This window comes from Mustela nivalis, assembly GCF_964662115.1.
Source record: "Mustela nivalis genome assembly, chromosome: 18".
NCBI classification, from domain to species: domain Eukaryota; kingdom Metazoa; phylum Chordata; class Mammalia; order Carnivora; family Mustelidae; genus Mustela; species Mustela nivalis.
In genome coordinates, this window is record NC_139037.1 from 33,528,173 (window position 1) to 33,600,261 (window position 72,089).

Sequence of the window (72,089 nt, forward strand, 5' to 3'; positions counted from 1 at the left end):
CCCTGGGGAAGAGAATACACCAGCTGAACAAGGAGAGTATACGTGATTCACCACCTGAGAACGGCCCTTCACTCCACAATAGTCAGTGGGCCCACCATGCAGGAACCATGCGACTGGCCAGTGGCGTCAGGCTTCCAAGGCCTGAGGACACCACCTCTTCCTTTACTGTTTTCCCACCAAAAATCAAAACGGGGCACTTTTTTTCCCCCCAAAAGAGAAGACCCAGTGTGCTTCAGGGAAAACCCACTTGATTACAGGAATAGGAGGATTAGGAGCCAATCATAATTTCCCCTCAACAAAGCCTCAATGAATTCAGTAAACTGGCAATTTGATGAGTGGAAGTACACCATTTTGTCTTATCTGCAGTGTGATATCTTCTGCTCTGACTGAGATGTCTACACCAAGGGTCAGCTCTGCCAATTGTGGCCCATGGACCAAATCTGGCCCACTGCCTGTTTTTGTACTCCCTGCAAACTAAAAATAGTGTGACATTTTTAAGTGGTTGAACAGTATTGAGAGAAAAATAAAACACATCATGACACATAAAAATCATCTGAAATTTACATCTTAGTGCCTATAAAGTTTAACAAAACATCAGTATCACTCATCACTTACACACTGCTTGTATCTGCTTTTGCTACAACAGAACGGCTGAGTGGTTGTTGAAACCACTTGTGTTGACAAAAACTTGTGTTCACAAAACCGAAACTATTTATTATCTGGCCCTTTACAGAAAAAAATTTTGCGAAGCCCTGCTCTACACCATGGATAATATAAATAGCATGGGTTTACCCAGTGCTTTTTAGCTCCCGAAATATTTGACTTACTTTGTAATTGTCTTCTTGCTTAACGTGCTGTAGAAGGAATTTGGAGTCCCAGAACTGGAATCAAAGAATTAACAATCATAGAATGTAAACAGGCTATCATTTACAGGACCTCCCCCTTCCTCAGTTTTACATCTGAAAAAAAGTGGAGTCTGAATACCCAACTTTTGTAGCAACATGGAAGGAACTGGAAGAGATGATGCTGAGTGAAATAAGTCAAGCAGAGAGAGTCAATTATCATATGGTTTCACTTATTTGTGGAGCATAACAAATAGCATGGAGGACAAGGGGAGATGGAGAGGAGAAGGGAGTTGAGGGAATTTGGAAGGGGAGGTGAACCATGAGAGACTATGGACTCTGAAAAACAATCTGAGGGTTTTGAAGGGGTGGGGGGTGGGAGGTTGGAGGAACCAGGTAGTGGGTATTAGAGAGGGCACGGATTGCATGGAGCACTGGGTGTGGTGCAAACACAATGAATACTGTTATGCTAAAAAAAATAAATAAATTTTAAAAAACCCCAAAACAAAACAAAACAAACAAACAAACAACAACAACAAAAAAGTGGAGTCTGGAAGAAGTGCCAGCTTTCACTCAGATCATTGCATTGGGGCTCCTGCTGTGCAGGATAAAATCCTCTTAAGCTCCCTCCCAGGAGGGGGTGCAGAAGGGGAACTTCTGGGCCAGAGCTCAAGCACAAGAGTTTTGGGCCACACTGCAGGTAAAAAAAAAATGGCCTACCTCAACCCATCAAATTGCCAATTTACTGAATTCTTTGAGGCTTTGGTGGGGAGAAATTATAATTGGCTCCTAATCCTCCTATTTCTGTAAACAAGTGGGTTTTCCCTTAAGCACATTGGCTCTTCTCTGTTGAGAAAAAAAAAAAAATGCAAGCCCCGTTTTGATTTTTGGTGGGAACACAGTAAAGCAAGAGCCGGAGTCCTCAGGCCTGTCCATCACTGTAGCCCTAAGGGATGGTGATGATGAACCAGAGGGGATAGTAGGCAGGTTATTTGTTTGGTCAGTCCAAATGACTTATTATACCAGCCTCTGGCAAGGGAGTAGAAAGGAAGAAGATAAAAAATCATAGCATCGATTTTTCCAGCACGTGAAACCAGTGATGTTATTTCCAGATCCATCCTTTCTGAAATTAAATTAAATAAAGTTTAGCTCAGTTTGTCAATTTGCTGAAAACCATCTCCATCTGACTTTCTGCTTTGTAGTGAAGGAGCTCAGAGAGGATGTCCCCCCCTCCCCCAGGGAAGCATTATTGCATTAGGAGAAGCAAGAGCTTTTGATGACGTTCCAGAATTTTTAAGAGCTTTTCAACCCAACAAGGCATCAATTTGCAAGTGCGTTTTCTATAACCATTAAATGGACATTTTAACAGATGGGGGCTCTGGTGTGAGTTTTCCAGGAGTGAGTTATAGCCATAGGACTCCACATTCTTATTCAGAAATACAGTTCCTGAGGTGGGAGAATTGTCTCTCGACCCCATAGATACACTTTTAAAAAACCCAAAACATATTCCTCTTTTACTTCAATTATGAGATTTTTCTTTCCTTCAAAAACAATAACTGTGCCAGTTATTTCAGGTGAAAAAACATAATCTTGAGACTGCCTCAAGGAGAGGTATTTTCCAAGCCCAAACTCCACCAGGTAGGGGGCTAATAAAAGCTTCCAAAAGGGCCAGGCAGGGGCAGACAGGAGTAATAAGTGGTCTGTCAGTCATCCCAACCAGCCAGAACCAATCAGATAGACTCAGGAAAAGATCACACACAGTTAACAGACTGGGAGTGAAGAGGGGTTAAAAAAAAAACAAACCCTGTTCTATATCCCCTGGTTCGTTGTGAGGAAGGTTCAATAATTACCTTCATGCTGCTTGGAGTTTCAATTTCCCCCAAGATCCCTGTTGACTGAAAGGTCAGGATCATGGTTTCCAGAAAGAGGTAAAGATGGCCAAGGGACCAGTCTTTTATCAAAAGTCATGGTCCAAGCACTTGAGTCCTTCCACGTGGTATAAGTTGCTCCAGAGTTTGGTCGTAGGTTTGATAGAATGTCCAGAGTAGCTTCAACAGGGCCAACAGCTGAATTCAGTCTTCCAAAAGTGGGTTCCCACTTATTTTTCAAAGTCTGAAGTGCTCCTGCCTGTGTGGAACCATCCTCAACCTTTCTGAGACAGAATTAGCTAGTATTCCCTCCCTACTCCCTGAACATTTCACATTTATTTCAGTGAATACACTCCAGCACCCAGTGCTATAAATTACCTGTGTATCTTCAACAGTGCCTGGCACGAAAAGAGATGTTCAGTAATGTTTGGCAATTTCATGGAGAAAGGGATCCCAGGGAGACCACTTTAGGAGATAATGACAATGCTTTGTCAGAAATTTTGGCTTGAGTTCATTATCATGTAGTTTGTAGTTGGGGACATTTTGGAAAAGTCTAAAGGACTGCTTAAGTAAACCATGGCATATCCACTCAATAAACTATCATGTAGTCATTGGCAATGATATGGCAGTTGTACATTTATTGCTTTGAAAATATGTTTGTGACTGGAGGCATCACAATTCCAGACTTCAAGCTCTATTACAAAGCTGTAGTCATCAAGACAGTATGGTACTGGCACAAGAACAGACACATAGATCAATGGACCCAGAACCATATGGTCAAATCATTTTCAACAAAAGAGAAAAGAATATCCAATGGAAAAAAGACAATCTCTTTCAATAAATGGTGTTGGGAAAACTGGACAGCTACATATAGAAGAATGAAACTGGACCAGTTTCTTACACCACACAAAAAATAAATTCAAAATATAGGGTCACCTGGGTAGCTCAGTTGGTTAAATAGCCAACTTTTGATTTCAGCTTGGGACAGGATCTGAGGTCCCGGGATTGAGGCTCATGTCAGGCTCTGCACTCAGGAGAGAGTCTGTTTGCAGACTCTGTCTCTCCCTCTTGCTCTATCTCTCACTCTGGTTGCATGCTCTCTCTCCAAAATAAATAAATAAATAACTCTTTAAATAAATAAATACAAAATGGATGAAAGACTTAAATGTGAGATAGGAAACTATCAAAACCCTAGGCGAGAATACAGGCAGCAACCTCTTTGATCTTGACTGTAGCAACTTCTTACTAGACATGTTGCTGGAAGTAAGGGAAATAAAAGCAAAAATGAACTATTGGGACTTCATCAAGATAAAAACTTCTGTATGGTGAAGAAAGCAATCAACAAAACTAAAAAGCATCCTACCAAATGGGAGAAAATATTTGCAATAAACATATCTGACGAAGTGTTAGTATCCAAAATCTATAAAGAACTTACCAAACTCAACACCCCCCCAAAAAAAAAGTTCAGTCAAGAAATGGGCAGGAGACATGAATAGACACCCAAAAAAGACATCCAGATGGCTAACAGACACATGAAAAGATGCTCAACATCTCTCAACAGGAGGGAAACACATATCAAAACCATGATGAGATACAACCTCACACATGTCAGAATGGCTAAAATTAACAACACAAGGAACAACAGGTATTAACAAGGATGTGGAGAAAGGGTAACCCTCTTGCACTATTGTGGGGAAAACAAACTGGTACAGCCAACCTGGAAAACAGTATGGAGTTTCCTCAAAAAGTTAAAAATAGAACTAGCCTACAATCCAATAATTGCATTACTAGATATTACTCAAAGGATATAAAAATACAAATTTGAAGGGCTATGTTTATATTATCAATAATAGCCAAACCATGGAAACAGCCCCAGTGTCCATTGGCAGATGAATGGATAAAGAAGATGTGGTATATATATTCAATGGAATATTAGTCAGCTATCAAAAAGAACAAAATCTGGGGCACCTGGGTGGCTCAGGGGGTTAAGCCTCTGACTTCAGCTCAGGTCATGATCCCAGGGTCCTGGGATTGAGCCCCACATCAGGCTCTCTGCTCAGTGGGGAGCCTGCCTCCCCCTTTCTCTCTTCCTGCCTCTCTGCCTACTTGTGATCTCTGTCTGTCAAATAAATATAAAGTCTTTAAAAAAAAAGAAGAAGAAGAACAAAATCTTGCCATTTGCCATGATGTGGATAGAGCTAGAGTATATTACATAAGTGGAAAAAGTCAGTCATAGAAAGACAAATATCATATGATCTCACTTGTATGTAGAATTTAAGAAAGAAAACAGATGACCACAGGGGAAGGAGGAAAAGAAAAAAAGAGAGAGAGGAAAAAAAAAAACCCACAAGATACTCTTAACAGTAGAGAACAATTGAGGATTGATAGAAGGAAATGGGCAGGGGTCAGTTATATGGACAAGGTATTAAAGAGGACACTTGTGTTTAGCAGTGGATGTTGTATGTAAGCGATAAATCACTGAATTCTACTCCAGGAACCACCATTACACCATACGCTAACTAATTAAAATTTAAATTAAAAAAAAAAAAGATGTTTGTGATGTGACTGAGTGGGACAAAATTAGGTTGCAAAACAGTTTGTACAGCATGACAAACCTTTTTTTTTTAATTTTTAATTTTTTAATTTTTTATAAACATATAATATATTTTTATCCCCAGGGGTACAGGTCTGTGAATCGCCAGCTTTACACACTTCACAGCACTCACCAGAGCACATACCCTCCCCAATGTCCATAATCCCACCCCCCTTCTCCCAACCCCTCTCCCCCCAGCAACCCTCAGTTTGTTTTGTGAGATTGAGTCACTTATGTGACAAACCATTTTTATTGAGGAAAAAAATTGTTTCTATCTCACACACACATGCACCTCAATACACAATGCAAACAAGTTATGTCAATAGAAATGAGGTACTAGACCACCAGATCTCCATTAAAATATCAGATTTCAGAAGAACATGACAAGATACTCTTCAAAGAGAAGAGGGTGACCAAAAATGGGGAAAGACTCGAAACCATGTCACCTGAACCGCCAGAACTGAGTTTCCCCAATTGGAATTAAAACAAAAACCATCAGATTTGGCCTGAAGGATGTAGAACCATGATAATGCTCAGTGTGAGCTAAATGTTCTTTTTTTTTTTTTTTTAAGATTTTATTTATTTACTAGAGAGACAGAGATCATAAGTAGGCAGAGAGGCAGGCAGAGAGAGAGAGGGAAGCAGGCTCCCCGCTGAGCAGAGAGCCTGATGCGGGGCTCGATCCCAGGACCCTGGGATCATGACCTGAGCCGAAGGCAGAGGCTTAACCCCCTGAGCCACCCAGGTGCCCCGAGCTAAATGTTCTTAAGGCTCAGAGAGAGAGATGGCTAACGACGTTTCAGGGAAAGGTATCAGGGAAAGCTTCATAAACAAGGTACCATTTGAACTTGGCTTCCCCACCTTAGGCCATCAGCTTCCCAAGTTCACAATTATGGCATTTCCTTATACTCCCTGTGTGATTATCGACTTAATATTTTCCTGTTAAGTGGCCTTATTTTGAATAAATTTGTTTCCAAAGGTAACTTTAAAAGGTAACACCAATTATATGGAAAAACCCATATTGCACACCACAAACAAAAGAAAGCAATTATTTAAAAAAGCCTTTTTAAACATTCCAAAGTTGTTAAATTCCTGTTAAATGTTGGTGGCCAAAAGCTCGGAACCGGAGATCTGTTTCTTCTTTGTAATAAATAATAATAATTTCTTCTTTGTAATAAGTAATAATGAGTATTATAAAGGCGTTAAAGACATGATCATCCCCCAAGGAACTCTGTATGACCACAGAATCATGAGAAGGGGCAAGCTTTTCATCCCACTGGGCCTTGAGGCCTCCAGGACTGGAGGACAGCACAGCAAAGGAGGGCCAAGGGTGCAGGCTTGCTGGAGGTTATAGGGAGTTGGCAGGGATGGAGTTGGAGAGGCTGACTGCCACCACTGGCACAGGTATATCCTGGAACAATATAATAGACATTTTTCATTGCAATTTTGTTATATTATTTGGATGGTTGTGCCATGGGAAAATATTCCCATGCAAACAAAAGATTATATACTTGGTTATCATGCATACTCACACACATACACACATGATCCTTTGGACAACAATACTCAGAAAAACCAAGTGGTCTAGACCTGGTACAGAGCAAAGACCTTGGAGTTGAGCTGCCTAAGGTTAGATCACAGCTCTTCTACTTCTTAACACTGTGGTCTTGAGTAGACGTCTTAACTTTTCCAAACCTCATTGTCCCAATCTGTGCAAGGGAGGGTATGAATAGTGCCTACCCCTCGGTCAGGGGACACGTTAACAGGGTGATGGGTATAAAGCCCTTTTGCCCTCCATAAGCATTTGATGAATCATTGTGTTGCTACAGCCACACCTGTCTCTGGGGTCCTTTGCTTATTTTAAGTGTATCTCCCTGTGTATCTTTTCCTATTTGTCTCTGTCACCCTTATTTGTTTCTGTTCTAAAATAAAACTGAAGCATATTTTGTGTCATTTATTATCTGTAGTTAATAGACTGTTCTTTTCCCTGCTCTTAATTTTAATAAGCTAACAAGGAGAATGTTCCCATTTCTAGAAGCAAATACACTGGCTACATGAAATTGCCTTTTACTTCCTTGGGTTTCCAATTGATTTTGGGAGAGCAGGTCAGTGACTTTTGATAGCAAAATTGGTCAGTAGTCCTGATGGAGACTGTAGGTCTGTCTGTTCATGTGGGGGTACCGAGGATGCGGGTACATCCACAGGCCTTTCCCATCAAGCATCCTCCAAACCATAATAGCAGGTGAAGAGCCCCAAAGAGATTGAAATGTTTCTGTTGAGTTCCGTTTCTTTGAATATTGCTGCTTCGACTCTTTATAGAAGTCAGTAAATCTCAGTTTAACTGCCGCTATTGATTGGTGAGGGCACAAACAAAGGTGCAAACGAGTTTGGGCTGGCTCCTGAAGTGTCCATTACAGACAGCGTTGAAGACATGATGTATCTGTTTTCTAGCTCACAGACACATTCACAGCTCCATCACCTTCCAGCCCTCCATCATCCAGGGCTGCTTTCTAAAGATAGACAGAAGGTTCCTGCAGGACCCTCGCTCCTCACTCATTAACAGTGATCAGTAAACCCTGTGGTATTCATTAAAATGTTTCTCTGCTGCTCAGCAACAACATTTTTTTCTTTCCAAGCCAACTTTAGCTGCTGTGAGGTCAAAGAAATATATAACAATTATGATGAAGGCAATGTCCACCGTTATTTTTTTATTTTGAGTACATCCCGGGGGCGGGCAAACAGTTGTGATTTATTTCCACCCAGACCCATGAGCCTCATTTGAATATTTACCAGGATTGTGCTGAACTCCAATGAGGCCATGCAAATGTGCAGAAGGACGAAGACCCCAAAACTGACAGCCTTCCACCCACAGGAGCCAGTGACTTCTGACCCTACCTGGGCTTGCTTTTATGACTTTCATATCCTTGAAGTTATTTAAAAGAAGATGAAATATGACAGGTGCTGGGGTTAGCAAAAGCAGCAAGTTGATTGCATTCCGGGCTGCCAGTGGGAAACCCCTCCCAGAACGTCGTCAGCACATTTTTAAAAAGTGCGCAGTTCGTTGCTGTCCTTTGCGCTTCTCCCCTGACCTGCAGAGCAAACCTGGCATGTAGGCAAGTGGAGCTAGAAATCTGGTGTTTTGTTTTTTGTTGTTGTTGTTTGTTTTGTTTTGTTTTCTGGCCCACTTCTCTTTTCAGTGTGTCTCCACCCGCCAATCTCAAGGCATGTGGTCAGGTGAGCCTGACTCCTTCCACTCCTCAGCATCCAGGGATAGGCATGTGGCCAAGTCTAGCCAATCAGAGCTATCTCCTGGCCAGAGTGATTGCTTCAAGGATGGTTTACGTGACTTACGTTGGGCCAGAGAGAGCTTTCCCTAGGACTTCTGAAGGAACTCTGAGAAAAATGTTCCCTCTTTCCTCTGTGGTTATAATCTGACGTGATGTAAGCCTGGAGCCAGAATGTGAGGAGAGCCTTCATCATGGGAGAATCCGACATGACAATAGCCAAGATCAGAGATGGAAACACAGTTCTGAGGACACTGTTTGATGACTGGATGCAGCCTTGCCTGAAGCTACTTTTGGTATTTTTCGTTAAACAGTAGTAATAAATTCCTGTTTTAAGCCATATTGACTTGGGTCTCTGACACAATCAAAAGATGCCTGACTGATGCAGATGCCTTTTTACTATAACCTGAGAAGCATAGAAAATATTGCTTTCCTATAATTCTTTCTCCACCAGCTCCCTAAAGCCAAATTTTACCCCAGAATTTACGATTCCCTTACTGCCTCTTCTGAGAGCAGTTTCCTAAAATATCACTTGCACATGAGTCCTCATCTCAGGGTCTGCTTCTTGGAAACCCAAACTAAGAGTGTGAGGCTTAAATGAAATGATTTGAAGAAAGGTTTTAACAAAATGTTTGACTCATTATATATTCTTGATAAATGTTGAGTATTGTCCTTATTTGTTCTTATTGTTGTTTTGTTATGTTGATAGAGGACCTTGAGCCAGGATACAATTTTTTGACATCCATTTCTGTATTTTTCCTGCTATGCCAGTGTGCCCTAAAATGCCAGATATATGCTGTAGTTGACCACAAAATGATTTTAACTGTTAAGTATTTTAATAATTTTTCAAGTTATATAGTTAATGGCCAGTGAGTGCTGTTTATAAGAGTGGTCATACAGTTTCTTTATAAAATGAATGTCTTTAGGTTCTAAAGATGAATCAATTTTTAAGTAAATAAAGGATACCGCAAGCTTTATGAAGATATGCCAGAAATTATAGGGCTGACATACTAAACAAAACTCGGGACCACCCCTTACTATCCACTAGCCCAAACTTTCCATGCCAATGGCTTTACAATCACAGCTCAGGTCTTGGAGGCCCTGGCGGAAATGAGCAGTGAGCCAGAAATCCCACTGTAGCCATTATTGTACACCTTACATGCTGACGCTGGGCTCTGCAGTTGCTGGAGGAAGGGAGGGGAATGAGCAATGGGCTGAGAAGAGAAATGTGGCACCTGTGGGAGCTGGAAAGAAATGTAATTTGGGTGCCTCAGTCTGAGAGGAAGATGAATAAGAACACAGTAAGTGAGAAACTGCAGCCTGAAATGTTTTCCAGGTAGATGGAGATGTCCCAACATGAGGCCGGCCCTAGAGAACCTCACTAAATGAGGCTGCTCTTGCTTTCCATCTTTCCCCAGCCCCATTTTTGTAGAAACAATCATTGTCCAGATCCAGAGTCTGTTAAATCCAAGCCTGGTTCTCCCACCCACTAACTGATTGTATGACTTGAAGCCAGCCACATGACCTCTCCAAGCCTATATTACCCCAACTACAAAATGGGGAGAATAATACTCACATGATAGCAGGCTGTCCAGCAACACAAAAAAAGTTACTTGCAGAGTCATTAGCCTAGGTTGTGGCCCAGAAGGGGCACCTTCAGACGGTCCACTTTCTTCATTCCAGTGCTAACCAGCACAGAAAGCCCAGTGTCACCAACAGCTTATCAACAAGTGCAGTCCAGAGATCAGCTGGTCTCTGCAGCCAGGGTCTGCATTGTATCTTCCATATCAACCTGGGTCTTTGGCCTCAGGCTTCTCTCTAAGGAAATATGTCATGCCCTTTCCATAAGGTGCTGTAGGTGTCCCACCTAAATTCTCATCACTGGACCAATTATAAATCATGTACATTGCACATTTGGGTGGCTAAGGGCTCATAGTTGCACCCTTATCCAGAGACTTGCCCTTGACTAATGAGAACCAACTTGCCGAGAGAAACCTGGGAGCCTGCATGCAGTAACTGGCACAGGAGTATAGGTATTAAAGTGTGGTCACCTTGCCTCAAGATGATACATCTTCTGTGGGGCCATTCATGCTCGGAGAGCTTCTGAGGGATCTGGCTGAGGCTACATGTCAGCTGAAACTACATGTTTTTTCTTGCTCCACCATACATTGCCTTTTTTTTTTTTTAATTTCTTTTCAGCATAACAGTATTCATTGTTTTTGCACCACACTCAGTGCTCCATGCAATGCATGCCCTCCATAATACCCACCACCTGGCTCCCCCAACCTCCCATCCCCCTGCCCCTTCAAAACCCTCAGGTTGTTTTTCAGAGTCCATAGTCTCTCATGGTTCATCTACCCCTTCCAATTTCCCTCAGCTCCCTTCCCCTCTCCATCTCCCCATGTCCTCCGTGTTATTTGTTATGCTCCACAAATAAGTGAAACCATATGATAATTGACTCTCTCTGCTTGACTTATTTCACTCAGCATCATCTCTTCCAGTCCCGTCCATGTTGCTACAAAAGTTGGGTATTCGTCCTTTCTGATGGAGGCATAATACTCCATAGTGTATATGGACCACATCTTCCTTATCCATTCGTTGCCTTCTTCTGTTTCAAGTTTCTTCTGAGTATCCTCCTTCAATAGTTCACTTGAACAAGAATTCCCTTCACAGTCTCTGATTTTAGGAAAGCTGACCAAAGATACCGTTATGCATTAGACAAGATGCTTTGAGCAGAAGGAAAGATAAGCTTGCTCCAGCAGAAGATAGTGCGACAAAAGATGTTGAGAAGCAGGTGAGGGGCCTGGTTCACTGTCAGGCAGTGCTGAGGAGCAAACCTCTAAGAGGGCAGGACCATGGCCAGCTCCAGGTACTCTCAGCACAGAGGGAGCCCTTCTCTATAGGTCTCTGGACTTAAAAGGCAACATGGTATGTTAATTATACCTCAATTAATAAGGGGGCAGAAGGGGGCATCTGGGTGCCTCAGTGGGTTAAAGCCTCTGCCTTCAGCTCAGGTTACGATCTCGGAGTCCTGGAATCAAGACTGCACCATTTTGCTCAGCAGGGAGCCTGCTTCCCCTGCCCCCCACCCTCTCTCTCTCTGCCTGCCTCTCTGCCTACTTGTGATCTCTCTGTCAAATAAGTAAAATCTTTAATTAAAAAAAAAAAAGCGGGGTGAGGAGCACCTGGGTAACTCTTGATTTTAGCTCAGGTCATGATCTTGGGGTCCTGGGATCAATCCCCACCTCAGTTTCCACACTTAGCATGGAGTCAGCTTGGGATTCTCTCCCTCTACCCTTCCCCCTGCTCATGCATTCTCTCTCTATCTCTCCCTAAAATAAATAAAATAAATCTTTAAAAAAAAAGGAGGGGGGAGGGGGTACTCAGCTCCAGCCACTTAGAGCATGTAGGATAAAAGCCAAGCCCCTTACTATGGTCCCCAAGACCTCACATGACTCAGCCCCTGCCTACTGTCCAGACTCATTTCATCTCCTCCTCACTCACCATCCTCCATTCCACACTGGCCTTCCTTCTGACAGACTACATCATGCCTACATAAATGCCTGTTTTTCTCTCTCAGGGTATTTTCTATCCTCTTTCCAGGAATCTCCCCTCCCTACCTCCTCCCATGAATAAATTCTCATTCAGGACTTAGCTTTAATGACTCTTCTCAGAGAAGCTTTCCCTGATAACCTCATCATTATTTGTCACATTTCCCTGTTTTATTTTCTTTATAGCAGTTATCATTAGAATCTATCTACCTATCTATATTTGTATGCTTGTAAATCTATGTTGACATAGAATGATCTGAATCCTCAGGACTTAGAACATATCAGGCACTTAGTAGGTACTCAATAAAATCTTACAAGTAAAAGAATAACCATGCTCGAGCTTCTGACTCTCTGTCCCAAGTGTTGTATTACCAGGAGAGAAAAACCGGTTGTCTCAGCTTGACCACATATCCCCACCTCCAGATCACTTAGGGTCATGTCATACAGTCATGCCCACTGAAGACATCCCCATGAAGACTGAGCACCAGTTCTGGAGACGGAAGAGCCTGAGCTGAGGAGCTCCCCAGCTGTACCTAGGAGGCATGGCTCAAACTCATAACTGCTGCCACGCCTCCTGCTATCAGCTCACTCCACGCGTTCTACTTCCTGCCTCTCTGGCTGGAATAAAATAGTCCCTTCAGGTTTTCTGGGCTGAAACCTCAGCTCTGATGTCATTAATCCTTCTCCTCTCCAGGGAAAGAGGAAACGTTTAACATCTCATCAGTTAACATGACCACCGAAAACATTGGTGTTTACTCTTCCATTTTCTCCACAATCACATTCATACACGTCATTTTATCCAGTTCTTAAAACCCCCCTCTGAGGTAAAAACACATCCTCACTGGGACACTAAACTGAAGGATGAAGTGTTTGCTCCCCTAAAGCAGGAGGCTGCCTACGATTGAAGACAACACAGATGAAAGGAATGTGACATGATGCGGAGGCAGAGTCCTGAAGAATTGTCTGGGGTCCTGATTCTCCAGCTGATTCTACCCATAGACTACTTAGACACACACACCTGCCCACCACAAATGTGGGTATCTATATCTATATATGTATAGAGAAACAGATCTCTTCAATTTGCATTGAGTTTCTGTCACTTTCCACCTGAAAAGCCTAGAAGATTATAAAGCTCCTGTCAAGTTTCTGGAGCCCTACTCCCGAAGACACTTGAAATTTTAGACACTCAGAAGTTTAGAAAGACCTTTTGATTCTGCCTCTTGGAAGTTCCAACTTAAGTAGGTATGCATATACCACAGAGGGAAAAACAGGCAAACTCTGAAGCCAGAATCTCTGGGTTCGGATTCTGGTTCTTACACTTCTTATCTATATAACCTTGAGAAAGTAACTTGATGCCGCTGCCCGTTTCAGTCAGGAGAGTAGAGGTTGTATTATGATGACAAACAACTCCAGAATCACAGTGGTTAAAAATAATAAATTTTATTTTGCATTTAATATTCTTACTGATCATAGATGCTCTGAGGGTTTTCCTACATGTTTTCTTCACTTTGGGCCTCTACTTGAGAGAGTACCTGACACACAGAGCATTGCCAGTCTCTGGGACAGCCAGAAAGGAACCAGTCACATGCTGGCTCTTAAAGCTTCTACCTGGAAGAGATGCATAAAGCTTAGACTCACCGTTTTTGTTTTTGTTTTTTTTCTTTTTTATCAAACCAGTTCACATGGCTATACCTAACTTCAAAGTAGGCAGGCAAATGTAAACTCATCCTATTCTCCAATTAGAAACCGAAAACCATCTGAACACTGCCAATAACCACTATAGCTCCCTCATATGTAAAATACAAATAGTAATTATACTTATACTAGGTTTGTCCTAGGTATTAAATAGATTTGTGCTAGGAATTAAATCACAGAAAGTGCTTAAAATAGTGTCAGCACACAATATGCATTCAATAGATGTTACCTGTAGTTAATAATACATGCTTTGCCCCTGCCCCTGGGTCTCACACGTACGCACACACCTTATGTGAGAAGAGATTTATACTGCTGCTGCTGAGGGACCTGTCTACCAAAGAACTAGTGAAAATATGTCCAGGTCACATCTAACCGACAGACGTCAGCCACGAGAGGCACAAAGGCCAATTTGTAACTTGATTACAAACCACGGGATAGGATTATAATTCAGCTACAGACAGCACGTAGATCCTTCTACGTCTAGAGTGAAGGAGCAGAAATCAACTTACTCCCTTAAAATGGTCCGCTCTTTGGGCTGACCACCACCTCTGCTTCCGAATCCCCACTGCAATATGGTGACAGGACTCAGCAAGCATTTCCCCACGACACAGATATGACTAAAACACTTGGCCCACCCTCTCAACAGGGCCATTTTAGTTGTCTCCAACAAAACACTTCCTGATCTTGGGGATAAACACAGAGGCATATGACAAAGGAACTTAGTTTTTTTTTTTTTTTTTAATTCCCATGTAAAGGGGCACCTGGGTGTCTCTGCCTTTGGCTCAGGTCATAATCCCAGAGTCCTTGGATCGAGCCCCACATCGGGCTCTCTGCTCAGCAGGGAGCCTCCTTCCTCCTCTCTCTCTCTCTCTGCCTGCCTCTCTGCCTACTTGTGATCTCTGTCTGTCAAATAAATAAATAAAATCTTTAAAAAAATAAAATAAAATTCCCATGTAGATCCTTAAAATAAGATTATATCTAGGATGACATCCCAAGAGTATACTCTCAAAGATATATGTTCAAAAATGTTTATCACAGCATGGTTTGTGTAGACAAAAGTTGGAACTGACGTCAGGAGCTAAATGGTTAAATAAAACATGGTCAATACCTTAAAAAAGAATTAGAATTAAGTGGAAAAATTCAAGTGAATTCTAAATTAGTGGTAGCCCTTACAAGAATTAGAATTAATATTATATCCACTAAAATAGGTCGAGTAGCTCTATGTGTACTAACATGTTGCCTCTATCAAACACTATTTATTGAAAGGACACAGAACAGAGCTGTACCTCTATTATAACCCATTTGTATACATTTTAAGAATATATGCATATATAGGCTGGTACAGACCTCAAGAAATTAATGAATTACCCTGGGGAATCTACTTCTGAAAAGGTGGGGTTGTGCGGTAAGGTAAGGAAGAAGAAGAGATATGCACTATTTGCACGATTCACCTTCTCATGCCAGCTGCATTTTTATCATATGTCTATGTTGCATTTATTCTTTTTTAATTTTTTATTTTTTATAAACATATATTTTTATCTCTATGTTGCATTTATATTTGGAATTTATTTTAAGGAGTAGTAATCATGTGGCCACACGGGAGCAGCTGTTAACATCTCTGGAGAGTCTAGGTGACGTTTACCGGGGTCAAGGAACTAGCTCCCAAGGATCTTCCTACCTAGCCAGGAAGGACCCTAACCCTGCCGAGGCTGGCGCCTCCTGGGCTATAAGGGACACACCCAGTGACAAGGAGCAACCAGAGGCCTTGTGTGTGAGAACGTGAGGGCTTTTTATCCAAGCCACCGAGCTGCAGTGGTGTGGCGATGCATGAACAACTCTGCTAGTGAAAGACCCCTCCCCTAGAAGATAGATAGGATAACTAACCGCTTGTTTGCTTTTCTGTGAACCGCTGGCTTTTAGGCATAGATTAGGTTATTAATTGCGTGATTAATTGCTCTTTTGCCCTTCTGTAACTGCTTGGCTTATAGAAATAATAGAAGACGCCATGATGGCATTCCTACCTTCCCCCTTCTTGTTCCCCCTTCCCACCTCTCTCTTCCGCGCGAGCGGGTCCCCAAAGCCAATCAGCAAACTCCACGTATGCCTTTTTCAAAAGTTCTGTCAACCAATCAGTTGCGCCCCACCCAAAACTTGTTTGTACCTGTCTATAAAAACCCTGCACCACCCCAGCCAGGGGTGCTCAGCTAGCAGGAGCTGCTGACCACCCGCAGGCGCCTGCGTAACAATAAAGAACCTCTTGCTGATTGCATCCTGTGGCAGTGTTGGATTCTTGGGTAAGGGGATCCGCGGGTCTTTCACTAGGACATAAAAGAGGCTCAGCTGGCAGAATGTCTGGGCTCCCCAGCAGAAGCAGAGCCCCTGGGGATAGATTTCTCACAGGCCTGGTCACCACAGGCACCTCCACTGGGTGTACATTTCTAAGTGTTCAGTGTTGTTTTCAGGACTGAAAGTGGTAAAGTGCATGAGCGTGGCTTGGAAAGGAAATTATGAGGTGAACACAGCTACCATCATCCCATTTTTACAGATCAGGAAAACGAGGCAGGGTCGGGAAGCATGCCTCTGCTCTCACGGTCTCATGATCGGGCGAGCCAGGATTCAAACATAGGCTGTCTGACCCCCAAGCCTGAGTTCTGAGACCATACAATCCACTGCCTCTCTAGGATGTCCTCCAAAACTCTAGACCCACTCAGGCAAGGACCTCCTCATTTGCCTCATTCATTGCTGTGTCCCCAGTGCCACATGAAATGTTTGCCAGTAAACCAGGATCAAATTGCTCACTGACCTCATCGGCACGGTCCCCTGTTTCTTGAGGAAGCTCCTGTGGGATTGGCAGGCAACCTGCTGTCAACGCCCAAGACTGAGGATACCAGAACTTGTGCTTTCTGGGTGGGCTCTCTTCCCTCATTCCTTCCAGCTGGCTCACCAGAGACCAGCAGAGACCTAATGGAAGTCCTGTTTTTTGCCTCAGACCCCCAGGGCACAGGCCAGCTTCCCCAGCTTCCTGGGCCCTACACCCTGACTCTTTTGGACAGAAATATCAGGCTATGCTATTGATGAGGGAGCAGGTGGCTGGCTGAGGACAGGGCAGGAGCTGGCGCCTTGCACCCCCCCCCTTCATCCGCTCCCCTCCATGGGTGTAGCATTCCTCAGGCACCCCTGACTGCCATAAAATGATAAATAGTTAACTTGCTGAGATCACAATCCTGCAAGACAGGAGTCTCCCTTGGTTTGCAAATTTCCTTGAGATTACAACAAAGAAGTTACCTTATCAATAGCCCAATTTCCAAAGACACAGAACTCAGTTCCTCAAGCCTAATGTCACCCTCCCCTCCATAAAACCTAAGGAAGCGGAGGTAGAAGGAAAAGTAAATAAAGTTAAATTTCTTCTAAACCTAAATCTCATTAACAAGGATGCTTGATAGCAGGAATGTAACATTCCACCAGACTCCCAATTGTCTTTACTTGATAGCAACTAAGCCTTCAATATCCTGATAGTATCCTTTGCCCCAATAGCCCTTCTGAATACCCCTTTGTCCTCACCTACCCAACTCCTGCGTATATAACCAACCACCCCTCACAACCCGGCGGCAGCCGCATCTCTGCCTGCCCACGGGCCCTGTCCCCGTGCTTTAATAAACCACCATTTTGCACCAATGACGTCTTAAGAATTCTTTCTTTAGTCATCGGCTCCGAACCTCCTCACCCCACCGAACCTGACTTAGGTTCTGGGACTTCATCACTATGGTGCAGTAGACAGTAGACAGACAGCCTGGCTTCTTGTCCAAGGCAAGCTACCATAATTCTTTTTTTTTTTTTTTAAGATTTTTATTTATTTATTTGAGAGACAGTGAGAGAGAGCATGAGAGGCGAGAAGGTCAGAGGGAGAAGCAGACTCCCCATGGAGCTGGGAGCCCGATGTGGGACTCGATCCCAGGACTCCGGGACTGTGACCTGAGCCAAAGGCAGTTGCTTAACCAACTGAGCCACCCAGGTGCCTCCATAATTCTTAAGTAAATGTATTTTCTGCCTTTGTGACCTGGAAAGAGCCATACATGTGCTCTATACCTTGGTTTCACCATCTATGAAATGGGACCTCTTCCACGTGCCCTAACTCATAGCTTTGTTGCCAGGCACACGGTCCATTCTTATAGGTTCAGTAGATGCTTTGGTGCACTCTGATGCTTTGATGATTCCTCCTTTAGGACCAAGGCACTCCTTCCCTCAGCTGCCTGCCAGAGCATTGGCTCTGATGATGGCTCAGAGCTGTGACCATCCCCAGGAGCTTCCTGTAGCTGAGGGAAGCTTCCTTTCCCAAGATTGCACTTTCTCCATAGGAGCAGTCCCCATCCAACTTCTGTCCTTATGAGGGAACAGAGACTGGTCCCCACATCTCAATTCTGGACATCCTGAAGCCCATCCCACCTGCGGAGCTCATCAATCAAATGAGAAACTGCACTGCAGTCCAGGTTTCCCCTCTGTCCAAGCTTGCATCCCTTGCGCTGCACAGAAAACCTGCACAGATTTTCACCCTGAGGTCTCTTCCTATCAAACTTCTGCGTGTAAATTTCTCACTTAAAGTCTGTTCCGAAGGAAAACTGACCTAAGACAATAGGTGAAACTACTTGTTCAAAATTGAAGTTTATTCATTAAAAAACAACATTCGCACATTACAAAATATTTGGGGAAGGGGGAACAGAATCAAGAAAGAGGAATATGTATCATGGTCCCACAGTAATAAAGCACACTCACTCATGTTTTATTGAATACATGGGAAATCAGTGACAAATTTTCATGTGGCAATTTACTGTTTCTTCCAGTCTTTTTTTCCTATACATATATTTTTCATGAAACTATAATAAAGCTATGTAACAACCTTATATACACCTTTTTCACCTGCCATTTTTGCTCAGCAATGTAGGAGCATTATCTATGTTTTTTGAGACTTTTGAATGATTTTTGGCGTAATAACCTATTGAGTAATGGGTTACTATTAGTGGGTGGTTTCCCTGGTGGTATATATGCAGCCTGATTCAGGATTTAACATTATGAATTATGCTGTGATGAACATTTCAGGGCATGACTTTTTCCATATTTACAATTACTTTCTTGGACTAGACTTCCACAAGTAGAATGATTCTATGTAAACCTATAAAACCCATAAAACTTTTATGGTGGGTGGGCACCTCGATTTAAATCAGGAAAGCTGAGTTAGTAGGTTTCTGCTTTTTAGTTTTGTGAACTTGCACAGTCACACAACCTCTCTGGGCCCCTGTTATCCCAAGTAGAAAGAACAGAAGGACAAGGAATTCGTAGGACAAGAGTTCCTTTAAGTGGGCTCTGTGTTGGCATTCTGCTTCTTTGAAGGACTTTCGGAGAGACAGAGGGGCCTGTGGCCCCTGAGTCTCTCACCTGCTGGTATGTGAGAGGAAGGATTTGCCTCTTAGAGATGAGCTGTAATGAATTCTCCTCTCTCCTTTCAAGTCATTGGAAGGTTTATGGTTGGATTAATAGTGTTATGAATTGAGTTAAACAAGGCTTCCCTTCCCCTAGGACTTCAAATAGCAGAAATCAGATGAACCCATAATCCTCTTCCACATGCAGCAACTTTATTAAAATCTGTCTTAGTATAAAAAGAGGAGCAGAGTTGAGGGGGTGGAGGGCTGAGGCAGGGGTGGCCGTGGGCTGGAAGGAGGTTCTGGGGTCCAGAGCAAAACATGAAACAAGGTGGGGTATCAGGTGTTTACAACTGTGTAATAAACAATTAGTTTAATTAGAACATTGAGATGAAACTAAAGTCTCCTTTGTCATCCTTCCAAGTACAGGTCCTGCTATCCACAAAAGTAATCAAATCATTGGGATCAGAGAATAAGATGGCCAAAGGGACTTTATAATAATTCTGATAATTTTCAGCTATTGATTTGATGTATTTTTTTGGACCTGTTTTATCTTTTACCAGAGTACAAATCTGTAGATGATTGGTTAATATAGGTATATAGATATAAGTAGTTTCCCACAGGAAATGTGTAACACTATTTTGTATTAATTTCTTGGCATAAATGAGATCCTACCGGATATATTGTTTAGCCATTTGCCACTACTCATACTGACATACAGAGATCTAGGTCAGTCCTTGTAACTGCTTGGTAGTGTTCCATCATTTGAATATACCACGTTTTATTTCGCTGTTCGGCTATTCTTGGACACTGAGGTGTTTGTTGCTCTTTGCTGATAAATGTCACCATGCAGAGAGCATCCTGGCGCCTGTATCTGTGTGCACCCATGCAGTTCCTCTCTGCAGTGAGTACAAAGCAATGGAGTTGCTGGTTTCTAAAGGCTGGCATCTCCCTGACCCTCTCAGGGGTCAGGAGCAAACCAAGCAGCCAGTGGTTCCAAATTCCTGGTCTAAAGTTTCAGGCACCCAGCCAGCCTCCTACATGGGAGCAGGAAGAGTAGATGATCCCATTTTACAGATTAGGTTCAGAGAAGTAAGGTGATTTGCCTACATTCGTAGAGCCTGTAAGAGATGAATTAGAAATAAATCAGAAAGTGATGTAGTCAGAAGAAGTCAGGGGAGGAGTTGGGACGGAACTGATTTGCTAGCTGGGCAGGAGCAGGGGGAAATGGAGTACCTCCTCCCCAAATGTATCCTGGCCTCGACAGCACCTGTGTTGTCTAAAAACACTCAGAACCCCAACAGAAAAAATTCCAACAAGCCCTCGCTAATTATTATCATCTAAATGAAGTGATTCATACTCCTTTGCCCATGCATAATTAGCTAATAAATTACAAATGAGTCATCATCTCTCAGGAGGCAGTAGGGAGGAGAGAAGCCAACATACCCTAGTTTTCCTTTGGGACGATCACTAAATCATGGTTTTCTTGGAATCTCAAGCAATTTCTTCCATTTATTATTACAAGGCTATTCTTGGCTTTGACAGATCAGAACTTCCGAAATCACGAAGCCAAGCACTTGTTCCCCCAACTACCTCTTTCATCAGAGAAGAACTCCATCTGTTGTGACACATATCCGGTTTGTGACATGACCTTCAACAGTCCTTCTGTAAGGAAAAGAAAAGAAAATGCAATGGGAATAGTACACCGGGTACTCTCAAGGTAGCCTTTTTCCTGCCCTGTGAACTCTTTGAGGTATGTCAGTGGTTGCTATCTCGAAGGCAAACATTTGTTTCAAGGTCTGAATTGGAGAATTATTTACCTGGACCTGAGGCATAGCCTCCTGAAGAATGTCCCATCCTGAGGAAAGAGGCAAGGTCCAGGCATTAACATCTGAAAGAGGTGCCCCAGGGGTTACCGAATTTGGAGTCACTTAGCTAAGAATGAACATTTGTTTTTGTTAGGCAAAAACACAATTCTCCGTGACTGCCAGGGGGAAGAGGTCTGGATCTGTGACCTGTCCTCCTTATCTGAGCACACTGAATTATCATCCTCCTTCCACAGAGAACCCCAAAGTGTAAGTGTCTTCCCCCAAGCTCTCAGGAGCATCGCTCTCCTGTCTCAGAAAGCCCAGGGCACTGCCTTCTCCTGCCATCCTAACATTCACCCACTGGTACAAAGCAACAATGGTCTGACATATTGTTGCACCAGGGAACTGGGGTGCACCATACTGGGGTGTATAAATTAGGGCTTTTTCACTTTTTCAAGCAATAGACACCAACCCCAATGGTGTAGGTCCTTTGCAAGATGAAAACGTTCTGGAGATTATTGGCGCAAATGTGAATATTCTTAGCGCTACCAAACTATATACTCAAAAATGGTTCAGATGAGGTAAGGATGTGAAGAAATTGGAACCCCCATTCACTGTTGGTCGGAATATAAAATGGTATAGCTGCTGCATAAAACAGTATCAAGTTCCCTCAAACCAAAACCAGAACTACCTGATGATTCTGCAAGCCCATTTCTGGAAATACAGCCAAAAGTACTGAAAACAGTATCTCAAAGAGATATTTGCACCCTCATGTTCATTGAAACATTATTCACAATAGCCAAGAGGGGGAAGCAACCTAAATGTCCAACAATGGATGAATGGATAAAGAAAATGTCATAGGCACATACAATGAAATAATCTCCAGCCTTAAAAATAGAAGGAAATCCTGTCATCTGCACAACATGAGTGAAATTTAAGGACATTATGCTAAATGAAGTAAGTTAATCGCAAAAAGACAAATGCCGTAGGATTCCATTTATATGAGGTAGTTAAAGTAGTCAAACACATAGAGCAAAAACCAGGATTGTTGTTGCTGGGGGCTAGAAGAGAGAAAAGTGGGGACATGTTCTTCAGCGTGTAAACAGTTCCAGTCATGCAAAATGGGTGGAAGGTGTCCTGGGGTGTCTGTTGCACCCATGATGCCTGCAGTTGACAATGTTATTGTATACTTGGAAATTGTTGGGAGAGTTAAATTTTACGTTATTGGTTTTATTGTCACAATAAAGAAGAATATATTGTGCAAATATTTCCATGTCAATAAATACTATATCATCCCCCCAAATGATTAAGATGGTAAATTTTATGTTATCTTATTTTATCACAATTAAACATTTTTTTTTGTTTAAGCTAAAAGAAGAATTTAAAGGCTCATGCAGTTAAAAAGAATCATCTTGAGTAATAGATTTGGAGAACTGATCATGTAAAACACTACCTGCTAAGAAATGATTTGATTGTTAGAAGAATCTAAAAATGTAAAGCCATAGATTGCTACCCTATCCTGTCAGGGAATCCCAAGAGCAACCAGGAGGAAACTCAGGTACCAAAAGTCATGCTTCTCCTTGGCTTCTCCTTCCACCTTTGTTTGGACTTGGACATGCCTCCTTGATGCTCTCTGCCTCAGTTTCTCCATCTGGGCTATGTGAGGGCTAGAGCAGTTTGTTGATGTTTGTGATTCTTTAATCATTAACCTTGTATGATCCCATCTTTAACTTTTCCTGTCTCCTGTTTTCTTTTTTTACTTCTTTTGTTTTGGTGAAGGCTTGGGAAAAAAAATTAAAACCTCACATACTTTCCATATGGTGCCCTTCCTGGAGACCGGCCAAGTCCCGAGTTCCCTAGGGCTGTCATGATGCATATGCATGGGCCAAGAAGGCTGTCCAGCCACCCGCAGTGTGATCGCAGCCTGTCACCAAAAGCATCCGTGCCAGTCTGCCCCAACACCACTCTTTCTGCCCATCAGTCCCAGATCTCCCCTGCACTGTCAGGCCTCTGGAATAGCGGCACTCAGGGCATCTCCACAAGCCCAGTCCGCACACCACTGGGGTGCAGAGTCACAGAAGGCCTCAAACTTACACTCCACATTGTCACTGAATGATGTTATAAATAAAGTCACATCGATGCACCAGAGCACTGATCCCCCAACTTTAAAATGTGGGTTCCCTCACCAGACCCCACCACCTGGCGGGCACTGTGAATTAAGTTCTTAAAAATAAATCCTGTAATTATCTTGTGAATAGCAAATTGCCTTGTAGGACATTGCCACCTGTGGTCGAACACTAAAGACCAGAATTAAGTCCGGGATTGTGAGTGACGTGTAGCTATCATTCAGATCGTTATTGGTATAACACTACGTGGTATATCAAAATTTCTGAAGTGTCATTATTTTCCCATAAATGTTTTGACATTTTGCATTAGTCAAAATTATTCAGCCCGTGTATTTTATGGGAGCGGAGTACTAAATTATTCTGTTGCATCTGCTTTAGTGTAATTTGTTCAAAGAAAACATTTAAAATATATAATTTTCATTACCCCATTTTGGCATCTCCTCATTTTTTAATATAGAAAAGGAATCAAAATGTGGACATTATCCCATGTTTCTGTACTCCTAAAAGTCTTTGTGAGACTTACTGTGTGTGAGGGGCTGTCAGGGAATCAGGGATGAATCCCATAGGATCCCTACCCTCAAAAGGCTCATGGGTTAGGAGGACGAAAACATGGATACGGAATAGCCAAGATTCAAGGCAAAATCAGAGCTGGGCAAGTGGGGGACATACTGGAGACCTGCTTGGAGGAGGCAGCACTTCAGTTGAGCTCTGAAGGAAGAAGCTAAGCTTAGTATTTTCAGAGCTAGAAGTCACGGAGCCGAACTATTCTAATTCTCCATTTTTGCATAAACTGAGGCATGAAACAAGAAAAGATCTATCAAAGTAACTTACTGACATCAAATTAACAGCTAACTAGACATGAGGAGGTGGCACATGAATGACAAGGATGCAAAGCAGAGAAGATGGTGATGGCTTCACACAGAAGAAATAACATTAGCAAAGGGGAGCTGGAAAGCCCAAAGGTCTGCAATGGCTCCCTTAATGGGCATTAGTTTTATTCCCCTGCCTTGACCCCTCTCTGAATCCATGCTGTTTCACTTGATACTGATCCAACTTCAGGGCTAAGCTTGCTTTTAGCCAATCAACTTTCTCCTACCCAGACACTGGTGCAGGAATCAGCATGTCACCCAGGTGGAGCCAGTGAGATTCGTGTCCAGAAGTTCACCATAGCAACCAAGAAAATGTTGTAAATCAGGGGTTGCTGGTGGCACCACCTGGGACCAACTTGCTTAAGAAGAGTGAACACAGAGGAAAAGAATGTGGAGAGAGAGAGACCAACTTCCAAAATCAATGTTAACCCTCAAGTTCTACTGTTTGAAATCAGAATGGATTCTTGGTTGCCGGGACCAATCAGTTCTTTTTGGCTCCAATCAACCTGGCTGGGGTTTCTGTCATTTGCTTTCAAAGAATCCTGGCTGCCTCACTCCCAATTAAAGGGGAGGAGAAGGACACCTCCTCATCTTCCCCCACTGGTACATCTGCTTGGGTTAATTCTCTAGAAAAGTTGATTGATTCCTGCAATATTGCACAGGAAAGACACATGGGACAGTAAAACCTCCATCAGCCAGATTTGTCCTCCAAAGGGCCTGGTGGCCAGAGTACTTTGTACCTGTCTCCCAGCACCAGCCAGAAGTTCACTTGGGGCAAAGGAAGCCAGGTGATGTGAGTATAGAGCCAGTGTAGCAGCCACCAGACCGTGTGAGAGACCTTTCAAGGGAAGCTGTCTATAGAACCCTTTCTGTCTCCTTTCAAGGTCTTTTTTTTTTTTTTTTTTTTTTTTTTTTGCTTCTCCTAATCCTTGGTGTTTCCAGTGGCTAAAACCACAGAACTGAAAACTTCTGCTCAAACTTAATAAAAAGCAGGTGGAAAGTACAAAGCATGACAGACTGTTGAAGGCCAACCTCCAAGACAAACTTCCAAACTGTCTACAGCCCCACAGATTCAACGTCACAAGACATTGTCAAATCTGCAAAGGAATGAGTCCATCTGAAACCCCTAGCAGGCAGGGAAAAACAAAGATTTTTGCAAATTACAAGATCCAGAAGCTGCCATCCAGTAGGCAGGGCCCAAAGTTCACCAGTAACAAGGCTGGCTGGACAAAGGTTGGCAGGGTCCTGCATGCTGAGAGGTGACACCTCTCCAGTGATGCTTCCCAGGACTATGTTTACTCAAGGCATGGGATTGCAGGGCTTAGCTGGTACAGGAAGACTTGAGGTGATCTTGAGCATGCAGGTGGATTAATGAGCAATCCAGGCAGCTAGGGAGCCATGCAAGATCATAGAGACATTACAGAGCACCCAGCCTGTCCAAAACACTTAGGCATGCACAGTGAGGGAAACGGGATCAGGAAGAGGGATGAGATGAAGACTTGGGGCCATCTGTCCTAGGAATGAAGGATAAAGAATCTCTGAAAGAACTCAGAACCTCAACAGGATAGGGAGGAGTCCCTCTCTGCCATCCGCCCTGAAGACCAGCATTTGCCAACTGACATGGTCCTTCCTTGGGCAGATGGGGCAGTGCCCAGACTTAGAGGAAGGGCCAGAGCCATGATTGCCCTCACGCCTGCTTCCTGGAGGGCTGTGCTAATTCAAGAGTACAAGTTGTGCCCTGAAACCCATATGTTGCCTGTGGCTCTTCAACTAGGACCCAGCAACATGGGCTTCATAGGTCCTGGTTCAAATGCAATATGACTACTGCCTTTACCAGGTTTTTCCCAGGGAGACACACTCTCAGCCTACTAAACCTAGGAAAAGTGGAGTCCTAGAGATACCCATGATCATAGTGGAAGAAAGCCTAGACCTTGTTTTCCAAATCAGGGGTCAGCTGGCTGGGCATTCTGTACCCTATTGAATCATGCAAGGCATTGCTCCATAAACAAGGGCAGTCCTCTACAACCTAAGGCATTCATGCACCACCTGGGCATTTCTCTACCAACTGGGGCAGTCATCTACTACCACCTGAGGCAACCCTCCATCACCAGGGCAATGCTCCACCAGCCCAGGAAGTCCTCCACCATCTAGGATAGTCCTCCAACACCTAGGATAGTCCTCTACCACCCAGGCCAGTCATGAACCATCAGGGGCAATCCTCCATCACAGGGCCATCCTCTGTCATCTGGAGTAGTCCTCCAACACCAGGGGCACTTCTCAAATACTTGGGATAGTCCCTTACCATGCAGAGCACTCCTTCACCCTCTAGGGCACTCCTCCATCACCTGGGCTCTTCTTTACCATCTGGGCAGTCTTTGACTACTTAGGGCACTTCACTACCAGAGGCAATCTTCTAGCTCCTGGGGCAGTCTTCTACCTCTAAGGGCAGTCCCCCACCAGCCAGTCATACTTCTACCCACCTGGGGAGTCCTCTACCACCTAAGGCAGTCCTCTACCACCCAGGGAGGTCTTCCATCAAGTCAGTCCTCCATAGTTTGGAGGAATACCTTGGAGCAGGCTTGTTACTGACTGTGGGGCTATCTGAATAAAACCTTCATCCCCAGTCCCCAAATTACGGACTTCCAGATGAAAAGTACTCACAAAGGATTCGTGCAATCTGTATCATCATTGAGCAAGAGGAAGAAGTACTCCTTCCCCTTCTTAGCACAGAAGGGCCACCCAAAACATCCATGGCCAGCATTTGATGTTTGGAACAAGTTAGTGAAGATCATGGGCTTTAGAATCAGTCTCAAATTCTGCCAGACTAGGCCCAAGCCCTGTGTGGCCACTGGGAGCTGCATTACTTCAGTCAAGCCATTTCACCTAGGGCTTAGTGTCCTCCCCTCTCAAGTGGGGATTCTTGAGATGATAATGGTATTACCTCAGACCATTAAACATTAAGAGCTCAGCATGAGGGGGGCGCCTGGGTGGCTCAGTGGGTTAAGCCGCTGCCTTCGGCTCAGGTCATGATCTCAGGGTCCTGGGATCGAGTCCCGCATCGGGCTCTCTGCTCAGCAGGAAGCCTGCTTCCTCCTCTCTCTCTCTGCCTGCCTCTCTGCCTACTTGTAATCTCTCTCTGTCAAATAAATAAATAAATAAATAAATCTTTTTAAAAATAAATAAATAAATAAATAAGAGCTCAGCATGATGCTGTTAGTCAGTTCATCCTTCATTTCCAGGAGAACCCTTTAAGGCAGGTTTTAATATTTACCCCCATCATATGAATGAGTAGTCTGAGAGGCTCAGAGAAATGAAATCTTATCCAAACTCAAGAATGGAAGAGCCAGGTCTGTCTAGGCTTCCTAATCACTGCCCTGCCTGGCATCTGCCATGGCCTTTTCTGCTGTGCCTGGCACATGGAAGGGATTCAGGGAAAGGTGCTAAACTGTCTTGAGGGTAAGTGCAAGATACTGGGAGATCAAATCATCACTGGGGTGTTGATCTATAACACCTACAGATGGAATTTACAAAGATGGAGAAGATGCCACACCATGGTCCAGAGTGAGGCAGTTCCTGAAAGCCCATAGCTTCCTGGCAGAGTCAGTGTATTGGCCAGTCACCCTTGGGTAGCATTAATGGGGTGTGGTGGGGCTGGAGTTAGTGGATTTCCTCATTCATTCATTGATCCACTCAACACACATTTATCTGCAATGTGCCAGACACAAAGCAGCCGTGTGGGGGTGATGGAGAAGTAATGTAAGAATGTCTGTGGGGGCCCTAAGGGTGCCCAGACTTTCTCCTCATTGCAGGAAGGAGGTGGAGAGAGGGTAAGACCATGCTTACAAAGGGCTCCTGGGGCTCATCCCTAGAACCCATTATTGATCCCACTCCCCCAGCCTCCTCCCTGCAGTACATCATCAGAGCACCAGACAGTACTCATCCACCTGCTGGGAGGTCCCCAGGTCAAACTCGAAATGAGCCCGGCTCCCCCCCAGTTTGGGCAAGCGCCCACAGCCCTCTGGCAGAATTGTTGTGCTGGCTGGCCACCTGTGACTAGCATGGATGGTGTGGAGGGGAAAATGGAAGTTGTTGGTTGGTTTTTATGCACTCACGACATCAGTATTATTACACACCTGCTATGTGCCTGACACAGTGAGGCGGTGGTAGGCACTGGGGAATAAGCTATGGAAGCCCCACTCCAGGATGGGGCAGGGAGAACGAGTGTTGTCCTCTGGGAAGGACTGAGGTGGACCCCCAGCCTCCTCCACACCTCACCCCTTGTACATCTGACGGCCCCAGGCTCCTTCCTGAAATCCCAGGGCAGGGGAGCAGCAGAGGGAATTTCATGCCTAAAGTAGCATCCATCAGTTGGGACCTTCCCAGGTAGGTGCCCTTCCAAATCTCTGCAAATGCCTACAGCCCTGAGGTCTGTGTGCTCGCTGCCACTCTAGGCTGGCTCTGGAAACTGAGCCCTCCCTTCACAAAATTGCTTCAACTACCCACAGACTCATTCCCAATGCCAGCGGCCTGCCCCACTATGGTCCCTACCTTCCTCAAGGCACTGTTCTTTCTGAGTGTTCCTCTGGCCATGAGGTGATGACGGACTGGCTTGGAGTTCTTGCCCAGTTGGGTGGGCTCCAAAGAACATTAGGACCAGGGGTGTTGGGGGGGGGGGGGTGTTGGTGGGAAGTGCAGTCCAATTCTGTCATTTGACAGATGGGGAAAGCTGAGGCACAGAGTCCTTATCTGCTCTGCAACCCCCCCATGCCTACATCCGGCACCCATAAAGGGTGCAAACCACAGCCCTGCAAACTGACCACAGCCCTGCCTACAGCCTCTGTCAGAACCTTCCTGAACAGAAGGAGGAACGCCTTTCCCAGAAGTTGGCGACAAAGTACACTCCTTGGTGTTTCCTATTGATTAACAAGTAAATGCAGCTCAGCTCTCTGGGAGATGTCCTCGGGCCACCTTCAGATGGCAAATCAAACCTGCCCATCCCAGCATTCTCCAGCCCTTCCACCTTCCTCCAAAAACCTGGGTGAGAAATTGAGACCTAGACCCCAGCGGACCAAATTAACCCTGCAAATTAGCCACGTGGTTCCTTCCTCCTCCCTCCTCCTGGAACCAGCCACGGAGCAAGGAGGAAGCACAGGGCTCAGCCAGACAGGCGGCTCAGTGCAGACAAGCGCCTACGGGGCTTGCTCATATTTAAAACTTCCTTTCATATATTTTTAATAAAACAACTGATACAAATTCAAAACCAACTTCATAAATCAAACATTATTCAATGTTGGCGGCTTCAAGGTTTCCCTGGCGCTTGGCTGGGAGCGTGCCGCTCTCCCAGACGGGGGCTTTGCACTCCAGCGCTTGAGGTTTTGTGAAAGGTTTATTGGATTTCATAGTCCCTTAAGGGGAAACCCTTTAAATGTCTTTGCAATTATAAGTCTAATAACACTTTCAGCCCTTGGACACAGCCTTGACTTGACAGAGATAAGGAACTCGAAGTTGCTCAGTCAATACCAAGCTATTAATCTCTGTCACCTCGCTGTCACCGCGGCTCAGGAAAACAATGTCGTTTCTTGACCTAGGTGAAGGCATGGAGTGATTTTATTCAGAACGTCAGCATTCATCAACCCAGATTTTGTCACCCCCTCACTCCCTAGAAGAACTCCCGGTTCTTCATCCTGCCTGTGTTGACACTCTTCCAGTGGAAAGAGTTTCTTTCAGTCTTGGCCTATTATTATTATTTAGCACTTATTCAAGTGTAAAAAGCCCTTAAGAATAAAGTTTTTCCTGCCGTGAAGAGACCTGGCAGATGAATCACTTTATGCTGCTCCTTGGCGACCCGAGCCAAGGACGGCTGGAAGTTACCAAACACTGTATTTGTTTACATATTCAAATGAAGGTTAATTTTTATCCTGTCTCCACTCAATTTGATTAGGGTGGGACTCTCCCCCCCTTCCTTCCATGGCATCCTTCTCCTCGACCTTGAAAGAAACCCAAGAAGTTGTTTAAAAGAAAAGGCAACAAAAATCCTAATGAAAAACCAACAAGGAAGAGTCCAGTGGTATCTGCCCACTGCACCCTCTGCCATGAGAAATAACCACTTTTGTCCAGTCGGGACCTGGTTTCTCAAGCACAGGATGGGATGAAACAATGCTTGTGGGCACCCACTCTAAAGCTCAGGGTGCTGTCAAGTCCAGAGAAGTACCATGAAATCCTCCAAGGATTTGGGCCTGTTTTCGGGCAGGACCCAGAGTAGAGAATTCAGTCCAAGTCTTTGTGGCCCTACGGAATGCCACAGGCAGTGAGGATGGGGGAAAGGATCAGGCAGGGCTCCAGGCCCCTAAATCCTCAATTGTATCTGGGCTATAAGGTATACCTCTGCATCAAAATTTACTGGAGTTTTGTTTGAGCCCTTGGAGGACTTCAAACCCGGACCACCTTCACTCAGCCACTTTCTGGGTCACTCTCTTGACTTGTGCTATAGCAAGATGCCCTGGCTTGTATGAAGGGCTATTATAATGAGCAGTGATGGATACATGCTTGTGCCTTCACAAGAAGCTAGCACTAAGCACCTTCTTGTAAAGGGTCTCTAAAAAGATCCTGAAGAGATTATAATTCAGTCAAGAAAACAAAAACAAAAACAAAAACAAAACAAAAAACTTTCTATCTCTCCTGAGAAAATGTTGAGGACTTCCCTTTTTTGCTGTGGGTACCAGGAAGCTCAAGCCGAAGTTACCTATTAAAGGTGAAGTATGTGTTAAACTTTGGTCTTGATTTTCTTCTGCTGTTTGTGTTTTGGCAACTTGTCATGATGCCTTTTCCTATAGGTCACTCTGAATCCCTTTCCCATAGAGATGGGGTTTGAATGGATAAAGAAATATCCAGGAACCCAAGGACTGTGCAGAAGTTAAGACATGGTAGAACAAGGTGGGATCCCAACTCCTTGTCTGGCTTCCCGGAGGTGTGGGTGAGAATTAGCCAGGCCTCAGGTTGCTCATCTATAGAATGAGGGGATGGGGACCAAGCTAACTCTGATTCACTAGTTCTCTTCCAGCACCCTCAGTGCCCACACCTGAGCAGACAGCCTGGGGATTGAGAGCCAGAACTCTGGAGCCAAACTTCCCCAGGGCATATGGGATGACCAAAAATCCCAGTTTACCTGAGATTTTCCTGGTTTAGCACTGAAAATCCCATGACCCAGGCAACCCCTTCATTCCAGGATGGTTGGGCACCTTACAGGTCCACCTGCCAGCTGGCCATATACATAGCAAATGTACACCTCAGTCCGATCAGTGTTTAAAACAGAGCTGCCTCCTAGCACTGTTATAAATTTGAAGTACCTTCCTATTTGTAATGCACATCGAACAATCTTGGCACATAGAAAGCACCAAGAGTGTTTATTAAAGAAATGCTACTGCTGTTTGCTTCCTGCTCAAGTAGGGAATATTTCTCAAAATAATTATTTACCGAAAAAGACTCTACCCTGGCATTCTTTGACCAAGAGGCATTGTCCTGAGACAGGAGACTATCTTTGAGCTATTTTAGGTGAGGTGCAGTTCCCAGGGAAAAGCAAGGTTGTGTGTGACTCAGGAAAACCACTTCCTCCAGACAGACCGACAGAACCCACCTGCCCTGCACAGAAAGGCCAGCAAGCCAGCTGTCCTCAATGTTTTTGGTGAGTTCAGTTGTCAGGAAAGAAGGCTTTCCTTAGGTGACTCCTAAGGCATTGAAGGCAATATCTATGCCTGCAATTTCGACCAAATCATCCTTCCAGAAAGTCTTGGGAAGCAACTAAGTTTGAATGTTACTGGTCATTCCTCATAAGAACCAGGACTGGCATTGCTGGGTGGGATGGGGGGAAAGCCCTGGGAGTTTTCTGGGGATTAGCCAGTATCTCTGCGGGCTCTATCTCCTCCCCTAAGGCAGGACCAAGAAATTCCTACCTTTTACACACTCCCAGTTGTGCCAAGATTCCCAGACAGTGCTGAGCACGTGACTAAAGAATGTGTCTGTGGGTGCCTGGGTGGCTCAGCGGGTTGAAGCCTCTGCCTTCCGCTCAGGTCATGATCCCAGGGTCCTGGGATTGAGCCCCACATCGGGCTCTCTGCTCAGCAGGGAGCCTTCTTCCTCCTCTCTCTCTCTCTCTCTCTCTGCCTGCCTCTCTGCTTACTTGTGATCTCTGTCTGTCAAATAAATAAATAAAATCTTTAAAAAAAAAAAAAAGGATGTGTCTATTAGCACATCTGGCCTTATCAGTACAAACACTGTTCACCCAGCCCTGGCTGAGCCAGGAACTTCCTTTCCTTGGTGGATAAGATTAACGGCATCTGCAGATCCTTTGCCAAGCACTTGCTTCTGCCTTCAAGTTTTTCACCTCTATCTCTCCTCCCAAGTGAGAAGTGAAACTTTTCCGAGGCTAAGCTCTCTTTTCTCAAATGTGCCCCACAGAGCCTGACACAGGGGCTGGCATCTTGGAGGTCCTCAAGTAATTCCTCTTGGGCATTAATTACTCCATAAAATAAAGGATAGATAGTAGAGAGCTGTGCGGTCCAATATGGCAGCCACCAACCACAGTGAGGTTATTTAAATGGATACAAATTAAACAAAAAATTCAGTTCCTCAGTTATATGAGCCATGTGTACTCAACAGCCTCTTGGGACTAATGGTTAATATATTGCATGGCCCTGGTATAAAATATATCCGTCATTGCAGGAAGTTCTATTGGGCTGTGCCAGTCTCGAATATATGAAGATAAAGTGGGTAATTAGACCCCCTTCAAGACGACCCATCCTCTTGAAGCCATAACCACAGGACCCTAGGTTTCTGAGCCTGAGACATAGAGCACAACTGGCTTGGGGGAATTTAAGGAATGATATTGACCCAGAACCCCTTCTATGCCTTAGGAGTCACCTAGCATCACAGGTAAGGACTGATGCAAGGACCGGGCTTTTGCAAAGATGTTATGAACTGAACTTCCCAATCTAGCTCCCCACTGAGTGTGACACATTAGGACAGGAGACAGGAGGAAGACACAGAAGAGAACTCTATTAGGAAGGTCAGTAATATGAGTGTGAATCCCCCACTGTATTCTTCCCCCTGTCCCCATAACCTTTGCCTACTGCCCTGGGAGCACAAGGAAGAGTACACTCATCAGCAGCCCTCACAACACAAAGATACAGAGCTTACTAGCCTCCTGGCTCTTTAGGTCTCTCCCTGGGCCCAGCATCATTCAGTCAGTAACAAAACACTAAGAGAGCCTAGATGTCAACTAGGAGAAAAGCCAGGAGACCACAGAAGAAAAATAAAGTAAGAGGCTCACCTCATCCTAATCTTGGAGCAGCCAAGACTCCAGACTCTAACCGTTAAGTGCAGGATCCCAAAAGGCTCCTAAAATATTCTGAAGTCATTCAAGCCAAGGAGAGCCCCAGACTCTGCTCCTGCAGCATCCATTTTGGTGAAGCATCCAGGCAAGGGAGGAGATTCATTCTGTCCCTGTCATCCAAAGGATCCAGGCTTCTGGAGGAGAGATAACATGACCCTGTGTGATGTTAGGTTGCATGAGGCCCATGTGTGTCCCTACTCTGAAATAGATCTGCCTAAAAAAATAAATACAAACCTTGTTTATAAAATGATGGCAATACCCAGGCTTTATTCAGGGACTTAGTTTTACGAGAAACTTTACATACAGTGTTTCATTTCTTTCAAGAGCCCTGGGGAAATAGTTGCTATCCCTATTTCATGGATATAAAATATGAGAATCAGTTTGAGTAAAATACCCATCTTGAATCACATGGGTAGAAACTGAGCTGGCCTGCAGATTCCAAATTAACAGAGGAAATTTAGTTTTGAAAGACAATAACATCTTAAACAGTACTATTAATAGACCACAGTTCTTGAACAATTATTATACACCCAGTGCAGAGCTAAGAAGTCCCCATGCATTACCTCATTTAATGCTCACCATGGTCCTATGAGACAGACACAAAGAGCCAACCTATTTTATAGATGTGGAATTAAGGCTCAGAGAAGTTCAACATCTTGCCTGTAGTCAAACAGCAAGTAAAGAGGAAAGATAAAGATTTGGTTCAGTTGTAGTTATAATGTAGGTTTACAGGCCACATTATGGGGTCATAAACTTGTCAACTTTGAATGAGGGAACTGAAAATTCAATAGAAAATGTCAAAGAAGAAATTAGCTTCTATAATAACCTCTAAATGGCCCAACTCAGCAGCTCTCTAAAAATTCAGATGATTAAAGGAGTAGTTGATTGTTTCCTTTGGCAATAGGAAATTGCCTCTGTTTGAGAAACATTTTCTGTCCCTACTATTCACTGGGGTGAGATCAAGGTTGGAGGCCTGGTGGGAGAGACACCATGCAGGCATGAGATGGGAATGGATGGGGCATCTTTGACTGGGTAGCATGTCAGCACCTACCACCTCTGTCCCCAAATGGCAGCCCACAGGGAGTCGGGCCAGACAGCATCACGTTCTGCCAGCTGCAGCTATGGCAGGGGCATTGGCCTGGCTCCTGTGGCACACAGCCCATAAATCAGCCCCCGAGCCTGCTGCACAATTGCCATGCGTCTCTTTCAAGCAGCTCTGAGGAAAAATGGCTCCATCTGCTCACTGCTAGGTAATAAATAAAACGGAATTGGAGCAAAATGGATGGAAAGCAATTTTTGGAAGATGAATTCCTGAAAGAATTTACCACCATTTGTGCACCTCTCCTGGTGCTAGAAATTGCTGCCCGAGACTTTGCCAGGCCAAGGGCTATGGGAGGCACTAATGGGCAAAAAGGAGAGAAGGGTACCTCCTGGTGATGAGATAGTTAGGAAAGGGTTTTTTACAAAGGCCTTTCATTGTTGACTCCTCCCCTTTATTATCTTTGTCTTCTCCATCCCCATCATCCCCATCATCACCATCACTGTCATCGTCATCACCATCACCATGATCACCGTCATCACAACCATCATCGTCATCACCACCATCATCATCATCATCACCATCATCATGATCATCATCATCACAACCATCATCATCATCTCCATCACAACCATCATTATCATCACTATCATCATCATCATCATCGCAATCATCATCATTATCATCACTATCTTCCTCATTATCACCACCATCAGTATCATTACTGTCATCACAACTATCACCATCATTGTTAATTGGCTGATTGGCTTATTGAGACCTTTACTCTGTACCAGCACTGAGCTAAATCTATAGATCTTTACAGGAATTACCTCCTTTCAGGTCTCACTGAGGCCTGTGCTGGCCCCACACTACATTAGACTGCAAACCTTCTCCCTGTGGCATTCTCCAGGCTCTCTCCTTTGTTTTATTTCTCTCCGGAGCTTTTATTACCTTCTAACATACTCAATAATTTACTTATTCTGGTTATTGTTTTATCATCTGTCTTCCCCATCTAGAAGAGACCCTCTTTTTTTCTAGTGTTATTGAGATATAATTGACATACATCACTGTATGAGTTTCAGGTGTACAGCATAAAGGTTTGACTTACATGTATTTTGAAACGATTACAATAGGTTTAGTTAGCATCCATCATCTCATATAGATACAATAAAAAGAAATGGAAAAAAAAACCCCAAAACTATTTTCTCCTTGTAATGAGAACTCTTAGGATTTACTCCCTAACAACCTTCCTATACATCATTCAATAATGCTACCTATAGTCATCATGTTGTACATTACATCCCTAACAGAATAGATGCTCTTAAGGGCAGGAAATTTGTCTGTTTTCCTACCACTGTATCCCCACTCTGAGAGTAATTCCTGAACTATAGAAGACACTCAATAAATAACATGCTGAATAGGTGAATGAATGAATGATCTCTTGGAATCCTCACAACACTATGAAACATATCTGGCCCATGCCTGTCTTTCCACACTCACCTCTTGCCTCTGGCCCCACTACATTCCACATACACTTGAAATCTAGACATAGTTCATCTGACACTGGAGCTCCTAGCCTCCTTTCTTGGTGCACCTTCCCAGGCAGGCTTTAGGTCTTCCTTCCAGTCTTCTCTGACCATCCAGAAGAGCCACCTACTCTTCTTTAGTTCTTACAGAACACATGCTTATTTGTTTATTTGGAGGGATGGACATTTGCCTGGGGTCTACAAGGCCAGAAGATTTCTCTAGATTTTCATTGTAGTCCCAGAACCCAGCACATGACCTGACACAGAATAGGTACTCAAGAAATGTTCTTATCCCATTTATCGATGAGGAAATTGAGATGAGAAGCTGGGATTTGATACCAGGTATAAATTCAAGACCCATCAACTTAGGCACCACATTATGCTATTCTCTGAGTTTCTTTTGTTCTTTGTCAGCCACATCCACAGTTATGTCCATTATCTTCCCTGCTTCTCAGGCCTCCTGAGAACCCTGTTTAAGCAACCACTTCCCTGTTTGTTCTTTCAGTGACTATCAGGCACCTCTATGGCAGCAATGCTCGAGAAGACATGGTCAAGGTAGATCAGATCCCTGATCTCATGCAGCTTACATTTTAGTGAAAAGACAGATGATAATAAGCAAGACAACAAAGAATAAGAAGTATTAGAGCAGGATAAGTGCTATGAAGACAAAGAAATGATAGTAACATGGCAGAGAGTGGTAGAGGTGAGATGGATCCTCAAATAGGGTATTTACACATCATTCTATCTCTGCCTCCCTGTGATCAGAAAAACTCTCTTAACCATCTCTCTTGCTTCACAGGAATATTTAAGCCATATTCTCTGTTTAGACTGATCTTTTGCAACAGTCCAGTAGACCAAACTGTGCATCAGAGCAAGGAATGGAATGGAAAAAACAGGATCCCTGCCAGTCCTGCGTCAGAGTCATGGTCAGACCTTGTGCTTTAAATTCCTAGTATATCTGACATACTTGTGATAGAGGCAAGCCCAGAAAATGTCCACAGCAAATATGTGGACTCAGGTGATCTACCCTTTCTACTGTCCAGATCACATGTAGATAATTGAGAGATAACAGGCTTTGCCTGTAATTTCAAAGTCCTATATCAGAGCTGAGGGTTTTCCCCCACAATGGAAATAGAAGGAGCTGAAAATTCATCTACTTAGCTAAATAGTCAATTTCTGAAAGTTCACTGAATTGGGTTGTTATTAAGATATACCGTAAGGTAACACAACTTTAGAGTAGAAGAATGAACCAAAGGTTCCTCTGGAAGTGGAGAGCCAATAACCTGTCCTCACCCCCTTCCCCAACTTAAATTCCCCCATCCAGGTGGAAGGTATAGAAACTCTGGGTTCTGAGCTGGTTCTAGCATTCAGTTGCTCTTGACCTTAACACATCTTCATCCTCCCTCAACTTCATTTTTTTCTACATGTACTAAAAGTAAACTACTTTATCTTACCTTTCTCATAGTTTGACTGTGAGACTGTGAATATTAGTGTCACATAAACTCTCCAAGACTTTCTGTACATTAACCCACGAATATAGCAAGATGTGTGCATAGTAAAGACCTCACTTGCTATCATTAAATACATTGGATGGATGGATGGATGGATGGATGGATGGATGGATGGATGGAACTCAATAACATCAAAATGTTTCAGGGTAGCTTTCTAAAGGCAGAAGATTTGAAGGAAGTGTCTTAATGGTGACTAGGAGAAATTGGAGAGATGCCCTACTTAAGTCAAGAGCTAGAGTAGATAATTTCTGTTCTTCATATTGTCTTTTCCATACAAAAAGGACACGGAGTAACTTGGGTCAGGCCTTTGATAGCAAGAGTAAGGATTATAATAACAGAGTAGGAACTGTGGCTCCTCTCCTTTCTCTGAGGTGAGGGATGGGGAAGGTTGTTAGATACTGAAGATTTCAAATAATTTTTAAGAGGTGTGGAGACTTCTGCTCTGTCATGATTTTTCTCTTTATGTCTCTTTGTCTCTCGTCTCTGTTTCCCCTACTGTCTCATTGGGCTGGGCCTAGCATCTCCTAGGGATAGACTTTTGAGTTGAGGGTTCCATATAAATATCAGGCAACCTGGTGATGTCCCCTTAGATCATAGTCCCTCTCCTTATTGGTCCTACCTAATTCTGCAAAGCAGGAGAGGAGATGAAGCAGGCAGAAGAAATGAGGTCAGCAGTAGCAAAGCCAGAGTGGAAATTGCGACAAAAATATAAGATGTTTATTTCAAGCCTAATGAGGCAAACCACACTTTGGGAAAATGGCAATTATAACTTGACGGTAACAGATTGGAGGTGCCATTGCTGCTACTGCACCCCCACAAACAATGTCGCTTCCTGGCCTACCTTCTCCAGGAGCCAGCAGCTTTCTGGGGACCAGGCTTGGGCAGTAGGTGGGGAGCCCACCCAGGGCCTGTGCTGGCTTTGCCACCTCCAACATCACCACCTCTTCCCTCCCCAGCTCTTTACTCCTCTGCAAGGTCTGAGGTTTCCCAAATGTCACTCACTTGCATGGCATCGTCACATGTTTTGCCACAGCCTCTTACCATATCTACCTATTATTTACTTCAATATTTTTATCTATTTGATTTATCATAATTAACTAGAATAAGCACATAGCTATTAAAATAAAACTCATACCACCTAAAATCTTGCACACTCACAGTGGTCCCCCATCCCACCTTGAGATTCCATGGTGAAAATCAATCCTGGATTAATGTGAACTCACCTCACTATGACTTTCAAGGCCTGAGATCCATTTGGAACTAAGGAGATCTTCCCTAGCAAAACCTTGTCATGCTGTATTGCTTTTCATTCACTCATTCTACAGATAATTATCAAGCAACTCTCTCTGCCAAGTCTAAATACTTGGCATACAACAGTAAGTAAAACAGACCAAAACAATTCTGACTTCTTAGAGTTCAAGTTTTAATAAGCAAAACAGACAAATATAATAAGGACATTATATAGTAAGTGAAAAGAAAGAACTCCTATGGGATGATGAGATTCTGAAAAAGAGAATGGAAACTTTAAATAGATGATCAGAGGAGGCCTCATTGAGAAGGTGAGATGGGAAGGAAGTGAAAGGGGGAGCAATGTGGCATCCGGAAGAGGATTCCAGACAGGGGAACAGCCATTGCAAAGGCCCTAAGTGAAGGAACAGCAAGGATGTCAGTGCACATGATACTGAGAATAGTAGGAAATGAAGTGAGAGAGGTGGTAGGGACCAGACTCTCAGGACATTGTGGGCCAGTGAGAGAAACTGGGCTTCACTTTGTGGGAAATTGGTAGTCATTGAAGAATTTCAAGCAGAGGCAAGAAATGATCTACCCTACATTTTAAATATTTTATTTGTTTATTTGAAAGAGAGATCACAAGTAGGCAGAGAGGCAGGCAGAGAGAGAGAGGGAAGCAGGCTCCCTGTCAAGCAGAGAGCCCAATGCGGGGCTCGATCCCAGGATCCTGGGATCATGACCTGAGCCAAAGGCAGAGGCTTTAACCCACTGAGCCACCCAGGCACCCCCTACCCTACATTTTAAAAGAATGACTATGTCTGCTCTGCTCAGACTATGGTGTAGGGTGGTCAGAGAGAGAAGTGGGGGGGGGGGGGTGTTACTAATAGATTGCCAATACAATCCAGTAGTGAGATGTTGAAAGGTGGATGGAGTAGTTGGTGCTTAGAGGTCAGATTCTAGATATACTGAGAAGATACAGTGTGAAGGATTGAGTATGGGGTATAAAACAGATCAGTCAAGAATGACAACAAGAGGGACGCCTGGGTGGCTCAGTTGGTTAAGCAGCTGCCTTCGGCTCAGGTCATGATCCCGGCGTCCTGGGATCGAGTCCCATATCGGGCTCCTTGATCAGCGGGGAGCCTGCTTCTCCCTCTGCCTCTGCCTGCCATTCTGTCTGCCTGTGCTTGCTCTCTCCCCCCTCTCTCTCTGATAAATAAAAAAAAAAAAAAAAAAAAAAAAAAAGAATGACAACAAGATTTTTGGCCTGAGTAATTGGAAGTATTAAACTGAAATCAACTGAGATGAAAAAGACTGAGGGGAGCATGTTGGTGGGGGAAGGAGTGCAGAGTAGGATAAGTTGTGTTTCCGATATCCATTGGGCATATCTGATACATTGTGTAATTGGTCACAAATGTTTGCTATCTTTCCCCAACTTCATGCATGTTAGGGTTGACCTTGGTATTTGATTTGGCTAATAAAATGTGAGTAAAAGTTCTAAGAACCAGTTTATGGTTTGCTATGTTTTCTATTTTTCCTTGTACTGTGATCAGCAATGTTCCAGATGAGAGCTGCTCCATCCACCTGAGTCCTGGAGTGATGATGACATAGTACAGAACACGGGGGATACAAAAAGTGATACTTTTCATGATATGCCACTGAGATTTGAGGTCATCTTTAGCAAAGCTTAACTGAGTCTTTCCTGTCTAATATAGCACTCTAGTGGAATTTCAAGTAGGGAGCTGGGTATATTTGTCTTGAGTGAAAGAAAGAAGAGCTGGAGATATAAATTGGGAAGCTATTGACATATAGATGGCAATTGAAGCCATAAGATGGGGTAAAGCCAAGGGGAGATAGACAAGAAAAGAAGACCAGGAACTGAGCCCTGGGGCCTCCAACCTTGAGACAGTGATAAGAGGAGGAAGCAGAAAAAAGAGAGCTGAGAAGGAGTGAACAGTGAGAAGGAGAAAAACCAAGTGTGTAGGGTCTTGAGAGCTGCGGGAAGAAAATGTACCAAACAGGAGAGATTGTGAATGATGTTGCTGACAGTTCAGCGAGGATGAAGACTGATAATTGGCCATAAGATCTGGAAACATGGAAGCCATTGGTAATCCTCCCAATGGCAAATTTGGTGGAGTAGAAAAGGCACAAATCAGACTGGGTTTGGTTTAAGGGGAAGGGGAAGAAAAGAACCAGAGACAGGAAACAGACAACTCCATGAGCAGTTTTGCTGTACGGATGAGAAAAGAAATGCAATTGTAGCTGACACCATAAATGGGATCAGGATACCATTTTAAACGAGGAGAAATTATAGTATTGTTTGTGCATTTTAGAGAAAGATCCAGTAGAGAGGAAAATTTTACTGAAGCAAGAGATAGAGGGGAGAAATTCTGCAGTGATGTCCCTGCAGAGGCAAGAAGGGATGGCATCTAGTGCACACCTAGAGGAATTGGTTTCATACAGGTGATTCTCTGCAGTAACAGGTAACAAGGCAGAGTATATGGACTTCGAGTTTTTCATATTCTAAATGCAGAGAGCCACCAATGATATCTTGGCCCACCTCTATAACTTTTCAGCCACGCCAGTTACTCAAATAATAATGTTCTAGTAGTGTAGATTCACTCCTGTCATTTTATTCTCTTCAACCACAAACGTAATTCAAAGCTTCTTTTCTTCGCTCCCAGAGCCACCTCAAGCTATTTAGAGAGGAGAAGGAAGTGCCAGATCTGAGATGAGATTTGCACTCTTCTTTCCTCTTCTAACTCTTCCAGTGTGAGGGACAAAGAAGGATGATAACAGGTATTTCCCCCCTCACAGGTCTGCTGATATATGGATGTTGGGGAGGAGTTCTGTCCAAGCCAGTTCTATCTGAAGCTGTGGATCCCATGGAAGTGTTCACAGAACTGTCCTCAGCTTTACCATGGGCCTTTAGACAATGGAGGGTCTCCCTCAAAATGCTGCAACACCTCCCTGGGGCCCTGTCACTAGAGTCATCCTCAAGCTCTTTTTTTGGGTCAGGCTTTCCACTCCATGACCCCACATTTCCCAAAACATCCCAGGGCCCCTTCCCTTCTGCCAACTTTGTGCTCTGCCAGGGTCTTTGTTTATAACTTCAAGAGCCAAGGAGCCCTGGACCCCCCATCCATCTCTGCCTTATTTTGGTTTGCAGTCCATACCAACATATGACTGTATTTTGTTTATTGTCTGACTTCCCAGCTAGATCGTAAAATCCATGCAGGCAGAGTGAGTGCCTGCAATTTGGTTGATGCCCAATAAGTATTTGCTGAAAATGAATGAATGAAGTAAGAATTGCTCCCAACTTTTTCCTGAACACATTGTGGTAGGATAGTATAGTAACGGTCCCAATGAAACATGTCTCCTAGACCATGTATTCTAGACCTTGTATGGGTGCTGCCCACATTGACTCTGAGCATGGCCATGTGACTTACTTTGGCCAGTGGGACAGTAGTAAGAATGATCCAAGCATAATCTGGTGTGCTCAAGCTTCTCTTCTTTCTTGCTGCTTTTGGAATACAGCCACTATGTCAGAAAGTCCAGGATAGCTTACTGTGAAAGTGCCTCAGCTGACAGCTAGCACATCACCAGATACATGGTGAAGCCATCTCAGACTACCCAGTCCCAGCCAAGCCACTAGCTGACTGCACCTTCAGGGGAGACCCATATCAAATTGGCAACCTGCAGAATTATAAGCAAATAAATTACTATAGCTTTAAGCCACTGAGGTTGTTGTTTTTTTAAGATTTTATTTATTTACTTGAGAGAGAGACACAGAGCATGAGCAGGTGGAAGAGACAGAGGGAGAGGGAGAAGCAGGGAGCCCGACATAGGGCTATAACCCAGGACCCCGGGTTCATGACCTGAGCTGAAGGCAGACACTTGACTGACTGAGCCACCTAGGTACACTGCCACTGAGGTTTAGAGTACTTTCTTATGCAGCAATAGGTAACTGCTGTAGCCATAACACTTGGACTCCTCCCATCCTGCTGGTACAAGATATTCCACGAAATAATTCCCCAATAATATTTCTCTCTTCTGCTCATCAGTATTCAAAGTCAAGAATCCATAGGAGTTGACAAAGTCCATATTCCTCTTTGTGAGTCTCCAACACTGTAAGTCCTTGTGGCAGCTAAAGCAAATTGTTTCCCAGAAACCATACCCATTACCCAGGCTGAACTTGGAAAATAACCATGGTTGTTTCAGCGTTCACTCTGCCCACCTATGCACAGGAATGAGGGAGGGAGATTTCTCCTGGGCTTTCTCAGGAACCTCTGGCCAGGAAATCCCTACATCTTTTCCATGAGGGAGTAAAAGAGGCCCAATGCTGGCTGTAGGGGATGGCAGCTTCAGTAGTGTGAGCCCATGACTGGTATGCTTCAAGACTGACTCAGCCTTCAACATGTTGTATGACTTCCAAAATGCCCACCCAGAGGGCACTGCTGGGTTTCGTTGAGCCTTGCCTTGCATTTCTCCCTCAGTCCCCTAGGTTTGTGCTGCTCCCTTCTTCCAAAGAAAGATCTGCTGGCAGTGCTTACCAGGGAAATCATACTCTAGCAACCTGACCCCATGGAATTAAAAACCTGGTCTGCCACATTAGCAAGGGTGAGTGGACAGAACCTGTGCTGTTGCCTCAAACACATGCAGTGCTGGCTCCACTAGCTGCAGGTGGAATAAAGGTACAGGATAAAATGTGGCCTCGTTTTGCACAGGCCATTGATCCCAGAATCTTAGAAGCCAAGCACTTGAGGACCCAACAAGGACTGAATTCCTGTTTTGAGACTGGCTCACCTCCAAAGAAAGCACCCAAACTTCCAACCTTAATCACATGTCTTGAATGGCAAATGCCTGGAGGAGGTGGATATGCACAGCAGGAAAACTTCATGCTCCTTTGAGGCCCTGCCCAGCCATTACCCCCACTAAAGAGCTCCCCAGCTCTGTGAGATAGTTCTGAACTCACCCAGGGACATCTCACGTTTTCTTCTGGCCCCATGACTATCCAAGATGAATGTTACCCCAGATGTCAATCCAGAGGCATTCAGAGGTAATATAACTGGCTGATTACATGGTAGTTTAAGTACCAGAAATTTTATGTAAAACTTGAAATGTCCAGAGTCTCTTGAGTTTGGGTAACAATATGACTGCTTGGCACAAGTCAACTGGGGTTGAGTTGTGGGTGATCCCAGGTCACCACAGTCCCCACTACTCCATACTGGAGCATACTCAGCCTACCTCACTTATTAACATTATCTGTCTGGAGCCTAAAGACGTCTCCATCTGGACTCTGCAGTAGATATGGAGATATGCTGCTGCCCAGATGGCCCTAAAAGGAAGGACTTGCTGCCCAACTATAGAGACTGTGGCCAGTAGACAGCCTTGACCTGTCACTTTTTCGGCATCTGCCTCAGCTACAGAGAGCTGCTTCACACTCTGTCCAGGGCTGCCCATATCCTGTGATTGAGTGATGTGGAAGTCAGAAAGGCCAGACATGTGTAAAACTCAGCATGTGCCCCTATGGGGAGCTGGTCAGTACTTCGGCTTCTAATCAGTTTGACTTCTTCCTCTGCTCAACTCTGCTTTTTCCCCCTTCACTTCCCAGGGATTGGTCCCTAACTAATATTTTATACCCCAAACCCCATCTCAGTATCAGCTTCTGGAGAAACCTAATTTGTAACACAGGACTAATCTGAGGCTCAGACAAGGGCAGATTTTCCAGCTTCTCCTAAACAGAAAGAGGCAAAGCCAAAGTCTCCTGATACCAAGAATAGAAACTTGTTGGAAAATTTCCTCTTGCAAATCACTTCAGACCCACCCTCCCCTCTACCCTTGTAATATAAAAGAAAATATTTTGATAGAAAATAATATGTCATAGAAAAAAAAACGTTGTATTTAATTGATTTCCAAAATAAAGCCCAAGACAAGGATTTGGGTGCAAGGGGTTAATTTGGGAAGTGATCCCAGGAAGCAGGCATGAAGGAACAGGAAGAATGACACAGTGAAAGAAAAAAAGCCAATAAAATGTTGTGTTATTACAACTTTTGCAATGGACAACCAGGAGTCCATTAGGATCTCTGAGAAATATCTGAGACTGCCTCCCAAGGCTATCCACTTGAAGGATGGCTCCTCTGCTAGTAAGTGAGTTGCCCCCAGGAGGTAACCACACACTCTGGGCTCTGTTCAAGCATGGGCCAAACTCATTCCCACATTGTCAAAGAAGGTCCTAGGGACAAGAAGTGGAAATCCATACCCTGCACAGAGAAGCTGGCAATAGGCCATTATAATGAAATATAACGCTCAATAATAATTTACTAACAACAGAAAAGTACTATATATGAGAGACATTTTAAGTCTAGTTGTAGGAAGAAATCAGAAAGAAAACCACACAAAGAAGGCTGGCTCTGAGCAAAGTTTTGAAGGATGAATAGGAGTTTACTACATCAATAAGACTGAAGGCTCAACCTGGAGGCTAGACGGCATAGAGTGTTCAGAGTGCTACGAACATTCTGGTATTTCTTGTGTATAAATTAGATCAGGAAGAGAGGGACCAAACACAGACCTGTGAGGAAAGCGGGAGTTAGATCTACTCTAATACCCTTCCAAAAACTTGCATTTTGGCCCAAAGGGGTTTCTTTTCTTTTCTTTTTTTTTTTAATGGTACAGCCATTTTTTAAAAAATATTTTTTATTTATTTGACAGAAAGACAGAGGTCACAAGTAGGCAGAGAGGCAGGCAGAGAGAGAGGGAGAACCAGGCTCCCTGCTGAGCAGAGAGCCTGATGCGGGGCTCAATCCCAAGACCCTGAGATCATGACCTGAGCCAGAGGCAGAGGCTTAACATGCTGAACCACCCAGGCACCCCCCCCAAAGGGTTTTCTTAATTTTATTTTTAAAAATACCATATGGTAAAATTGACATTTTCTTTTATTGTACAGTTCTATGAATTTTAACACATGTAGAAATTCAGGTGATCACCACCATAATGTAGGATACAAAATAGTTCCATGACTTGAAAAATCTCAGTTAATAGTCAGATCATCCCTCTACTTATCTCTGGCAATCACATATCTGTTCTCCATATATTTTTGTCTTTTTGCAAATAAATGGAATCATATATGTAATCTTTGAGACTGGCTTCTTTCATTCAAACAAATACCTTGAGACTTATGCAAGTAGTTTTTCCTGTATCAATAGTTGACTCTTTCTGTTACTGTTGGGTAATATTCCATCATATGGATGTTTATCTATTTACTTGTTGAGGATCATTTGGGTCATCTCTAATTTGGGCCAATTATAAATAGAGCCACTATAAACATTTGTACACAGTTGTTTGTATGAACATAGATTTTTATTTCTCTAGGGAAAATACCTATGAGTGGAATCACTGTGTCATATCTTAAGAACATGTTTAACTTTTTTTTTTAATTTTTTAGTTTTTTATAAACATATATTTTTATCCCCAGGGGTACAGGTCTGTGAATCGCCAGGTTTACACACTTCACAGCACTCACCAAAGCACATACCCTCCCCAATGTCCATAACCCCACCCGCCTTCTCCCAACCCCCATCCCCCCAGCAACCCTCAGTTTGCTTTGTGAGATTAAGAGTCTTATGGTTTGTCTCCCTCCCAATCCCATCTTGTTTCATTGATTCTTCTCCTACCCACTTAAGCCCCCATGTTGCATCACCACTTCCTCATATCAGGGAGATCATATAATAGTTGTCTTTCTCCGCTTGACTTATTTCGCTAAGCATGATACGCTCTAGTTCCATCCATGCATGTTTAACTTTTTGAGAAATTCCAAAAATTTTCTTTCCAAAAGTGTGCCATTTTGTATTCTTCCCAATAATGTATAAGAGACTATGGACTCTGACAAACAAACTGAGGGTTTTGAAGGGGTGGGAGGCAGGGGTTTGGGTGAGCCTGGTGGTGACTATTAAGGAGGACAGGTATTGCATGGAACACTGGGTGTGATGCATAAACAATGAATCTTGGAACACTGAAAAAATAAAGTTTCTTAAAAAATAATGTATAAGAGTTCCAGTTGCTCCATATCATCATCAGCTCTTGACTGTGTTTTTTATGTCAGTGATTCTAATAGGTAAGTAGTGGTTTGTTTGCCCAAGCATTTTTGAGCAAAATGATGACATGACCAAATCAGGGAGGAAAAAGTAAAAGCAAGGAAACCATTTAGGATAATGATGTAGTAATAAAGACAAGAGACACTGGTGGCCTGGACCAGATGATGGCAGTAAGGATGAAATGTAGGGGAGAAATACTCTGGAGAAGATCAGTAGGACTTGGGGTTGTGGAAAGAAGTCTTGGATGACTCCTCAAGACCCCAAAGTCCCCCACAGAGAGGAAGTTGGAATTCCACTGTGAAGGGCTGGGATGAGTAAGTGGGAGGTAGAGCAGCCTCCCTTCCCTGCTGAGGAGAAGTCCTGTGCAGATGATTGCACCAAACAGCTCGGCTCCATTTATGCAGGAAAATTTATATCCCACTCTGTGGGAGAAGATATGTCTATCTGCCAGCCTGTGTTGGCAGAATCATAAACCTGCCAACAGCCCACATTCTGAGAGTGACCTATGCTGGTTGTAAACATGAATGCATATGTTCTAATAGTGAATCAGATGAAGAGTCCCAAATGTGGAGCAGTAGGGAAGCAGAAAACCTCACCAAACATCCAAATGCTACCTCCTTCTTGGGGGTAAATTAACTTTTTTTGTCTAAATTACTGATGAGTTTGGAAGAGTTGTCTTTTGTTGGTTCCATTTGTTCTTAGAACACTGGGTGAAATGATCAGTTTTGAAGCCCCAGATAAAATAACAAATACCAGGAAATGGGAATGCTAATTAGAAGCTGTTACTTTGACATTGTATTTGAGGCTTGCATTCAGTGTGGTCTTGGGTAGGCTATGTGCCAAGACACTGGCTTCTCCAAAAAAAAACCTTTGGAAATGGTACTGTAAGTCTTCCCCCTGAAAAAGTGATTACAGTATATCCTGAGCAGCCCAGTGACAGTTCCCAAGCTCCAGAAGCTGGGGAAGAACCAGCTGCCACTGTGGGGAATCCTGAAGGGTTCTCTGGTATTTCCCTTCCTTTCGTCTCTATAGCATCCACCTTCCCTGAGGGTCCCAAGTACTGTACTGGACTGCAGGATTTTTAAAACCTCTTATTATCATTGCTTTTTTTCTAAAACTCACAAGAACTCTAGTATTTAATTATCCTGCTTTTCCACTGAAGGTTCAGAGCAAGTGAATGACTTGTCTAAGGTCATGCATTAGGTCAGTGGTAGACTCAGGATCAAAAGTCAGGTCTCTGGATTCCACATCCAGAACAACCTTTCAGGATCCTTCGCCACTCCTTTTTATTTGGGAATTGACTTCAAATTCCAAACCAGATTGGATGCAGGAACCTCTCCACTCATCCTAGTCTGTCCAATCTGTCAGGTGGATCAGCACCTCCTCCACCACCCCACCTTCTGCAAACTCCTTCTGACTTCTTTCCGTGTGGTTAGGGCACTATGTTTGTACATCATACCCACTGCTCAACCCACAGTGGATCGGTCCACCATAGGTCCCTCACCCAAGCAACCCAATCAGAGCCCTGCCCTGAGAATTTAGGATTGAGATAGAGAAAGGAAGGAGAGGTTCTCTATGGAGGCCTATAGCATGTGATCTTGACCTTATCTTCTACTACATGAATGCAAAACAGAATCCCCAGGTAGAGGAAAGATCAAAGCTAAAGGACAGAGCAGAGCAAAGGAAAGAGATGGTAAGGATAAGCTGTTAGGAACTTTCCAGAAAGGAAACTCCATAAAATCCAGCTGTGGGGTCCCAGAGCTTGTCTGATTCCAGTATCTTCTGAGGATTGTGTGTTCAGCTCTTCTTTGGAGTTTGTGAGAATCCATAATAGTGCCAATACACACCTGTCCCTGCTTTTTTTCTTTTTTGTCCTTAAAATTGTCTGAGTTAGTTCTTGTATGTTATGTAATTTTAAAAAAGAAAAGAAAAAAAAAGCTTGATGTATACAAACCCTCTTGCTTTTCTTTACAGAACTGATCACCATCTGAGAGGATCTCAGTTACCCATTGTTCTTATGATCCTTTACTGGAATGTTAGCTCCCTTAGAGCAGACAGCTTGTCTCTCCAATCTATATCCCCAGTGCTTAGCACTGCTATAGCACACAGTAGGCTCTCAAAACATAATTATTGAGCAAATCAAAATATGGATAAATTGGATATGGAGGCCCTTAGAAAACATCCAGTTCTACTACCTTATTTTATAGAAGGAAGAATCGAGGCTTGAAGGAGGAGAGTATTGATGAAGGACCCACAGTGAGCCAGTCAATGAATCTGGACTAGAATGTAGGTCTCCCAAGTCTCTGTCCAGTGTTGGGGCAATAAGCTGTCCAGAACAGCTACAGTAAGAGACACCATGTGCTGGCCAATGCCTGCAAGCCTGACCCTGCCCTAAGAGCCTTCTATGTGTTGGCTCATTTAAGCTTAACATGTGCCTGGAGGGCATTCTCAAGAATCCCATTCTGCAGATGAGGAATCGGAGGACTTGGAGGCATTGCACAACTTTCTCAAACACCACACACTTAGGAAAGCATGAGTAAACACTTCCTATGTCCCTTCACCCATAATTTCTATCCTTATTGCTTCAAAATCTTATATGTACCATGTCCTTGTACTGACCTTAGCAACTCGGGACACTGACTCTCTTGGGACTGTGTTTTCCTGGAGCACAGACCCAGATAATCAAGCCATCTGTCTGACTTATCAAGACATATCTGTCCCATATCCCATACCCTTGGATCCTTGTAGTCTGGGATGCTGTCGAAAAAGTGAGTTTGAGCTGGGGTGATAATGACTGTGAGAGGTTGATGATGACTCCTTTAAGAAATCACTGCACTTCAACACAAGACTTCACCGGAGCTCCAGCTCTTCTGGGTAAGGAGGAGTAACTCTCTGAGAGGGGAGTTCTAGCACTGGCAAACCAAGACTGTGATGCTCTAAAGCTGGAGGTCTCATGGATCCAACACATCATGTTCCATGGAATGACTACTTGTTCCATGCTTGCAGACAGTCAGCCTTGGGTCCTGCACATAGCAAAAAGCCTGAAATGGAGAAAAAGCATTGAAACTGCGGAGAGAGAACTGAACACAAGACCCAAGTCCACTCCCTGCTGGCTTTACAACTGGACTACTGTACTTTTGTGAATGATATATTGCTTTAAAAAAAATTAGAGGAGGGAGTCGAATAATAATACTGTCTTTCAGGAATATCATCCAGTAAAATTCTTATAATAAAAAGGTGTGTGTGTGGGAATAACTACGGTAGACTCTTTGTTCGCGCATTCACAAGCATCTGATGTGGGCTCCCACTAGGAACCAGGCCCGTGCTTAGTGCTGAACCCAGCCCGGAGCTGCTGTCTCTTCTGACTTCGAGTTTGAAAAGACGAAGACCAAAGCTTTCCTGACAAGTGCTGCTGGACTCCAGGAATTAAAGAACATCCCAGCAAAGGTTAATTGGTTAAATTTATTAGCCACTAGAAGAGGAATTTCCACTTGGCAATTAAGTTTGCAAATATTGTGCAACCTTGTCGAGTGTATTTCTCTAAATTGATGTGTTCGTTTTCATGTAATAATCAATTAGTGGGTGTTTCAGTTGCTTAATTAGCTCTTCATGTAAATTAATCTCTGCATATTGAAATTGCAAACCCAGCCTTGTAATGTTGGCCTGTTTCTGAGATAAATCAAATTACTGCATCCCCAGCAAAGAGTCTTGGTTTTCAGAGTCACCAAAAGCCAGCAGGTTCCTTTTACTGCCTGAGTGTCAGGGCTTAGGGAGGATTTGGAGTATAATAGCCAGGCTAATTATATTTACCCATAAAAAGGACTCTGCGTCAGTTCTTATTCCTGCTCTTAGGCAAAGCTGCCTGTTGAATGATTAAAATCTCTGAGCCATTTAGATCTTATTCCTGGATCTCAATATCACTGATGAATCAAAGGTTTCTATTCCCCAGACAGAGGTGACAGGTGGCAAGAGAATTCTGTTCCCTGTTTTCAAGTCTTTTAAGAAGACTAGGAAGGGAAAGGAAGGATAAATTCATGACCAGTGCTGACTTCTCAAACCAAGGAAATGCCAACTCCACCAAGAAGCCCTCCCTGACTACACTTACCTGCAGTGACCGCTTCTTTCCCCAAATTCTCCTAAGAAGGTTGTATCTCAGCTCTCACATGTTACACACTGTGGTGTAGGCTTATGGCAAAGACACAAACAGGCCTGAATTCAAATCCCAACTGCTATTTATTAGCTGAGTGACTTCAGACAATCCAAGGACTCTCTTCCCATTTAAAGTGAAAGTAATAACGTTCCACCTCCTGATACAACCTAAGTGAGGCTCAAATGAGAACTATGATCTTAAAAGCCTTGGGCAAATAGTAAAGCACTTTGTACACAGTATACAAGTGTGAGCTATTTTTGTGTTTCAGGTTATTTTCTTGCATCTGGCGAAATTAGGGGCTGAATCGTTGCTTCTTAGGTCCCCCATGAAGCCCACCCCAGACTAGTTTGTAGCACAGCTGAGTGCTCAGCAGGGCAAAGGGAGATGGGATGCTTGGCCTTGACCAGCCTTCCTTGGAATTCGGCTGCCTGCTCCCTGAACTAGAACTTGGTTTGGTTCCCTCTGTTTTGAGAAATATGAGAGAAGTAAAATCCTATCTCTGGAGCATTCAGATTCTTGGGGCTGTGTAGATAGGCAAAGGAGGCATGGGTCACCCATATAATCAGAACTTACCTGCCTCTATTGTTACCTTGTAAACATGGACAACGAAACCAAGAAATGCAAATCTGCCCTTCTCCACACAACTCAGCCAGAAGAAGATCCACTTTGGGGCCAGAATCATCTTACTGGCTACTCCTTGGGTCCAGTCCCTAGACGTACATCCTGAAGGCCCATGGACTCTGTACTGAGCCTCTCCGTGACTCTGGGGAGCACCCACGAGTCCTGTGTGGCTCTCTGGTGACCAGTGTCCCCAAGCAGACTTGGTCTAACATCCACCACCAGAACTCTGCCCTTGGATTAGGGTTATGGGTGAGGAATCCGTCACCACTGGGGGAAGGAGAGCTCCCTGAGGCAGCAACCCCTTCTGGCCCAGGGCCCTCAGCACAACTCTGAGCACATAGTAAGTGCTTGGGAAAAACTTACAAGAAGGGGGCGGGAGGAACACAAATGAAGGAGTGAGTGAACCCATGAATATGTAGGAATAAACGAATAAGTAAATGAATGAATGGACAGAAATGAAAGATGAAGAAAGGAGGAGATTTTAATGATCAAATGAATGAAGGAGTGATTCCAGTGAAGAACGGAGAGCCCAGTTTTCCTGTCCATGCCCATCTACTTGAACACATTCTCCCTTGTCTCCTGAGCACACTGAGTGTCACACAAGAATGGGATCATTTTCCATTATATCTAGGAATCCCCCTCACCCTTAAGGGCTCAGGATGTTTTTTCAAGTCATTGAGAAATTCATTTTCACACTTAAAGAAGTACCTGAGAACACAGAGTTTTTCTGCAGCCAACAGTTATAGGTGTCTAGAATTTTCATTCAGAACCAAGCAACCCTCACCTGCCAGCACCATGGCATGAACAGAACTTCCCCCAAGGGACCACAAGTTCCAGAAACACCACCCAGGGCCTCCGGGAGTGCTCTGATGACTCAAAGCAACATTTATTTGAGACAGGTAACTGACAGAGGAAGCTTTCCATGTGAAACATGGGGGAATAAACACTCTTTCTCCCCAGCTACCAATTCCTCTCCCCAGCTGTGAACATGAGGCTTCCCGGGCTCTGTGTTCCCAAATCCTGGTGACAGGGCTGCCCTGTGGTGCTCAGTACAGACTACTGAGCACCTCCCAGGAGAGAAATACTGTGGAGCTGCTAACCTAGGCGGGGGTGCTGATGAAGGACCCGGAGTGGCCGTCCACATAAACTACCCAGGTTTTCTGCAGAAACACTGAACAATCACAATTGGTTTCTCTAATATCCCTCTCTGTCCTGCTCAAGGACAGGATGCCCAGCCTGGCCTCTTTTCTAGCAGCTAACTAACCTATTTAACACCTCCTTTCCCCAACACACACACAACTCTGCCAAATGCAAACAAGATTCACTGTTCCCTGACCCGCGGTTTTCTCTTTCTCACCTCTCCCCCCCTCTCTCTTATAAATCCTATTTCACTGGCAACGGTCCACTGACTGTCTTCCCTCACCAGGTTGACCGACCATCTCATTTTGCCCGAACCTGAGGGAGTCCCTAGGAGGCTGGACTTTCAGTTTTTAAAATGAGGCAGTCCTGGACAAACTAGGACAAGTTAGTCATCTTATCACTTGCGTGGGAGAATATTTGTGTGCAAAATAGCTGTCTCTCACTTCTTCCTTGAAGTTACTTAACAGGTGATACCCTTGAAACACTTATACAATAAGCACTCGATAAATACCAGCTACGATGATCATTTTTGTTGTCATACTCAGGAGTTCATGAGCAATGTTATCCCCACCCCAGGGATGTTCCTTCCATCCTCATGGGCCCACAACTCAGCAGTGTGGCATAGAGAATGTTGGTGGTGAGTCCAGTAGCATCAGTGTTAAATTAATAACAGATCATTTGTTGGGGCGCCTGGGTGGCTCAGTGGGTTAAAGCCTCTCTGCCTTCGGCTCAGGTCGTGGTCCCAGGATCCTGGGATCGAGCCCCACATCGGGCTCTCTGCTCAGCAGGGAGCCTGCTTCCTCCTCTGTCTCTGCCTGCCTCTCTGCCTACTTGTCTGACAAATAAGTAAATAAAACCTTTAAAAAAAAAAAAAAACAGATCATTTGTTAAATTAATAACAAAATTCACTGGGGCGCCTGGGTGGCTCAGTGGATTGTGCCCCCTGCTGCGGCCTTTGGCTCAGGTCATAATCTCAGGGTCCTGGGATCGAGCCCCGAATCGGGCTCTCTACTCAGCAGGGAGCCTGCTTCCCCCTCTCTCTCTGCCTGACTCTCTGCCTACTTGAGATCTCTCTCTGTGTCAAATAAATAAATAAAATCTTTAAAAAATTTTTTTTAAATGACAAAATTCACTGGGTTCCCAAACATTAAGCTAGGTTGAGATTCAGCTGTAAACTCTGGATACCCTGACTCTGCCTTGCATGAGGCTTATGACTGAGTGAGGGAGAGGAGCCTGTGTACTTGAACACCAGAGTTGATACATACTTGCAGATCGTGGTGAGAGTGAAAAGGAGATACACAAGTGCTATGAGAGAGTTGAATAGGGGAGCCCTCGCTTCAGCTGGGAATCCAGCCAGGCCATTCGGAGAAAGTCACGATTAAATTAAGACTAAAAGGGCAGTGGGCAGGTATCTGGGAAGAGGTGAAGGGCCCTTGAGAGCCATAAGCAAGCATCCCTTCAAATTCTGATTGTTCCTTGAGTTCTGATGATTAATGAACCAGAAAGTCTACTTATTTAAAGGGAGCGAGTGGTGGAAATTGTAAAGTAAAGACATTCACCTAATATACCTAGTTATTCCAGATTCAACTGCTTTGTGAGAATTGTGATAGTGCATCTGCCACAAAATCTAGTCTGGAATCAGAGCTCTCGAGCTTAGAAAGGACTCTCCACTTTTCTCAAAAGCTCCTGTAGGTAGAAGAAAGAGTAAGAGATTCTGGGTCAGAAGCCCTGGAGTCAAGATCTCAATTTGCCTTTTGATGATATTCATGACCTCTGGGTTTCACTCTCGCTCTTTGCAAATGGGTACAATCTTGATGCCTTTCCCTACCCACATCTACCTTGCAGGGTTTGCGTGAGGAGCAAAAGTGTAAAGCCCTGGAAGAAATGTCATTCTTAGGATCTGTCTTTCTCTCCAGACTGTGAGCTATTTTAGGACACGAACGACGTTTCCCAAGAACGTGACAGGAGAACGGTGGATGTCTGAGAAGTGGTTTGTGATGTCCTGTGATAGTGAGAAGTAGAATAACCGAATGAGATCTAGACTCAGGAAAACTCGCACTGGACTCCAAGCCCTGTCCCGTTCCAGCTGTGTGACCTTAGACTGGTGACTCTACCTCAGTCCCCCTAGCAGTGTGGCAGGGATGATACTGTCCACTTTCAAGGTGTAATTGAGAAAGAAAGACAGTGAAAAATAAAGCGCCTCATTTAGCGGCCAGCTACTACTTTACCACAACTCTTTAAAATCATTCAAGCCCTTCCCTGCCGAAGAACCTTCGCACATGCTGTTCCCTCTGCCTGGAAGGCTGTTCTTCCAGCTCCTTGTACGACTGCTGCTCCCTATCTTTCGATTCTTACCTTAAATGCAATGACCTCAGAGCAGCCTTTCCTGGCCACCCCACTTCAGTAAGGATCCCTGTGTAAACCTCTGTCCAAAAACTCCACTTGATAGTATTTCTATGTAAAATATCACCCCAAAACTTAGTGGCTTAAAAAAACAAACACTTAGTATCTTGTAGCTTTTGTGGGTCAGGGATCAGGCCATGCTTGGGGGTTCCTGTAGCTCAGGGTCTCTCTCAGGCTGAGATCAGGTGTGACTGCAGCTAAGGTCATCTCAAAGGTTGACTCGAGGAGGGGCCAGGCTCACTTAAGAGGCTACTGATGGGACCTGGGCCTCGCTGGCCATTAGCCACGGGCATCAGCTCCCTGTGAGCTGTACTCACAAGGCAGCTGACTTCTATCAGTATTTGGGCTCTGAGAGACAGAGAGGGAGAGAGATTGGTGACGAGCACAACAGGAGTCATGGTCTTTTTATAATCTCTGACATGACATCACATCACTTTGAAATGAGTCGTAGGCTTGGGTCACACTTGGCGGGGAGAACATGGCAGGTCCTGGTTGCCAGAAGGCAGAGTCACTGGGCTTCCTACCAGAATAACCTTATTAACTCTTTTTTATTTTTTTATTTTTTTATATAATTTTTTATTTTTTATAAACATATATTTTTATCCCCAGGGGTACAGGTCTGTGAATCACCAGGTTTACACACTTCACAGCACTCACCAAAGCATATACCCTCCCCAATGTCCATAATCCCACCCCCTTCTCCCAAACCCCCTAACCTTATTAACTCTTAACCAAGTCATTATTTCCCATTTATTTCATGTGCGTCTTTAGAGTGTGACACCTGCCACAAGACAGCAAGTTCCATGAGGGCAGGAATTATGTACTCAGTGCCAGATGAATAGTAGGAGTGTAATAAATAGTCATTTAAAAATTAACAAAAACTGGTGCTGTGTTGTGGGCTGGTGGAGGACAAGACTCAGGGCCCCTCACAGGTGTGCGAAACAGACAAGTAAATGGACAGGCACAGCAGGTGGTGTCTTTGCTTTTCTGTTTTTTTAAACCTCACAAGGGACCATGGCTCTTGCCTTGCAAAATGACTGAGAAAATTTCCCAATTTCTGCAGAAGGATTTGTTTTGCCTTCTGGGTCCCTGTCATAATTTCCGATATTGTGCCAACTCATCCCTCTGTGTTGGGGGGCCAGCAGGGGAGACACAGACAGACAGTGGAAGGAGAAAAGTTCTACAGGGCACAATAATCCTCTGAAAGGTTTTGACGAGTCGACCGGCCAGGGGCCTGTGAGCTGGCTGTCTGCTGCCCGCCGCCCTGTTTGACGAATCGTTTGCCAAAGAGCCTGGCCAGCGGGAGCTTTGACCTTGGAGAGAGAGCGATCTGTCTTCATGGAAACACACTGTCATAAGCACATGTCTCAATTTTGCTTGGGCAGGCGCTGGGGCTGCGTGAGAAGAGAGCCTTGGACATGGCTAAGGAGGAAAAATGTATGGTCCATCCAGGGGTATGGAAGCAGCTAAAATTAACCCAGAGTGACCCTGGAGAGAGTGGGGCTAGAAATCAGCATGTTTCCGTCCAGTGGCAGCAAGTCCCCAGCAAGGCCAGCAAAGTCATTCCTTCCTGGGGGAGCTAAAGAGCCCCTCACCTCCCATCTCCTATGACCAGGCTCTCCATTTGTCACCAAGGACAAGTGGGGAGGGCATCTTTGGAGGCAGCGCCTTTGGCATCCAGGTCCCTCACAGCAAAAACTGCACACTGGCCCCTGCTTCATCCTGAAGGTCAGGGAGGTGATGCCCTAGGGGAAGGGATGGGTGATAAATCTGGCATCTCCACAGTCACTTCTCTGGGGACCTGGCTGAGCCGCTTCCCTCCATCTGCACCGACAGGTCTGGGGGAGATTTATCTGCCAGGATCTAGGGCCTGCTGCAGAAGCAGCCAACTCATGAATCTGGAGGAAAGGCATTGACTGAAGCCCGGGGTGTGCTTATTAAAGAAGAGAAAGGACAGGAAGAAGAGCGCAGAGCTCCTGCAGGGCTCCTGTTTTGAGTGACACAGGATGGAGGTATTATGGGATGGCTGGGCCGGACTATTTTGGGATGAATTGGACAAATAGACAATGTTCATGGGGAGAAAATAAAAGCCAGAGGTCCTCTGAGAAGCTGATCATGGGCAACTGATAAAGAGGCCTTTGCCAGGGAGGGAAAAACAGGTGAGGGGCTTCTGAGGGACTGGCCCTGAGGGTAAACCACGGGGCTTTGCCATCAGGATGATCCGTTGTCCCCTCCTATGACCTTGGGGGGCACTGGTAGAGGAGGCAGGGCTTCCAGGCCTGGTGAAGAAGGAAGGTTTCTGTCTGTCTCAGGTGGGCTCAGGATCAGTCTGCCTAGAGGCAGAGAGCTGGACAAGATGACCTCGGAAGAGATTCTTCCAGGAGATCTGTGCTTTAGCTCCCAATTTTGTGTGGCGTTTGTCTTTCCTTGTTTTCTGTGTGTGTGTGTTTGATTCTTTGCCAGGGCCATTTTGGGTCACAAAGTGTCAATGTCAGGATGCCAAAGATCTAGTCCTGAGTTTTTAAAAAGACGATGTTCTGTGTATTCTTTGTTGTTTTATCTTTACATTCCATGATTTAGGGCAGACAATGTAACCCACAAGCTTGGCTCAACCTTGACTTTAGCCAGAGACATGATAGAGCTCAAAACAGTCCCACAAAGGTGTCCTTAGGCTTAGGGGGCCAAGAGAGCCTGAAAAAGAGGGAATCCCAAGACTAAGCCATCAGGATTTGTTAAGAAGACACAAAGGAGAATTGGGGAAATCCCCAAAGCCCATGTGATTGGCATAGCAATTACCGAGTATCACCCGATGCCCCCAGAGCCTAAGGCCCATGAGACTGACCCTGAGCAGCTTTTCTGAGTATGTATGTCTGCTCCACACCACATCTTTTCTCAGTCTGTTTTTACCCCCTGTGATAGTTGATTTTATGTGCACTGGATACCCAGATATCTGAGAAAACATTATTTTAGGTGAGTCTGTGGCAGTATTTCCAGATGATTTTAGCATTTGAATCAGTGGATTGCATGAAGCAGATTGCTGTCCCCTGTGTGGGTAGGCCTCGTCCAATCTGTTGAGTACCTGAAGAGAAGAAAGAAAAATGGAAGAATTTGCCCTGCCTGGCCACTTGAACATCAGTCTTCCTCTGCACTTGCGCTAGGACTGACACAATTGGCTCCCCTGGTTCTCAGGCCTTCATGTTTGAACTAAGATTGTACCATTGGCTTTCCTGAGCCTCCTCTTGCCAATGCTAGATCACGGAACTGTTCAGCTTCCATAACCATGTGAGCTAATTCCTTTTATTTTTAGCCTATTGGTTCTGTTTTTCTGGATAATCCTGACTAACACACTTTCCACCCCAGGACGGCACTGATCTGGTCACCTACAGATCTGGAAATTATTTTTATTCTTTGGGTAGTGGTATTCTTATCTCCTTATAAAGACTTAAGGTTAGAATAATTTAAGATCTATGAACAATGGTTAACCAGCTATTAATATTTGAAAGAAAATAACACTCTGAAGACAGTTCCCTCAAGAGACAGTATCATATGAATCCCACTTATAATTATAGAAAACCCCACCAATTCTTCTCCTGCCTTTCTTTTGGCTTTGGAGAATGATGGATGCTAGTTAACCAGTTTATAAAGTTGCACACATGGCCAACGTTCAAAGAATTGGAAAAAGAGTAAGAAATACTGACTCTAAATTTTATCTTCAGACGATTATAATTCCATAAACACAAGATAGCCAGATAATCTGATATTTCAGAAAAAGCCATCCCTCTAGATTTCATGTGATATTCCCAAGTTTAAAATGCAGTTAACTAAAGTTGATATGTTCAATCCTGGAAGAGGAGACTTGTTCATCAGGAAGAAATAAAATATGACTGAGTGCCAGGTTCTGCCCATTAGCAAAAAAGTCTGCTCTACCTGATTTGGGGTCCAAGAGTCTGATGGTATTTATAATTTTCCTGTTGTTTGAATTTTGGATTTAAAAAAATAGCATTAAATGTTCATGGAGAGAGGGTAGAGGGGAAAGAAGAGAAGATATAAAAAGCAACATAAACCTAGCTGAATCCCTTCTCCTCCTGTAAAAGTGTATGCATGAGTCTTAGATGAGTTCTGGGATGCCATAAAAGGGCACAGTTCAAAGTGTGAAGGTTCAGTGGCTGGTAGATTGGGATAAAGGAGCAGGGAAAACAATGAAGATTTTTTTTCAGACTACACCAGGACTGCTAACACCCCCCTCCCCCAGAGACCCTCTTTGAAATGACAGTCACTTGTTCTGAAAGGTTCGTCTTCCATCAGCTGACCGTGAGCTGTTGCTGACCGGCTGAAAGAAGGGTCTCGGGTCACTCTAATCTATGTACTACACACCGATCAATAACACAGAGTTGTGCTACCACCCCAAGCACAAACGTGTAACTCAATCAGCGATGTGAAGGTGGAGACAGGATTTGCCCCCGAAAGCCTGCTGTGAACAGCAGAAAATGTGGGTGATTTCATTACCTGAGATTGCTTTGTCATATTTCTGCTGAACCGAAGGATAACTGAAATGAACATTAATAATTCAGCACAACAGCCAGAACTGCAGAACCTCTGGCCCTGCCCATCCCAGCCTGGTCTCCTCCTGGGTTTGGCTCTAGAAACAGCCTGGACCCCCACAGCCAGGAATAGCTCCAAAGGCAGGGTCTGTTCCATTATCCAAGGTTAGTCAAATCTAAGGGGTTGTATGACCCCCACAAGAGATGAAATCCTTGTGGAGCAGAAACAGGTACGTTCAGGACCCCTAGGCAAGGCCTGAAAGCTCAGGGAATGAGGGAGGGGGTCTCTCCCGAGCCAGAGTTTCTTTTAATGCTGTTTCCTTCAGAGGTAGTCTTAGGTTTTCTTTTGACCCAAGGGACAGGTTGGGGAAAGTCTGGAACAGTCCTCTCTTTCCTTATCTGACCTCTTCCTCCCCTTCCAGTTTCTCCTCCCCCATCCCTCACTTTCTCCTTTTTCTTCTCTCTCTCCCTATCTCTCTCTCTGCTGCTTTTCTTCTGTTTTCCTTCATTTATTGTACCTCTTTTTTAATAGAATTCTATCATGCCAAAGCCAAAACACCTTAGGGGTTTATTACGACAGGGGAAGCAAATTCAGATGCCCTTGGGGGCCAAGCAGGTTATATAAACATTCGAAGCAGGCAGGGCATCAAGTACTACTGTGGACAGGTAGGTGGTGTGTATCCCCTATCTAAATGCATGCAAGTTTGTTTTGTTTTTGTTTTTGTTTTTGTTTTTGTTTTTCAAAACCAAATGCCAGCCAAACAGAACACACTGAGGACGTGAAGGGGCCCATTAGTCCCCTGTTTGCGACTCCGTCGAGGCTGGCTCTCTTCTTTCAGAGAATGGCATCAACAATCAGAAGAAATGAAGGAGTTGGCCCAGGTCACACAGGTTGTAGGGTGTCCCAACTTCCAGGCTATGGCCCTTTCTACAACCTTCCATGCACTTAGTCATTCACTGATTTATTTCCTCATTCATCACTGACTCATTTTTGCCCCAGGCACTGAGGACACAGATGAACCAGCATACCTTGTCCCCAACACAGGAACATTGGTTTGACTGTGGGAGGTCAGATGGTGGTGTTCAGTGTGACCAGGGCTGAGCAGGGTCACAGGCCATCTGCCTGTATTCCAGAGGCACCAAAGAGACTCGTTCTCAGGCTTTCTGAGACACCCTTCCTTCTGACCTTGGACTGTCACCTAGAAACCCCAGGTTCTTATATACTGGACAACTACCTAAAGCAGATGTCACCATCAAAATGTCTACCTGTTAATTCACCCTGAGCAGACTGAGAATGATCTTGGCATCTGGTTAGCTAGACTGCCCCCCTAACTTTCCCTCCAGGAGCAGAATTAGATGAATCCCTCTGGTTCACCTACTATCCTCTGGAATAGGGGCTCAGACACCCACAAGCTCACTCTTGGAATGAAAATCATGGTGTGCCCCCAGAAAAGCAGAAACAAACCTGAGTTCAAGCTAGAAGGCCTACAGACCAGGTATTTATTTCTCAGGAGTCTCTAAGCTTCCAGGCATGTGTTTGTCCTTCATGGGCCACAGGCACTTAGAAAACTCACAACCTCATTCACTCACTCACTAGGATATTCACTTGACTAGCATTGGCCAAGGATCTCCTGCATTCTGGGCCCAGAAATCGGTGAGATACAGACTCTGCCTCAAGCAGCCACCATCCTCATAGGGACACGGCAGCCATCACCATTCTTTCTGGAAACCAGGATGAGAAGACCAGGGACTATAAAGCCTGAGGGTCTTCTGTGCCTCCTGTCTCCCTCTTTCAGACTTCTCCTGACTTCTGGCCTCCTTTTCCAATTTTGACAACTCCATTTTAGAGTCTCAGAGAGCCTCTTGGTCCTCTTCAGATTCTCAACCTATAGCTCTCACCAGAACCCCCAGAGGAATATCAGGCTGCTAGTCTGAACTCACAGATGAGGGAACTGAAGTCCAGAAAGGAGAAACAATCCACTCAAGTCACAGGGGTAAGCGGTAGTGCTGGGATGAGGTCCTAGTTTCTCCCAGTATGTGTGGAAAATGAAAGGTAGGTATTCTGGAAGATGGCACAACCAGGGACACAGTTACATCCTCATTGCTGTGAACAAGTTATGACTTTGAGAAAAAGGTTTCCTCTGGAGGTAACTATTGTCAGAACTTCAGGGATGGGAAAGCATTTCAGGGGAAACCTGTTAAAGCCATAATAATCCTCAACATTTATTGAGTCTTTTCTCATTACTTAGTATTTACTCAGTACTCCATCCTGAGTTCTAAGAGATTTACATTTAATTTTTTTAATGACCATATGGAACTAGGTCTGATTTTCACCCTATTTTGTAATTCAGAAACAGGGATCCTAAGTTGTCTTACTCAGATCACAGAGGGAGATATATGACTGAAGCAGGGAATGTGGCTTCAAAGATCATGCTCCTAACTACTCTGGCACATGGTTTGGCCTGAGCACACATTCCCATTTTGAATAAAGAGGAGTATTAACTGATAAGGAAAAGAGGGAGAGGTCATGGATTGGTAATTGCCAAATAAATAAGTGAGAAGATCCTTATCAGCATGAAAACCCAAATCCATGAAAACTCAGATCCTTATCAGCATGAAAACCCAAAAAGGCAGATATTGTTTTCCTCTGTAGAACATCACAGATGGACCTTGGTCCAGTCAGAGAGGCCTCTGTCAGAAGAGAAAAACAAAGAAAAAGAGATTCCATGCAATTGAATGAAGTGATGCTCTTTTAGCAAGCTTCAAAAAGAAACCCCCATAATCTCTTCCTGTAAATATTCTATGGGCTTCCCAACCTGCCACCTCCAAGTCTCACCATCAGAGATGTACTCCTGCAGTTAAGATTCCTTTTGACATGTACTCTTCCTCAGGACAGGTAGCCCACTCAACCTCTGTCAGGTGTACAAGTTCTCTATCTCCACAAATTTAGTGGCATAAAAAACAACAACAACACACATTTCTTATCTCACCCCTTCTCTGGGTCAGGAATCTAGGCACAGCTTAGCTGGGTCCTCTGTGTCTCACAAGGCTGCAATCAAGGTGTTGGCCAGGGGCGGTGGTCTCATCTGAAAGCTCCTCTGGGGAAGGATCTACTTCCAAACTCAACTTGTCATTGTTAGGTGTGGGTGCTTCTATTTCCTGCTGAATATTATCCAGAAACCATCCTTAGTTCTTTGTCATATAGGCTTGTCCAACCTGACTTTCTGTTTCACCAAAAGTGTGTAAGCTGAGAAAACAAATAGAGAGATCCTGCTAGTAAGACAGAAGTTAGAGTAATCTTTTCTAATCTAATCATGGGAGTGGCATTCCTCTTAACATTGGTCCTATTGGTTAGAAGCAAGTTACCACAGGGAACAGGATGGCACTGGTTGTGAATACTGGCAGACAAGGATCATTGGCGCCATTAAGAGCTACTTACTACATAAGTCATTACTACATTAGTATGAATTAGTTTATTAGCTCTTTACAGGAAAATGGTTAGATGATAGCAAGGGGATTTTTGAGGAAAGGAGGAAGGAGGAACAATTTGGGGGTCTGGGCTTTTCCCTGGAGGGTAGGCCTCGTGAGTAAGTTGTGAGCAAGCCAGTAAATCATATGCGGGCCTCCCAGAGCCTTGCATTCCTATTTGTAGATAGGTGGGGGCAGAAAGAACTGGACCAGTCCATGTGGTTTTTCTCCATTTGTCTCTGGGCCATGGCTTTGGCACTAAGTCATGAACTGAATGTCCCATGGTTGTAAGACTGGCACTAAGCCAGCATTGTGCCATTGTTCCAGTCACCAGAGAATCCGCCTTCTCCCAGTGTGGCTTAAAGGACACCCCTACTCTGGATGGTGCCATAAATTTTGAGCTATTCTGTGGGTCTGCTACTAAAAATCCCAGGCCAAACACTGCAGGATTAACCTTGTTGCTTGCATTTTCAACATCGTGTCTCCCTGTATTTCCAAAGCCATGCCATTCTCCCTGGAGAAGTTACATAAAAGAACACTTACTTTATTAAAAGACCTCTGATGGAAACACATCATTATCTAAGATTGGTTTAACAAAGGCTTAATAAAGACAACAATGAGACAATATTAACTCATTTGGCTCATATCTTAGAACCTGACAGATCTGAGAGGTAAGGATTTTTTTCAACAACAGTGATGGATCAAATCTGTTTGCATTGGAAATTGGCTAATGTGCTGATGCCCCAGAAATCTTGTGCTGAAGCTGAGAAGACATTGAACCTGTCTTAATGCATGAACCACCTCCCCACCCGCAAAGCTCACTACCACCCAAGCCAGACCATTCAGAGGCTGAGACATGTTGCACACGAAGCAAGGAGTCTATTTCATTCCCCTTACATAGCAGCTTACCATTCTCATCCATTTATTTTAAGCAAATTATTCAGCGAAGTTGACAAGCATGAAAAAAACATGACCTACCCTGGGCTTTTCAAAAGAGATTTTCTCCTAAATATGATTCATTGTGCTCTGATCTCTCACTGTATTTTTATCAAATGTTCCATGCCAGCTCTTAAAAGGACACTGTCAACTCTGCTGGTTATGGCTTATTTCTTTGACTCTATTGTCAGATGAATCCCTTATCAACTTGCAATAGAAAATTCCACCTTCCAGAAGCTTTGGGAGATGCCCAAAGGAGCCTCTGGGAGTCTGGAGACAGACTATAAAAACATTCAGTTACAAACATGTATAAAATAACCATGATATGCCAGGCTCCATTCTAAGTGCAATGGTATCAACTATTAAAAGGGCATGTATTGTCTCCAACCTCCTGGAGGTTACATTCTAGAAAAAGAGGCATATTATAAATAAATAAATAAATAAATAAATAAATAAAATTGGACATTGATGAGTGCTGTGAAGAAAATAAAACAGGGTGCCATAACACAGAGTGACTGGGTAAAGGGGATTAGGAATGCAGAGTCTTCCTGGGGAAGCATCGTTTGAGTAGAATTCTGAGTCGAGAGGGTGAACCAAACAAGGTTGTAGGGAAATAGCATTTCAGTAGTGAGAACATTGGCTCTCCACCTCCCTTGTTGTGAATGCTACCAATCAAGCTGGTCAAGTTTCTGCCATTATAGATCTTGTGTCAGGAAGAATACCTCTTCCTGTGACCAGAAAAGAGAAAGGAAGATGCTTGGGCTCTGTTGTCTCTGCAGGAAACATCAAGAACACTAACAAGAGGGAACACTCTCTTAACTGTTACATTCCTGAAACCCAGTGTATGGCACAAAGTAGGTACAAAGTATAGTTGGTTGAATAAGAAAATATATGGTAAAGGGGAGGAAAGAGGCTTAGAAGAAAACAACTAGCTAACCAAAAGGTCAAAATTAACCATCCTTAGTATGGAAGGCAGAGGGGCATCTTATTATATCTCATTTCTTTATAATAATTATTAACTATCATTCATTAAACACTTACTATATTCAATGCATTCACTGAACACTATGGTAAGCATTTTAGATGTATTAACTCTTTTAATCCTCCCCAAACTCTTTGAGAAAGGTATTATTTCCTTGTTACACACAAAGACATTGAATCACACTGATCCACCACCAATCCACTTTGCTTGTAAGCAGATGTGGGAAATGATGGAAGATAAAAGCTGGAAAATCTCATGACAATCCTGTATCCCACCTCTACATGACTCCATCATACCAGTAGAAAATACTTAGGAGAATTTGCTTCCAATGGCTTCTGCTATTTATAGCCCTGCGTGATGATTATGTGACTTTTTCAGTTTATTTGCCCTTCCTTTATTTGTCCATTCATTCAAAGGTGTTTTTTGAGGAACTTCTATGGGCCAGGCACTATACTAAAGATATATATCAGTAAACAAAGCAGATAGAAGATTCTAGAACTGCTGGCCTCCCACCAAGAAGTCATCCTTGGCATGTGGAAAAAGAAAAACACAGCAAAGGGACTAACAAAACAATAATTTGTGTCTGTTTCCTGCTCACTCCCCCACTTCCATGGTCCAGGCATTTCTAAAACATGGCAATCTGCCAACTAGTAGAACATGGCAGGGAGACAAGTGGGTAAGAAGAAATAGCAGTGAGGAGTACTGAAGACAAATACAAGACAAAAATCAAAGTCTTAGCCAGCACCAGGGCTGGCCCCTCTGTCCATTGGAAGTAGGATGCTACAGCAGTCAATCTCTCTGTGGCCAAAATTCATGGCTAGGCTCTACAGCTGCTTTTCGGAACAATTCAGATTAAACCCCACCTCTGCCTTTGCAACAATGCCAACCTAAAGAATCCCTTTGTTCCATCCTTCCAGTCACTTTCCATCACTTTTGGTCCCAACCCACTCTCTGGGGCACCCATCAGCCTTCCCTTTCCCAAGTTGCGTCATCTTCATGTTGCCATTGGATGCCAATCTTTTGGATCATAATAGCAAAAAAAGGAGGGCTTCTTACCGATAGGGCAGAGGAAGAGCAGTGTTACCTATCTGATAAGATAGATAAAGATAAGCTCTCTTAGAAATAGAGGCAGAGGACACAGGGCTGTAACAAAGTGTTCAGTAGCTTTCTCTTTATTTTTGTTTTTATTTTTTTTAAAGATTTTATTTATTTATTTGAGAGACGGAGATCACAAGTAGGCAGAGAAGCAGCCAGAGAGAGAGGAGGAAGCAGGCTCCCTGCTGAGCAGAGAGCCCAATGAGGGTCTCCATCCCAGGATCCTGGATCATGACCTGAGCTGAAGGAAGAGAATTTAACCCACTGAGCCACCCAGGCGCCCCAGTGGATTTCTCTTTAGACATTTCTCCAGTTCTTGGGTAAGTTGTTCTTTTTGGAAACCAGGCAAAATTCTTTGCTTTATGCTAAGCCAAGGACACAGTGTACACTAAATTCTCCCATCAGTTTTTTTTTAAGATTTTATTTATTAATTTGACAGACAGAGATCACAAGCAGGCAGAGAAGCAGGCAGAGAGAGAGGGAGAAGCAGGCTCCCTGCTGAGCAGAGAGCCCGATGCGGGGCTCGATCCCAGGACCCTGGGATCATGACCCGAGCCGAAGGCAGAGGCTTTAACCCACTGAGCCACCCAGGCACCCCTCTCCCATCAGTTTTTATCCTTCCTTAACTTCTCTGGTCTTTAATTCTCCAACTATTCAAGCATTCTGTGACTAAATACAGCCTATACTTTGGAGTATCTAATCCTATTAAACTGTCAGCACCAACTGTTAGCTGATTGATCTTGGATAAGTTTCTGAACCCTTCTGGGCATCATTTCTCTGTCTATAAAATGGGAATAATAGTACTTCAAGTTCTTGTGAATATGTGAAATCTCTTCACACATTTTCTGGCACATTGGGGACATACCATTGTGATTCTCAACTCCGAGTGCTCATTAGAGTTCCCCAGGCAGCTTTCAAAAATATTGATGTCCGAACCCCAACTCAGACCCATGAAATTGGAACCTCTCAGGGTGGGAGCCTGGGCATCAGTACTTTTTAAGACTCCCTAGGTGATTCTAATTTGCAGCTAGAAAGACAGCCACTTCACTAGATAAATGGTAGCTATTATGGTTGTTGCTGTTGCTGTTTTTAATCCACATTGTCCAAATGCAAACCTAAAGCTACAAGACCACTAAGGAAAAAAGCACTTGCTTGTATCTGAAAATGCTTGTCGTCCTTAGCTGAGCCCCTATCATCTTTCAGCGGGAACTAAATGAACCTCAGAAGTCTGTAGCCCATGGCACAGTGTCTTAGGTAAAACGCACCTAATCAAAAATTTCAGGGATAATTGGCAAATTGGCTCTTCATAAGAGGGAAGTAATCTGAATTAAGCACCATGAGTTAGTGGGGAGAGATGCCTGTGGCTCAGGGCTCTGGGCATATGCCACATCTGCATAAATGCGTCAGTGTCAGGGACACAGGCTCCCTCCCTCTGTGACCCTGCAGCACTGCTCCACATCTGAGATCAGCGATTGAAGGCATTTCAGAGAGGGGAGCCCATTTGGCAAATTTGAATTCCAAAGCCATAGCTGTCTGATCAGGAGTAAGAACCTTGGCACCCACACAAACCCAAGCGGGCAAGTGTGAGCGTGAATCCCGGGAAACAAAACTGGCTCATGTTCCATTTGTGGTCTGATTGGAACAAGCTGACCATTTTGTAACACTGCTGCCTTGTGGTGGAATTTATGACACCACGGTCTTCAAAGGCAATTTGAAAAAAAAAAAAAAAAGGGAAAGAAATTTTAAAAAGAAACAATTTCCTTTCCCTGTGTCCCTTTACCTGAATTGGAGTCAGAGCTCTCATTATTTCATTAGCTGGTTTCATTCCCTCGATGACAACTGGGTTCATGAGCATTTGATTTAAGCTGCAATTAAAAGGCCCAATCACAGAAATACATTTTCAGAAGATAATTGGGTGCGTCATGCCAGCTTGTTGGCCTGTTAGCCAGCTCTAATTGTTGGCCAGTAAATTAAAAGCAAGTACAAGTAAATAGTTCATCCAAAGACACATCAAAGAGAAGGAAGTCATGTTCCCATTGATCCAGGACTCTGCCCTCTGCCCTGACCAGGAATTTTCCCTTTGCTCGGAACTACAAATCTGTCACTCTGGTCTAAGAGATGTGTGGGCATGGTAGGGCATCTTACTGCTTTGCATTATATTATAATGGAGCACTCTTTTAAAAAAAATTATTTTATTTTTTCAGTGTTCCAAGATTCATTGTTTACGGATCACACCCAGTGCTCCATGCAATACGCACCCTCCTTAATACCCACCACCAGGCTCACCCACCACCCCCCACCTCTCCTCCAAAACCCTCAGTTTGTTTCTTAGAGTCCACAGTCTCTCATGTTTTATCTCCCCATCCAATATACCCCAATTCACTTTTCCTTTCCTTCTCCTAATGTCCTCCATGTCATTCCTTATGCTCCTAAGAGAATGAGTTCCTGTCTTGCTTTTTCCTTCAACACCCTGCTTCTTTTTCCTTGCCCCCAAATGAATCATAGGTCTTTTCTTTTTCCTCTTTCTCCCGACCCTCCTCTTGTATAAGCTCATAGTAGTAGCTTGAGCTGAAGAAAGGCTTTTCATTTATTTTTTTTTCCCAAAGGGATGACAGAATGGTCAAAATATAGAATAGGTTGCCTCTGCAGGTCACAAGTTCCCCTTTATTGGGGGAGTGGTACCTTGGGTAGTACCAGGGCAGTAGAGAAAGTTCAAGCAATACATAGGGGTATTATAACATATGAAAGGAAGATGACTGATCTTTACCATTCTCCTAGAAAACAATTGGTTTCCCTTTGGGAAAGCTCCTATTCCCCTCTCAGACTATGGAGGTTGGGAGTTATGGTAGATCCTATTACTGTTTACAAGTACTTACTCGCCTTTCTCTCCATGGGAAGAACAGAGCTCCCAGTCCCTATGGTACTGTGTTAGCCAAGTGACTAACTTTAGCCAATAGAATAGAAATGGTCATGACATGCCACATCTGAATGGAAGCTTCAAATTAATCATATGGGTTAGCTCCGTTTCTGTTCTTCCCCTCTGCCTCAAAAATCATCTTATATATATATATAGGGGCTGTTCCTGCAGCCTGAGTGAGAAGACACATTGTGGGGATCCCAGAAGAGCCAAGAAGAACCACACAGCAGCTGTGGTCAACCCACAGTCGCCAACATTTAACAAGAGAGGCAAATACTTAGCAAAGCCAGTGAGGGGTGGTGCATCTTCTCCTGGAGGTCTAGCAGAGAAAGAGGCAAACTTCCCCACAGGGCATAAAGCTGGTTTGGGGAAGATGGAATTGCTGCTCCTTTCTTGTCACAACAAAACTGGAAAATAAGGCCCACGGGTGTAGGAAAACCAGCCTGAGATACCGAGAAACCAGGTGTATGATATCACTTGATCGTGGACCAAACCATATTGACAGCTGATCCTCCCCTGAACATTTCAGTTATAAAAGCCAGATTCCTCTCTGCTCAGGTCTGTTTGCATTGGGTTTTCTGTCACTTGCAACTGAAAGGATTCTCAGTGAACAATCTCCAGATCTCCAGAGGTTCTTATTCTCTCCCAATTATCCCCTCAAGAGATGAAGGAGCCCAGACATCAGGAGCGAAGTTACGGTTGCTTTTTAGACAGAAAAGCTCCTGAAGACCTGGAAACTTAAAAACCTTGGAGTAAGCCCTGCCATGGAGTTGTCTGCTGACCAGAATGGATTCCAGAAGACTGAATTGGAGAAAGGACTTTACAAAAGCCCAAGGGTGGCTTGATATTTCACCTGTAGCCTTGGAACTGCAAACTGAAGCCTTCTCCTCTGCCCACATCATAAATCATCATAGCAACCAACATTAGCCAGTAAGATACTCAGCCAGGCCTATGTTAGACTTTCATTTCTAAAAGCATCAATGACAATTTGATTTAGATGATTAATTTCTTCACCAATAGCCATTTCTTCCTGATTTAAGTCAGAAACTAAATAATACAAACTGACTAAAATATCATTGCAGAATCGATAAAACATCCTCAACAGATAATTATAGCATTAATGCACTTATTCTCTGGTTGGTGCATCAATCATAGTTAATGGGGATAAGTTGAAATGATTTTAATTAAAGACATTTGAGTTCTGTTACCCTGAGTCATAGAAGGCTGAAGCATAGGGTCTTAAGAACTAACAGACCCAGAGTATGCAGTCCTGGGGTTTGCTGAAACAGTGCTTTAAAAGTGCTTCGCAGACCACTACGGGAAGCAGTGGAGGGACAGTGAGCTGAATGTCAGGAGCTCCAGGATCTCCAATTTCATTTCAATTTCATCACAGAATATGAATTTATTTAAAAATGGGTTAGGCACAATAGGAATAAAAAGAAGATAAAGAGAGGAACAAAAGAGAAAGAGGATAAGTTAAAAAACACACACACACACACACAAATCTAATGCAATCTCCTCATTCTTCCAATGGGGAAACTGAGGCTCAGGAAGTGGGAGAGATTTGCCCCATGACTCCCAAGCTAATGTTTTTTCATTGCATCAGCTTTATATATTTTAGATATTAGAAATAAGGATTTATTTCACAGTGGCAAGAATTTGGGACACTCTGTCCCAAAACATCATTAGGAAGGACTCCTGCTCTTGGTCCCTACTTCTAACCAGCAACACATGCTATTCGTTAATCATGGCCCAGGCTTTCAGCCAAAATGTTCCATTCAAGATCTTTCCCATGTGATCTAGAGTCCATACCCAACAATTCTTGGTGGGGAAAGCTCTGGCCTGAATTGGTGACTGATTTTGTTTTGGTCGTGTTTTACTTGTTGATACATGTATTACTGTCATGAAACACTATGTTGTACACACAAAAGCTTCAGAATATAGGACATTAGCCATGCCTTCATAGTATAGGAAATAAGGTAAAACCAATAAGCCAATCATCACAATAGGCCTCAACTGGTGTTTCTTACCTGTTAGAATATCAGCACTATAAGCCAGGGGTGGCACCTGTCATTCACTATATATCTCCATTGTGTTATCCAAAACTAGACACAAAGTAGATACTCAATAACTATTTGTTGGGTCCTTTAAAATAGCAATAGTAAAACATAACACTTACCATGTGCCAGAAGCTATTGGAAGTCAACATGTAATGAAGTATTTAATCTTCACACAACCTATGAAGTGATTATGTTATTATATCTTATTTTCTAGCTAAGGCACAGAAGGGTTAAGAATATTGTCCAAGGTCACACAGCACCTAAGTGATGGAACTGGTATTTAATTCTAAGTTATTTTCAAAGTCTTACCCCTTAACTATATTCTTAATACCCCTAAAATGTTTTAGGAGCTCAGAGGAGGAAGTGATCTCTTCTAGAAAGAGATCAAGGAAAACTTCAATGAAAGAAGCAGAAACTAATCTATGCTTTAACAAATGAATAGAATCTGGACTTAAGGAAAGGAAATGGAAAAGGAGGACAGGAAGACGGGAGATAAAGGGAGATAAGGAAGATGAGTAAAGGCATGGTGGAGAGAGACCATGGGCACATATGAAAGACAAGTTCATTTAGGCTGGAGCATGTTGTATAAAAAAGGAAGGATGAGGAAATACAGCCAGAGAGAAGGATGGGGGCCACGTATATGGAGGTAACTGAGAGCTGTTGAAATGACATGATTAGAGCTCAATTGTGGACGGGCTCTCTATGAGGCCCAGCTTAGAAGTCAGAAAGTAGAAGTAGGGTAACAGAGGAAAACAAAAAGCTTAAAGACCTCTATAACCAATGGATCAAAGTTGGAGGCTGGACTCAGACCCTGGACAACATACCATAGGTGATGCCGTTGCTCAAGCAAGTAGCTTGGTCAGTTTCACTCCTTATTGACCTAGCCTGACTCTTGGCTTAAGAGTGACCTTAGACTCAGCTCTAATAACAATGCGTCGGTGG